The following is a 72089-nucleotide window of genomic DNA, read 5'->3' on the forward strand; positions in this document are numbered from 1 at the left end:
GTGTGCTCGGGTTGTTTGGGAGGTACTGAGGCACACACGTGCAGACCCAATCATGTTTACACTGTTTCTGACCTGCCTGGTCTGCCTTTGCACCAAGCACGGCCAGGTTGCTGGCCTCGGGATTCCGGGATTCCTAAATTCACTCTCCTTTGTTTTAGTTTGTGTTATAAGAGAGGGTCTCATTGTAGCTCTGACTGACCTGAAACTCACTGATCTGAATCTCAGTAATGTGTTCGCCTCTTCCTCACCAGAGCTGGGATTGCAACCGGCTTTCGCGGCGAGCTTCACCAGGGAATCTCTGTGGCTCAAGCTGAAAACTGCTGCAAGCACATGCACGGTTCCGGAAATGCAACCCCTGGGTCGGAAGTGACTTTTCTGTTTCCCCTCAGTTACAGGGAGTTACTCGGAGGGCTTGAGGGCTCAAAGGCTGTTACTCTTGCGTTCTCCACGTGTACTGCACCAGCAGGCTGACAGTCACCACCACCTCCCAGGAGGCCTGTGCACCCAGGAGCCTCGGTATTCCCTGACAGAAAGGGCACCCCTGACTAGATAAAGCTAAGGACGCTCTGTCCAGCTCTGGTTGCAGCTGCAAGACTTCCTCAAGTTCCATTCTAGCTCCCTGGGCAGAAGACAGTTGCGCCCCCTGGTGACCAGATGGAGCTGCGGGCACCTTGGTTATCCAGGCAGCTGTGATCACGGACACGGTTACTCAAATGGAGGAGGAAAATGGTTATAGTTGCTGCATATCTTTTTAAGTGTTATTCTTGTGCGTTTTGCTTTTAAACAAAAATGCATCCAGTACCATTAACCTGTAAGCTCGGATATTATTGACCACAAAGCTGTTTTTAAGCAGTTAACGGCAGTTCAAAGAAAATGTTTGCTGCACATGATACAGCAAAAATTACTGTGGCAAACGGCCCTGGTGTTTCATGTCTGCAGTACATGGGAGGTAGGACGGCAAGTCTTAAAAAAAAAAAAAAAAAAAAAATAGAAGGTACTCAAAATCGCAAAAAATAAAAATAATTTTAAAAAAATGTACATTCAAAAGGTGTGCTCTTTGATTTTACGTATGGTCTTGACAGGTGTTTTTAAATGAAATTAACATTTAAATCATTGAAACAGCATAATGCAGAATGCCCCCACATAATTCGAGTGAGCCTAACCAGAACAAAGGACTGACATCCCTGAGCGGAGGAAATGGGCCTGCAGATATCCTTCATCCTTCTGACTTCAGCTGTCCCTGTTGCTCCTGAGTCTCCACAATGCTGCAAATCCGGGCTTGCCCAAATCACATAAGCCAATTTCTTTATAATAAGTCTTTTTGAGATTTTGTTTTCCTGGGAAATCCTACTGTAGAAAAAGATTTCAAAAACCCCTACCTCTTTCTTTTTTTACACTTGCAAGTGTCAAATGTATCTTATATATTTATGAAATTAAATAAAATTAATTAAATTAAACTCTACAGCCTGTTCTAACTGAATAGAAAGTTCATGGCGTTATCTAGACTTTGGGTCTGGTTCATTTTGGTGTGTTTATTTATTTGCAAGTTTCTTATAATAAACTTTATAAAATAAAAAACAATTCCTTCTTCTGACATTAACTGTGACTATGAGGATGGGAGGGCTTGAGTCTAAAACTCAGTGAGCTGAAATGCTAAGGTGTTGTCCTGTTCCTTCTTCCCTGTGAACACTTACCCTAGCTTTAGTATTCCCTCCTTCCCCTCATACCAGATCCCTTGGCTGACAAGTTCTAGAGTACAACTCTTTACTTCTCTTGGATGGGAACAGTGTAATGGAATACAGCTGGAGCTGTGAACTCAAATCGGGATAGCTGGCATATAGGCTGTTGAGAGCTTGTAACAAAAATCTTCATCCTTCCTTGAATTCTACTGCATATGTATGAAAAGGTTACTCATAAATGATGTCTATGATCTTCACCAGAGGCGAGTATCTCTGCCCCACACTGGGCCACTTTTCCCTGTTTTTGCCCCTAATGATTTAACTTATTTTGGTGTACTTTGTAAGATTCATTGGCTCAGCTCTGCCCTGCCCTAACTTTGGGCACAATTGAAACCTAATCCATGATTGCCTGGATCTATCCCCCCACTGCAGGAGGCATGCCATGATTGAGTAGGTAAGACTGCCTGATTCTGTGCCTAGAATAAGGAAGCTAAAGCTAAGAGACCTAAAATCACTGTTATTTAACTACTGCTATTGTAAAGAATGGCATTTTAGGTATGCTGTTTTCTTTTTACTCTACTTTTCCAACCTGCTCAGAATAAGATAGAAAACTGAGATGGTACTACTTTTGTTAGACTCCTTTGCAGGACCCCACAATTCCTCCTAGCCCCTTCTAGCAGATATATTAAATAAGATTAAACATCTAATGAGCAAGTTCACACTAATGAACTGATTTGGTTCATTACAGGATGAACACTTCAAAACACTGTAAGAGTCCCAAGAAAGGGCAATGCCACATGGTAAATGCTATACAATTAAACCCCTTCAGTGGGAAGTATTTTCTCAGGGCCTTCTAATAACATATATATCTGTCAATAAATCAATTGTTGTTAGTTAAAAAAAAAAGTTGAAAGTAGGATTTAGGACATCTGTCTAGGTTCAAACCTGTCTATGCCTCTTACTGGCTGTGACCTTGAGGAAGTTATTTAACTTCACTGGCCTCTGGTTTTCATCTGCAAAGAGACAGCTTGAAAATGTTTGGTTAATACCATAACCTGTGTGTGTCAGGCAGAGCTTTAATCCTACAACCCTAGGGACTTTGTTTGTTGAATATAGAAGAAGGAAATAATTTTATTACCAAAAATATAGAAATAGTAAAATTAAATAAAACATTGAGTTTGTGCTTGGGAAATAAATTCATATCTGATACCAATAGACTATCCCAGACTCAGGATAATTTATTTATTTGAAGAATAAATAAATACATGGTAACAAAGCATACACAGGTTTGTGAATTGTAACATCGGTAGTTCCCACAACTGGCCAGCAGGTGTCGACATTCACTAAACTTCTGGATGATTAGTGATGGACTCGACTGTAGACCAGGCTTCTTATGCAACACCAGGCATTTGTATAATGTGATACTTACTGTTAACAATTAAATAACGAGAGAGAAGAACAGCTTCAGTCAGTTCTTAAAGGAGGCCACACATGATTCTTTTCAGGAAGTCTTTTACAATGATTGAGCAAGATGGTACCATATACTTGAGAAGGAACGATGGTTGGAGAGACAGGGCTTGGGGACTTTCTATTAAAACATGAAGGAGAGCTTCTTTAATATTGAGATGAGGGAGCTGGACAGATTCCTCAGCAGTTAAGAGCACTTGCTGCTCTTACAGAAGACTAAGGCTAGGTTCCCTGTGGCTCACAACCACTGGTAGTATGATCAGTCCAGGGAGTCCAGGGACTCTGATGCCAGGACATCTTCTAACCTGCCAGGACACTAGGCACTCAAACGGTGAGTGTGAAACACTCACACATGTACATTAAAATAAATAAATCTAAAGAAATGTAGGGGAAAGGTAAAACTAAGGGAAGGATTGAGGGCAGGGAGAGAAAGAAATGGATAGAGAGAATATCACCATGAGTTTGTAGGGAGAGGTCAGGGTCCAAGTGTGAAATCTTCTGAGGAATTTCTCTGAGGATTTTCTAGACCAATCCCCAGAACAAACAAGAAACCTAACTCTTATGAGTTTTGAAGAGCTGGCAGGAAGTTTTGTTTCATGTGATTTATCCAACACAGCATGTGTGACAAAGCCAGCTGTCATAAATCATAGCTGTCATAGCACAGGGGCTTCTCAAGTCTATTCCAGAGGGAGGTGTGGCCTGACTCAGGCTGTGGGATCAGGTCTGACGGTTCAGTCCTGTGTTCTAATAAGTCATAAACTTATTTTTTGAACAATTCTTTGGTGTACATTTTTATCAATTATGTAAGATTAAAGTAAATTTGCATTCTAAAGAGATAAATTACCTGGGTATTTTTGCATAAAGAGTTAACCTTGTTGAATATTTGATGCTTTAGGGTAGAGCATCTTTGGTGCTTTCCAGAGTCGGTTAATATTTTGACTTTATAAACCAGCACAGAGAATGCCACTCCACACAGCTATGTAGAACAAATGATTGAGGATATCTGAGGTCATTTCAGAAAAGGTGAAAATCCTGACCTATCCCAAGCCCAAATTCACTGAATGATCTAGAAAACTCAAGTCAGCAGCTCAAACAAATGATAATGACTTACACAGGATAAAAAATAATTTTCTCCAAAAGACTCTTTATAAAACCATGGTTATGGGTAGGCCCCACTACCAGCAGTAGACAGCCAACACAAAACAAACTCAATGGTATTTTGTAGATTATTTTTGTCTCACGTTGCTTTGTTTGGGTATTTTTTTTTTTTACCTTACTGGTCTTTTGTTTGTATATTATGGTTTCCAATTTTGGGGAGGGCATCTCTTGTGCTTTTTCTTCATTTTGTTTTGTTTTAAATTCTAATTTGTTGCTTTGTTTGTTTTTTCCTTGTTTATTTTCTAAAGAGACAGGAGTTAGGAGGACAGGCAGGTGGGGAGGAACTTGGAAGAGATGAAAAGGGGGAAATCATGAAAAAACATTTTCAATTAAAAAAATTAAATAAGTAGAAATAGTCTTAGTGCAGGGAGGAGCCTGAAAGTCTGATGATATCAGCCATGCTTCTGGCTCTTCAAAGGGTAACAGAGAGGCTTTAATAACCAAGGCAAGTCGCAGCCCAACAGTAACTCCATACAGTATTTTCTCAACAAAAACTACACTTGTAGTTCAGAATCTAGAACTAGCTATCAAGCATGATCTTCCTTATTCTATAGCAATTTATATGTTTGTCTTCTTTATGTTGGTGTGAAATACAGCTTTCACTTTAAAGGGATTACAAAGTAATTTATCTTGAGCCAAATATGAGTAAATAATTCCATGAGGCCCCAAAACTGTCTTTAGTAAGCTGTAGCAAGTAAAATGCTTTACACCATGGAAGTGGTTACATGAAATTTAACTGCAAAAAAAAAAAAAAAATCATAAACTGAGGTATTTGCCAAATATATTGGTGGGAACTAATGGTAGGAGAGTTATAATAAAGTGTGTTAAAATTTTTATATGTTGTTTGATGACATTTTTAGATTTGGGCTGATGACATTTAGTGTCCTACAAAAAATACACTTGAAAAACTTTAACTAATAGTAGTAAGAATGCTAGGGGTGGCATGGCTATTAAGTGAACTAACAATAACCCAAGATAATTTGTGAATTTTAGTTGAAGGTAAATGGAAGAGGAATGAAGACATGCCCTCAGATGATGTGTAACAGTCTCATCACTCAGGAGGTAGATTGACAGCCTTTCTTCACTAGCAGATGTTGAAGGGCTCCAGTAGGCCAGAGCATAGAAAACATTGCTCTGGCAGGCTTTGCTTTTCCCTCATTCGCTCTGCCTTGCTAAACTTAGATTACTACTTTTCTAGAGCTAGCCACGAAACTCTGTTCCCTTATTTGGCCACTTCTTCCCCCTGAAGACCATCAAGGTCCAACTGTCAAAGCACTCAAGTCCAGCAATCAAAGCCCCCTTTGGCTACTCTAATTAACATGCCCAATTAAAACAAACCAACTCATGCTAACACAGGCTGTCTCCTCCCTATCCAGAGGCAGTCCTTTGTCCCTCTAGGAAGAGTAAGGGATCAGGGGAGAAGGGAGAAAAAGGGGATGGGATATTTGTCCTGGAGTGACAAAGGACTGCCTCTGGATTGAGAGGAGACAGATGTGGCACATAGACAAAGGGCAGTTTGTAAAGGCACAAGGGGAAGCCTCATGTGAGAATGAGGTGTTTAATTTTGATTGGCCATATTAATAGGTGAGCCAAAGGGGGGCTTTGTTTGCTGGACTTCAATACTTTGAAAGCTAGACTTTGGTAGTCAGCCTCAGGAGGAGGAAGTGGCCAAATAAGGAAATAAACTGTGGAGACTAGCTTTAGGAATGTAATCTAATGGTTTTTAACAAGGTAGGGAGGATGGGAGAGAGGTAAGGCCTGCCACAGACATGTTTGCCATGCTTGGGCTGGCTGGTGTCCCTTCAAGTATCCACAACAGAAGAAATATACATGGTCAAAAGAAATGAAAAAATGTCCAACTATAAGATGCAAATTAAAAGTACATTGATAATTGACTGCCACTGGAAGTCAGAAGAGTAATCATTTTTTAGGTGGTGGCAAGGAATCACACTAAAAGGAAACCCTTTTTGCCATTGAAAGTAATGTAAATTAGTTCAAACATTATGGGAACAAATACAGTCGTTCCTTATTATATTATATTATGACACAGCTATACCACATATGGGTATTTACCCTGTCAACATAAAAAAAAAAAAAAAAAAATCACAGCTCTCATCTTAAAAGAAATAAGAGATAGTTCATTATAGAGTTGTTCTGAGTGACCATGGCCAGAAACACAGATGTAGGTTATCCCAAATTTTGTGTTTCAATGTGGAAGCAGGTTAATGATGTTTTATAGTGTATCAGAACAAAGAAAGTCATAAATCAAGGCAAGCTTAAAATACTTTGGACTCAATTTGCCTGTAAAAAGACACAGGCTTACATTGAACAGAAAATCAGAATCCATTCTTCTGCTTATAAGAAACATTTACAAAAACTGGCATCAGGGGAGGAAAATGGAATTGGGCCTTTTGGAGTCTTTTCTTTGTTGGGAGACTCTGTGTGGGTGGGGTTTGGAGTGGGAGAGGGAACAGGGCTTCCAGGACCGTGCAGGGGCACGTAGAGGTTCCAACTGACATGTATATTACAGAGACTAATTAGTTAGGAGAGGAGATGGTTTAATAAAGTAGAAAAACCTATCCACATGGCATTGTGCCAGGCCTACCCCCCACAACAGATTAAGTGGAGGGGGACATTGTCACCTTTATGGATCATTTACATGCTAAGCATTTTTGTATATAGGCTGTTTTTCTCCAGACTTCCAGCTTTAGCTGCCCCCTTTCATATGTTAATCTGGAATCTCCTCCCCTCTTCTGCCCCCATTCGCTTCACTCCAGTCCTAACTTTGGTGGTCAGGGGTGGTGGCCCACTCTTTAATGCCAGCACTCACCTCTGGAAGCAGAGGGAGGTAAATCTCTGTGAGTCACAGAACAACCAAAGCTACACAGAGAAACTCTCTCCCCTCAAAAAAATCTAATTGTTAGGCTTTAAATGGAACATTTTATAAGGTAATAAAACAAAATTCCTGTTCTCTAAGCCAGTTTTTGTAAATGCAAAGCCTTTTTTTGTTTATAGAAAGTTAGATTTTAGTTTTATATAAGTATACTTAAGTCTTACCTAAGGAATAATAGACTTAAAATCTTTAATTGTAATAAGGCAAATCATATGAATAGGATCTTAATCTATTTTAAATCTTCTGGTGATATACCCTTTAGCCTTTTAATTATGTCTCTCTTAAAAAAAAAAAAAAGATTGAAAGAAAGAAAAACCAATCCTTTACTTCATGACAAAACCCTTATATAAAGGAGGCAGGGTAGATAGGAGCAGAGTGTTAGACAAGATAGGCTCTCTAGAATTTGCTTTTGGTTTTGACACAATGCTTAAGTGTTAATTGTTATGCTTTAATATCTTTTTAAATTTTTGATAGTTTCTAAAACTATCAACATTTTATAAGTAGCAATTTTTTATTAGCTAAATTTTAATTAAAGCTGATTGCCCATTTATCAGTTCTAGACATAAGTTTGGGACATTAGTGTGCAAAAAAAAGAAAAGAGGGAATATCAGAAGTTTCCCAGTTTTAAAAATACTTGTAAGCTAAATTAACACAAAACACACAAAACCCAACTGGAATACCAAATGGCAGTCTTTCTCCTACACCCCCTCCTTTCTCAAGTTTCTAAAAGAAAAGTCAAGTTAGCTCTATTCTTGAGTTAGCTATTGGAAGAATGGCAGGGAACAAAGGCCAAGTGCCATCAACAAATGATGTGGAAAAGAAACAAAACCAACAAACACTCTCAAACAAATAAAAGGACATCCAATAACTAGCTCAAAATAGAGCCATAGGTCATCAACCAATCTAATTGTCGGAAAGAACTCAACCAGCATCCACCCAAGAAAACAACAGGATGGTTGGACACAAAGAGTCTTATTAGCCCTTGGTATCAATACAGATGACTCCTTCAGTGAAAATGAATCCTTCAAGTGCTGCACTGGATACCAAAACAATCAACATGAAAAACAGCTCTCACTCCCACAGGAAGAAGAAATAGTTCATTCTGAGCCAAATATGAATGTCCATGGCCTGGGAAACAGATTTAGGCTACACTGAGTACAGATTCCACAAGGGAGTTCCACGTGAGATTTTATTGCAGAACAATGAAAGTCATAAATCAAGGTAATTACCAATATAGTTGTGGGAACCACAGTTAGTAAGGCAACATCACAGCTTGGGGCTCTGCAATGGATTTCAGATGTTATCTTACAGTATTCTTAATTTTTTGGATTGATGGAAGCTGGCTCTCTATGAAGAATAATTTGAAAGGTTTTACCAGGTAATCAAAAAGAAGTTCTGTCAGACAGGGGTGGACAAAGAAGGACTATTAAGGTTACAAAAATTAGGCCAACAAAATTTGCCTCTGAATCTAGAATATTCTAACTCTCTTCAATCTGAAAGAACTAATCAACCATTCAGTCTTGTGGAATCTTTAACGCAAGTGTGACTTCTCGTCTGTAAACTTTAATTTACACTTACATAAAAACACACTAACATCATTGACAGGCCAAAAGTTCCTTGAGGACAGGGACTCTGGTTTTCCATTCCTCCAAAACACTCTGTATAGCACTTTATACAATAGATGCTTATTGGATTGATCCAGGTCACAACAAATTCTGGTTGTGGGATTGTATACCTCTGTACACTAAGGAACTGCTATTCTGAAACATAGCCTGTGTGTTCCAGTGGCAACATTGGCCTGATTGCAGAAATGTGTGGTACAATGTTTTGACACAGGGCCTGGATGCTGGAACAAGGATTGGGTTCAGTAAATTTGTGAAAATTGTGAAAAAGTGAAATACACCTGCACAGTCATCTCCATGGCATGGATCTTCCACTGGGACTCTACAACTGCCCAAGAATTTCATACCAGCTGCCCTTCTGTGCCCTCCCACTACTCTTTCTTTCTACCTTTTTATTTCTGGTTGTCTTTCTTCTCATCCTTGCCCCTGTGCTTTTTTCTCTCTTTCTTTCTCCTCTCCTCCTTTTCCACACCCCTGAACTTGAACATATGCACTGTCTACATTATAAAACCAACGGTCCTCCTTAAAATTATTCCAGAAGTTACCATGTTAAAAAGACCCTCCACTAGTGAGAATTCCTACAGAAGATCTTTTATTTCTTGTAACTCTGTCTCACTTTATTTGTATGATTGTTCAAATAAATAACTTTTCCCTTACATGCTGACTTCCATTGTACTTTGTACAAAGCCTCACAAAATAAGGTTAGCCCACCTTGTTCCATGGATGCCATCTCTGCCATTTATAAACCTATCCATCCAAAACCTTATACCAACAGGCCCAGGAACATATTAGGAATCAATAAGTGTTTATACACAAAAGGATTGGTGTCAATGCAATAGCTTCCCACCAGCCACATAGAAGCAAACAGCCAACCCTGAAATAGGCTTATATCCAAGGAACATACTGTCTTTCCAATTCACTGGTCATATCTTCAGCTGATCATTTGCTCTAGCCTAGGGGCTGAACTGTATTCTGTGCTGGCTCATAGTAGTTAGAAAGCAATCAAACACAGATTCTGTTCATTTGGGGTTTCAATCAACCTGGTTATGGCTGGGCCTGTGGCTATACTGCACCGCTGTTAACTTATTCACCTCTTTCTTAGCCCAGTCTAAAACATAGATCCTACATTCCTTAAAGGGAATTGTATGGCTAGAAAGGAGGCTCTGGGGTTTAGTGCTTGTCCCATGACTGGAAAGTGAAGACAGGAATTCAAATCCCAGCAACACACACAAATGCTGGATGGGTGTGGGTTATTCCAGTCTCAGAATGGGAGGGATGAAGGACTCTAAGAGCAAACTGAATAGAATGGCATGATACATGGGGAGCTCTGGATTTGATTGACAAACTGTGCCTTAATGGATTATGTGAAGGGAGTGTCCCAGAAACTACCTTGGGCCCCCACATATATGAGCATCCACACACACACATCCAGGTTCATGCAAAAACATGAACATATATATACACAAGCACAAATGAAGACCAAAAAAACTTAAATGATCTATTTAGACCTTATGAATAATTAATTTTAATGTGCACTGTTGATCATAAGGGTAGGAGTTGAAATTTTACAGAAAAAGACCACAGAGAACAGGACCAGAGCAAAATACAATGGAAATGCCAAATTCCAGTGCTGTTTCATGACTTGGTGCTGGTGTTAGACATTACCACAGAGAGATGGGTAATTCCTCTTATAGAGTTATACTCCCAAAACCATGTGTGGACATCTTAAGGCCAAAACTGATACCATTGAAGAGAGTAAGTACCCTGTTGTTTTCTTTCAACTTTAGGCTATACTGCATGTGGGTGAAGAAAAAAAAAACATGAAGAAGAATAGGCAAAAAATACCTGACTAACATTACATGACTAAAGTTGGGAAAAATGTAATGTGAGCCCAGTTTCCAGACTCTCTGTATTCAGAAGTACCTACATCCTTACAGGAGGCTACAATGTCCAATGAAAACATGACTGTTTTCATTTGGGACTGCCTCACCCAGAAATCTGTAACCTGAAATACAAAGTAGCAGCTAGCTCTAGGGAATAATATGAAGTAAGGTCCTGCCACTGGAAGGATGTGGCTGAGATGTTAGCTCATGGGTTAACCTCGGAGTCTGTCCTGAGGCTCCAGGCAGATTTCCAGTAACCACATTCAGTACCCTAAACTGTCCATCCAGGAAATTAAACACTGGGTTCTATCATCTTGCCAGGACATTGGGGCATACCTGTATTGTCACAGAAGATCTGTAAAATGTCCATACTACACAACAGAGGTCTAGAAAAGAATAGAGAACCAAAAACAAAACAAGACAAAACGAAAACAGAGAATTAAGATGCCTGAGAGATACTTTGAACCAGAGTCTCCTTTTCTCAGAATTACTAAAGGAAACTTTTATCTTAACTTCTCTCACTGTCTTCTTAAAAACTCAAGTTAACAAATTTCTTCACAATAATTTCCAAGCCTACAGATTTGTCTCCATCTATTTTCACACCAGGGTGGTTGTTTCAAGAGATGCTTCCTTTAGGAGGCACTGTAAGCTCACCAATTGTCCTTAAAGCATATTTCCAATAAATCACTTTTGTGATGGCCTTAGACCAGCTGTTCTCAAGATGTGGGTTGGCACCTCTTTGGCAATCTTCTATCTCCAACACTATTTACATTACAATTCATAACACTAGCAAAAATTACAGTTATAATTTTAGGGTTGGGGGTCATCACAACATGAGGAACTGTGTTAAAGGTCACAGCACTAGGGAGGTTGAGAAACATTGCCTTAGGTAGACCTAACAGCAAAGCCCTTCCATATGAATTAATTCAAAAAGGTTTGCAAGGGTTGGGTTTTCCTGTACTCTCTTACAGGGCTTTTGTGTCTGTTATTTTGGCCTGAATGTCAGTTTCTTTAAGCCTAGCTCCTAGGTGCCTAAAGAAGCACTGAACAGCAAGGGGACACTTTTATCCCACCCCACTCCTGGACCCACCATAGAGATGGAGGTTAAACTCCACTACACTCATGTCAGGACCTCCTCTTGTCACAGGAGACACACCTGACTCATCAGAACCCTCTAGCTCTTTCTGAGCTGGAGTGAGTTAACCTGGTCCCTGAACAGCTGGCTGCCTTGCAACTCCTCTTCAGATTTTTGCAGTGTATGGAACAATCATTGCTCAGTAGGAATGACAGTAATGATGACACTGACAGGAATAGCGATACAAGTAGCTACTTGATAGTTTCTTGTTAACAATAAACCAAGAGAAGGAGAGTAGGTCTCCACAGAGCAGTGTCTCACTGTGAGTATTAAGTGGCCTGTGCCCAGAGCCCTATTACACCGCTGCTATCAGGAGGAGCCCTACAATTGTCTGCCACTCACACAGTCAGAGTCAGCTCCAGATCTTCGCAGCATAGCCAGAGAGACAGCCTGGTACAGCTAAGCTATCCTTGACCCACTATGGCATTCCAAAAAAGATATGTGCTGGGACTGTAGCTTGTGCTCAAGGACAACTCTTAAATTCAATTTAAAATAAGTAAATAAAATAAAAGGTTTCTGCAGACATCCCCCAGAACTGGCTGCACTTACAGAACTGAGCCTTTTCTAAGACTTTTTTTTTATTTATTTATTTATTTATTTATTTATTTATTTTTGTGCAACTTAATCCTGTTTCTGCCTTAATATTCTCCCAAAGAGAAGAAAAGGGAGCCAGAGTTAGAAGGTATATAATGAGTTTGACCACAAGCCCAGCAGATCTGAAAGTACCTGAAATTCTTCTTGGAGTAAGTGTTCAAAAAGCCTGTGAGGTTCACAGGGCTTGCTGTCCTGAATCCACTGTAGGACCTCTGAGGCTGTATCTGTCTCTCTAGGGGAGGGTACCTGCCTCCCTCAATGCTGGCTTTAGCAGCTAAGAAGCTCTCCCTGGTGTGCTGTGCTCCTTCACAGTACCCCAGTTTGTAATTATGTATGTGTGGACATGTGTGGTGATTTGACTATTGCATTAATCTAGCACAACTGTCAGAAACCGAGTCTGATCATGCAGGCGTAGAACAAACCATTTAAATACTTGCATATAAATGAACATGTGCACTTCTGAGTGCCACGTTTTATGAGAGGAAGGTTTTCTAATTTGGTTTGATTTGGTCTGATTTGGATTGCACTATCAGCAGAGAGGCTTATCTGGGTGTAGAAACTTTTCAGAAACCTGGCAGAGGTCCCAGGCAGATTGGAGTTCTAAGTACACACCTGTCCCAGGGCTGGAGCTACCCAGGGGTAGGATAGGCTGTCCCCTGGGGAGAGATTTTTCCATCCAATGGAATGGCCTAGGAGAGGCTGTAAGGCAACAGGGGCTTGCCCAGCCCACAGAGCTATCACTAATGTCACTTGAGAGTGTTACAAGTTTATTTTTCTCAACCACAGAAAGATGTGTGAGTCCCATGAGACCCCAAACAGAATATATGAAACAGGGAAATCTTTAGTTAAAATACTTTCAATTGGCTGGGCGATGGTGGTGCACACCTTTAATCCCAGCACTCTGGAGGCAGAGGCAGGAAGATCTCTGTGAGTTCGAGGCCAGCCTGTTCTACTGAGCAAGTTCCAGGACAGCCTCCAAAGTAACACAGAGAAACCCGGTCTCAAAAAACAAACAAACAAAACAATAAACCAAAACAAATCCCCTTTCAATTAATAAAAACTATAAGTTAGAAACAAATTTGAGTGTAGCCAACCTTTTCTGAAGCATCATTCTTGTCTTAGTTACAAGCAAGCTAAAAAAGGGACCGCCCTATGATTGCCCCTGCCTTGATACTGATCTAATGCCTCCATATTTTGAAAGAGGGTGCACCAAGAGAAAGCTGAGATAATCTAACAGTGGAGCTTTCAACACAGTGTCATTTGAAGGAGAAAGTCTTCCCAGATATCCTTCAACTAGGCAATAATGGCTGGCACAGTATCACCAGAGGGAACGGGGTTGTACTCAGAGGAAGAAACCTCTAATTCTACCTCATTCTGTCTATGGGGCCTTGGTGCTTTTGTTAGTTTTTCTGAACTTTATTTTGCTCATCTTGATAACGCAGAGTTACTCACAGTATGTATCATACAGGGTCACATAAGGAACTGAACAAGAAAATGCTTTGAAAAATGTGCAACTCTATGTACATAGCATATTGCAATGGTTACTGTTGGGAATACAAAGCAAAAATAAGATGAAGTTTGTCTTCAGCAACTATGGTGCAGCTCAGTGTAAAGTGCAAGCTTACCTTATGCAAAGGCCCTGGCTTCTACCTCCCACCAGGAAGGAGAAGGGGGGAGAGAGGGAGGAAGAAAGCAATGGGGGATAAGGAGCGCAGGAGGGGGTAGGGAGGAGGGGAGGAGAGGGGAGAACTAACTTGCTTTCAGACAGTTCACCATGAGATGCACCTAGCCAAAGGAGCTACTTTTCATTCTCTCCCTTTAACAGAGATATACAACAGAACACAAAGGTGGCAGGAGAATGAAAAAGTGTCCCTGGCTCAGAGAAAGGACTGAGTCAAACCCTAGCCATGCTTCCCAGAGCCCTTCCCAGAGCCCCACCACCCTTGGGCTGGAGGAGACTGCCTTTGTTGTTCTCTTGATTCTCAGGCAACCCAGAGGCCTTTGAACTCAGCACCTTTCACAACCATTTCAGGCACAGAGCTCATCTTCAACCTCCTCCCTTCCTGTTCCTGCTTCAGAGAGAAAGAGATGGCTCCCTAAAAGGAAAAACCAGCCAGACCGATTCAGATGAGGAACCCCTGAGCTTCCTGATTACCAATGAAGGGCTTCATAATTATATTGTATAGGACTGACTAAGAGAAAATTACACTGATTTCCACAGTGAGGGGTGTCCTCTCTATTCGATAACGACTTCGCACTACAAAAGGAATCAACCACACTGCAGGACCAAGGATGTAGCCAAGATTCAAAAGCATTTTCCAGACAAGAGAAAAAGTATTAACTACTCCATCTCACGGTTATTATCTGTCTGACATTGTCTTTCTGCTCGTTGTTCTGCTATAAATTAAATTCGGAGCAAATGATTTTTTGTAAAGACTGAATGGATAAGCCTAGGTATTTGTGAGTCAAGGAATAGAATATAGACACCCATATTCAATAAGACAGGAATCATCACATTTCTTGGCAAAATCTAAAACATGAACTAAATAGATGAAAAAAAATTTTGAAATTTTGAAAACAAAATTCTTGAAAAGGTGACACTTCATTTGACTAGAATTCAAAGTTATTGACTTCAGTTATCAAACTTGCAAAATTCTACGTAATAATGCTGATGTATAATTTTTTAACATTCCATTTGAATAATTCCACTTTAATGTCTTTTCACACAGATACTGCCAAGTATTGATCATAAAATAAATGAATTTTAGCTAAGCATACTCATCACTTGGAAGACAATTACTAGTCTTCTATTACATGTATCTCTTTGCTTTAGAACATACCATTACCATGGCCACTACCAACTTCCAGTTAAAGGCTGGAGTACAACTTTAATTACACATCTAAAAGGACTTTAAAAGTTGAAAATCTCTTTTATACTTGTACCAAAAAAATTATGCCAGAGCTATAATTTGAGTTCAGAAAATATGTTAACTACAAATTTATGTAGGAATAAAGGTCCTACTTATTTTATTTTTGAAACAGGGACTCATGTGGAACAGGCTGTTCTTGACTCATTATGTAGCTACCTTGAACTTCTGATTCTCCTAACCCAACCTCCTGAGTGTTGTGATTATAGGATTAACTACCATACCCAGAGTATGTGGTTCTAGGAATCCTACTATATACGCACATATCCAGCCTCCCATTTAACTTAACAGCACAGGAGTTTTATAAAGTAGTATAAAGATGTTACTTGCGTTCCAAGAAAATGTTGAAAGGTTGTAACCACAAATTCTCATCTGCATGGTTGCCTAAACATAATGTGAACAATGGAAACAGTGATAGACAAGCTACAGAAGAGGAAAAGCTCACAGGGCTTCAACTTTAGACAAAGAATTATAGGTAACTGGGGAATGCTGAGACTGGGAGAAATGGTCTTTCCCACTGAGAGGTGCAGAGCCAAAAAAGACATTCAGAGGCCTTGCTGGTGGTGGTGGTGGTGGTGATAGTAGTATTTGATGTTAGTTAAATGCCTGTGAGCAGAGCTCTGTGCCACATTTCTCTTTAGATAGTTCCAGAGAGTGTAGCAGAACTGCACTAATGTTTTCTTTAACAGGAAGCATAGGTCACACAGGAATGGATGATGATCTCAGTTCTATCTGTGTGTCATTGTTACTGAGTTGTTGGGGTTAAAACAAAAGGCCTCAGAAACTTGTCTTAGCTTCACATTTGTAATATATGCCCACTAAAGAGACAAGTGATGGTGGAAAACAGAGAAAGGATATTTATTTTCCATGGTCATACTAGCAGGAGGAACAAATAAAGAGATCCATAATCCACCACCACCCGCCAACCCCAACTCTATCTTTGGGATCCTGGCATGAGTCTAAGATTTAAGTAGAAGCCAAGAGGTGTGCACAACTAAATAGTCCCAGACAAGTTGTAGTCCCCCTCATCATTGCCTCTACTTTAACCTCTTCTACAAGGTTGTGTGGTAAGTTGTGAGAACTGAAATTTCTTTCCCAGGGACAAACTCCCTAGGGCCCTAGCCTTCTTCTCTCCTACCATGGGATTCCTGGGAAAATCCCAGGTCTTTGAGATCATTATTGCAATAGCCTGACAGCCAAAGAAAGGGACACAAGTGTCTGTCTCCCTTTAGAATAGCTTTGCTTGTGCCAAGATGATTTTATCACTATGGCATAATATGGGCCTCTGTTTTCTCATTATAAACAAATCTGATTTGACAGTGTTTTCAAGCTTTTTGCTTATAGAATTCAATCCTCGAGATAAACCTTTAACTTCTTAAAATAAATGCAAATGTGTTGAGTAGTTAAAATCAGTAGAGCCTAAACTCCAGGTTCACTCACAATAGCCCCTGGCAGATGCCAAGGACACAATTTGGAGACCACTGGTTTAGAGTTAGGCAGTGCTGGTCTGTTGCAGAAGTTCTCTGTAAGATGGATTTGTCTGTCTGTAGGGAAAAGAGAAGTCACCTCTATTTTCCCCTTAGTTGTTTTGCTGGTTTTTGAGACAGGGATTCTCTGTGTAATAGCCCTGGCTGTCCTGGAACTAGCTCTGTAGAGCATGCTGGCCTTGAATTCACAGATATCCTCCTATTTCTGCCTCCCAAGTGCTGAGATTAAAGACATGAATCACCACCCCCAGGCTTCCCCCTTAGTTTTTATGTGAGCTCTTCAGATGGATCTAGGAGGTCAACTACTATATAAGAACAAATTAACAAGAGGAAGCTTTTACTGATTTCAAATGTACCTGAGGAGATTTATAAGAGAGTGAAGCTCAAAGAGATGATCATAGCATGGTGTTTTTACACTCTAAAGATGGAGCAGTATATTCATGAATTCATGACAAATGGCTGTCTGGACAAAGATGCTTACTTGTAGAGTTGCTAAGACAAGAATAGGGAAGGGAATACAAGGGAGCAGAAGATGGGGCTCCTCCTCTAGCTAATTAGAGTTCATTGCAGGCCCAGTTCCCAGCCTCTGGTGAGCAAGGCTATTTTCAGTGTTGGTATGGAAAGACAGCCTTCCCCCAGTGAATCCTAATGACTGGCTGTAGCCCCTAAACCACAATCTAAATGGCCCTTTCTGAGACTATTCTCAAGTGATTTTAGCTTGCAATATACCAATTGGCCATATTTTGAAATAGTATATCCTTAACTTCCTCACCCCCAAGCTCAGTTCTGAGAAGGACCAAAGAACAGCTTGAGGGGTGTTTCATGGGTGAAACTGAAGACTGAGAGGAGAAGGAAACCATTTCAGGGAAGCCTTCTCATTTGAGTAGATATATGGAGATGGGCCTCTGGGCTCAGTACAGAAGCTGTTTTAACTGGGAGCTCTGAGTTCTGAAGGTGCTCTGGTTAACTTTTGTCAACTTGGTATCAACTAGAGTCACCTAGGAAGAGGGAGCCTCAACTGAGGAGTTGCCTCTATCAGGCTGGCCCATGGACAGTCTGTGAGGCATTTTCTTGATTAGTGAATGACTCGGGAGGGCCCATCCTCCCATGAACACGGCCCTAAGCAGGTGTTACTTATTGTATAAGGAAGCCAGGTTGAGCAAGCCATGGGGAGCAAACTAGTAAGAAGCCATTCTTCAATGGCCTCTGCTTTGGTTCTTGTCCCTAGGTTCCTGACTTGAGCTTCTATCATGACTTCTCTTATTAATAAACACTTTCTTCCATGAGTCTGTTTTAGTCAGTGTTTTATAGCTGCAACAGAAGGCAAACTAGAACTGAAGGGGAAATGGAGTCAGATGATGAACATCCAGACCCTGAATCCCCCCTCCCCGTTCCAAAACCACAGATCCTCATCCAGTTCCCTGAAGTCTGCCACTCAAAAAGCAAGAGCGCTATTGCAGAGTCTGCAACATGCTCCACTGTGACTGTGACTGTGGCTGGCCATGACAAACTTTCCTGACACTTGTCACATACATATCTGACAAGTTAATCATGTGCCACATACTGTGAGCTTTGTTGTCACAAGCCCAGCAAGCAAGGGAGGTGGGGTTCTAAACACAGGGACTTAATACACTAGACAACTGTTCCCAGGTTTTCCAAACAGTGTGCAACACAAATCCACAGGGAAGCAGAACTGCCCCGTGGAGATATGTAAAGCTCAGCTGTGCACTGCAAGATCCCTAATTCAGAAGGAATCAGAAGCCTTCAAACTATCACCACGTCTTTAATCTAAAATGCCACTAATCCCCTGTAAGACTCACGCATTCTTTCGAGTGTATGGGTGGAACAGCTATTATCTCTATTAAACTGGGGGAATGACGGCCAAGAAAGACTCAGTCATGAAGCCTGACACAAGAAAGGACAGACTACAAGAGCTACGTACTACAAATGAGGAAGAGACAGCCTACACTCAGCCTCCATGTCACCAGGGAAGGCTCCCAGGCCCCTCTGGCTGGGACCCAGATTTTTCCCTGACCGCAGCAGTTCCTGGACATGGTCCAGAGCCATGAGGAAGCTGCTTGCCATTTTCAGAGCAAAAGGTCTACAAAGACATGGGTCCTGTCTACCTTGTGCATATCATGTCCAATGCCACATGCTTACAGAAAAATGAAAGATAGAGCCTGGAACAGGGTGGGCAAGAGGCTAAGAAGCACCGACCGTTCAATACAAACACTGTGTTCCTGAGAACCAAGAGGCAGCGTAGCAACAATGTGTAGACACTGAGACTGCAAAATAGGAACTATAAGTGAGCAAGTATGTACTAAACTGGGGATGTGGGGAGATGCTAAGAACGAAGACAGAGCAGAGGAAGGGGACAAAAAAATTTAGAAGTGGTGACTGTTTTCTACAAGGTGGGCAGGAAGCCTGATAAGATAACTCAGTCATCTGAACGAAATGAACCTTTAAACTACCTGGCTCTCTGAGGAACTAGCATTGCAGACATTGGGAAGGGCAAGCACAATGGCCTAAAGTTAGGACATCCCAATTTATTAATTTCCTCTTCCATTTTTTCTAATTTATTCTTGGCAGAGTCCTTGGGAAGCTATAGCTCCACAGGTGACAGCCAGAGAGCAGTAGCACAGGGTAAATGTTACACAAGAGGTAATAACAGTTCAGGAAAACAAGGCCAAGAGGTTTGCAAACAAATGTACGAGTGGGGGTGCATATCCAAAGTAATAGTGCAGAGATCCCGGGGCCCCTTGCCTGCATCGTAAAGCACAGCTATTGTTCCATATGGAGAATTTGGGCAGGGTTGGAAATGATTATCACAATAGTAGCTATCATGTAGTAAGTAGCCGTCTATGATAACACTAAGACTTCTATATTCTGAGCTAAGTTTCTAGAGCACTCACATGAGGGAAACCTGGGTTCTACTCTCCATGCTATATAAACTGGGCATGGTTATACACCCCAGCATTCAGGAAATGAAGGCAGAAGGCCAGAAGTTCAAGATGACCTTTGACTACATAGCAAGCACAAAGTCAGCCCATGCTACATAAGACCCAATCTTAAAAATTATATTTGAAAGCAGCCAATAAGCTTTAATACCTACTATGTTCCAACCCATTTTGCTTACTTGCTTGCTTGGTGATGAACTACTACAGTTTCAGCCCAAAGCTTTGAGCATGTTAGGCATGTTCTCTACCATTGAGCTACATCCTGGCCCTTAGCATTTGTCATCATGACAACTCCATATTGCAGAAGTTACTAAGAGACCCTCCAAAGGCAGGCCTCTTCTGTTTACAACCTAAAGGGGAGGGAAATAAATGTGTAATGGGAAGAGAGGAGGCAGATGTGAGGTCTATTGTAAGTCTACAGCCAAAATTGGTCTGTCATTGTGACCTGCATTATTTCATACACTTTGGGAAGACTTAGGCAGAGGAACACAAAAATGTGACCAAGATACCATACCATAAGAAAGCAAAAGCTGGATTCTGAAAGGAAGATGCCATACAAAGCTGAAGCTACTGATCTAGAGCTAAGGACTCATGCAAGGAGTCACTTCTAGGTGACAGGAAAACATGAGTGTGTGACAATGGAATGATTGAGTCCCAGGTAAATCAGCAAGTGCAGAGCAAGGAGATGGGAAACGTCTACATTTGCATGATGACAGGACTTGACCTTGCCTGCTCCAAGAGTGAATCCTTCCAGTTCAGTGAGTTTGAATACAGAAGCAGAAGCTAATGCTTTGGTCTCCAATGCTTTCTTCCCCATACAGTACAATTCATGTGCTTTACATTTTAAATGTTTTCCACTGAATGTGTTATTTGCATTTGCCCACAATTTGATGGATTAGAGATGATCATCCCAAATCATAATCCCCACTGAATGAATGACAGAAAATGTGCTGTCTCCTCATGCTCTGCTTGACGACCTGAGTCATCCTCTTCTGCAAGATGTTCTGCTCTCAGAGGTCTTATCTGTGGAGGTAGGTGGCAAACTGTGGATTATAAGAGGCCAAATCATGACAAAAATGAAAAATGCAGCTTCAAAACAGCTACTGTCTGAGACCCATATCCTCAAGAATCACAATGATGGCAAAGATCACAAAGTCTCTCTATTGCTTCTCAGACAAGGCAAGCAGGTAGCATCTCCCCTGTGGGTGGCTAATGTACTAAATAACAATAATCTCTGCTCATAAAACCACTGAACTCCTGACACACTCCACCAGTGAAAGCTGAAACAACCTCAGCAGTACTCCTGAGGAACTCAGCATCTCTGGGACCTTTTTGTGTAATCTTACATGATCTTGTGGGGAAATTTTTTTTTTTTTTTTTTTTTTTTTTTTGTCAGAGATAAGAAAGCTACTGAATGAAGCCTATAGGTGTAGAGTTCTGGTTCTTACAAACCACAGCTCAACCTTCATACATTCATTTTCTATAGTTGACCTTATGGTGCAGAGTTAGGCTCTAAACTCCTGTTTAAGGTGAATACCAGTCCCTCCTCTTGCATGCCACCATGAACAGACTGCCATTTTGCTAAGAAAGATGAAGTCAGGTACTCACACAGGCAGACAGGCACCTGCTGAGTTTGGCCATCTCTGTAAAGATGTCAAAACAAAATCCTGCCTGGCCCTTCTCCTCTACTGCAGGTTACCACCCTCATCCCCACTATGCTCTGAACTGTAGCCAGCTTCCCCTTTGCTCCTAGTACAGGAAGGTGCAAGAAACAGGATTCTCTTCCTGCAGGGTAACTGTGGCCACGTGGATCATTTATGACCACAACAAAGGAGCTGGGGTTTAAAGGCCATTCGTAGGCAGTACTCTCATGGCAAAGGAGTGTAGTAATTAAGCTAAGTCATAGCTGAGGCACACAAAAGGATCTGAGGCTGGTGGAGGGTTGGAATTAGGAGCTGGGGGAGAGAACTTGTCCAGGCTTGTCCTACTACAGAGGAAGAAGCATGGTGATGAAATTCCTCTTTTATTCCATCCATGACCCCCAGCTTTCCTAAAAAGTCTTCCCAGAATCCTCTCTCCCAGACAGGTCTGATTTCCTCACTACACATTTGACAAAAGGATAAATGAACAAACAAAAGAATGAACCAGGGAAGAAAAACAAAGCGAACACTTCCCTGGCCTGGCCCCACTCTTCTGTGTTTTTTCCTATGCCAAGTGTCTCAGGTGGACCTGACCAAGTAGGTATCACTCAAGCATTAGCTTATGGGACAAGACAACAAGTCACAGAGAATCTGGGACAGTGTCCTTCTCCAGTTCCATACAAAATCCACCAAAGTCCCTAGGCCATCCCCAGTGGTTTCTGCCCTCTAATCCACTAGCTAAACTTTGCTGGCAAAAGCTCCAAATTATTCTCCTTACACAGTCAAGACAACTCAACAAATGGCTTGCTCCTGGTACAAACTACTTTTTTCTTATTTTCTTTTCCCATTGTCTTTTTACATTTTTTTTTTTCTTTTTCTGACAGTCTCTAGTTATTTTAACTTAAGATAATCTTGAACTCACTATGTAACCCAGGCTGGCCTTGAATTTCTTACCTTCCTCCTGCCCCACATCCCCACCAATAGATTAACAGGTTTGTGCTACCATTCTCAGCCTGTTTACCTACTTTTCTTCCTGTGATCTCTTGGGACCTTGGATTCAGCATCTTGTTATACTGGACAACCAAGAGAATGAAATACAGGCAAGAGCTTGAAACAGTGATCATCTGCTCTCTGGAAGCCATAGAGCTGGTACCTGCCAAGGATGGCCTGGACATCAACCTGCTTAGATCAGAAGCAGAGCAAGATGAATTCTGGAGGGTCTATGACAGCAATTCTCAACCCCTTCTGGGGGTTGCCTAAGACTATCACAAAACACAAATATTTATATTACAATTCATAACAGTAGCAAAATTACAGTTATGAAGTAGCAATGAAATAATTTTATGGTTGGGGGAGGGGTCACTACAACATGAGGAACTGTGTTAAAGTGTCATGGCATTAGGAAGGTTGAGAACCACTAGTCTATGAGTTCGATTCTCAACTAGCACTGTCTTTAGCTCACCTGCTCCAGAATTGCCTTATACCCATTATAGCATCATGGATGAAGCCAGCTGTCTGCTAGTGAGACTTCTGACCCCCATAATATATCTCAAGAATGGCTTCCCAGGTAGCCAAAGAGACTGGACATACAGGTCTTTCCAAGGAGCAAAAGTGGTTCTTTTGTCCCTTCTGTGTGTAAGCTCTTTATACCAGCAACCATTCCCTGGACCTCTCGAAATCATCACGGCCCATCAATGATCCTGCTTCCAACCTCATCTTTCTGTAAGGTCCTATATTCTTCATATGCCACAAGAATCAACAAATTACAAATAAACTGATTGGGGGGGGGGCGGTGTTTCCGAGACAGAGTTTCTCTGTGTGGCTTTGGAGCCTGTCTTGTCACTCCCTCTGTAGACCAGGCTGGTCTTGAATTCACAGAAATCCACCTGCTACTGCCTTCTGTGTGCTGCCACCACAACCTGGCCAAATGGACTGAATCTTAAATGAGAACTCAGAGCGTACAGACTTGAAGAGGTAGGAGCCACCCAGTTCAACCAGCCAGTATCGGGACCCAGTGCTGAAGCAGGGTCAGAGGGGATGTAAAGAAAGGGCTGAAGAAACAGGAGCTTAGCTAGAGAAAGCCAGCCAGACCCTGATTACAGAAACCCGCCTTGTGGAGGACAGAACTTGAAGACAGAGAGAGGAATTAAGATGAATCTTTTCTTTCACAGAGCCCAGAATCTGGTAAAATTCAGAATGGGCAGAATTCCAAAGAGAAGACTTCTGATGGAGTCAACTTGGAAATGCTTTATAGAAAAGATACTTCAAATGAGTAGAATCTCTACAGATAAATGGAGACAAAATAAGTTCCAAGTGGACAAAGCAGTGTGTAAAAAAATAGAAAGAAAGAAGCTGGGTATACTGGTTCACACCTGTAATCCCAAGAATTCAAGGCACTCCAGTCTAACATACTGAGAATCTGCCCGGGTGTGGGGGGTGGGGGAAGGGAAAGGGAAAAGAAAGAAAGAAAGTAAGAAAGCCTAAAATTGAAATTGAAAAGATCTGCTCATTATGAAGGCCTTAAATTATGTATTAAGAATTTCTTACTTTATGACCAAGTAGTGGTGGCACGTGCCTTTAATCCCAGCACTCCAGAGGCAGAGGCAGGTGGATCTCAGTGAGCAAGGCCAACCTAGGCTACAGATGTGGTGGTTCCAGAACAGCCAGGATTACACAGAGAAACCATGTCTCAAAAATCCAAAATAGGAAAAGAAAAAAGAATCGTGTACTTTAGACTTTATCTTTCTGTAAAATACTAATTCCTTAGAGAAAATAGCAACCCTGGGGAAGTGGAAAGTTAGAAACACTTAAAAAGGGGGAGGGAGTGAGTATGATCAAAATACATTGTATGTATGTATAAAGTTCCCAAAGAATGATATTTTAAATTAAAATAAAGAAATGTAATCTGATGGTATGAGAACTGTACTGGAAAGAAAGATGCAGACAGCAAGGTCTCTAGGTATCTGTATAACAAGAGTCCTAACAAGCAACATTGAGGACCTGTGCTGAGTAAGGGGGAGGGAGAAGAAGAAAGTTTACACTGAATGTCAGCATGCAAAGAGTTGCAAGGTGGAAGTTGTTGGTCTCCTTGGGTTGTTAATTTAATCCCTTCCCTCAGTTTATCCCTGAGGAAAACTGAACCATGACACACTAGTGTCTTTTCCCCATTAACAGTGAAATGGCATCAGAGCATTGAGGGATAGCTTCCAGTTTTTGAGCTACAAGCTCTCTGGTGTATTTGGTTGATGAGCAAGGAAAACAAAATCTAACTGCTTTATATCCATCAGCAAATGGGAGAACACAGGCTTCTTTCCCACATTACATACCCCAAGTTCAGTCGAATATGGCTGACAACAGAGGTTCTGGGGAGCAAAGAAAACACTCATCAAGTAAAACCCTAATAACACTTAAACTACAGTGGAAACTTCACAGATTACAAAGTGAATTTACCCCTACCCATTTTCCACCACTCCAACTTTACCTCGGGGTGTATGCATTCCTTTGATCAACAAATCTTTATCAGGTGCCTATTACCAGAAGTGCTTTGGTAGCTGCTGAGTTATAAGTTGTGCAAGACCCTGGGAGGTGCAAAACAACAGAGGTAACTCCATATCCCTGACCTTTGCTCTGCCTCTCAGCAGCTCAACCAGGCAGGTTTTGCCTGTTGTCAAGCCAGCTCATTTAAACTAACCATCCCTTAAACATCTTAAAACAACCATAAACAGTTGGACTTTGCTCAAAAAGTAGAGTTAGAGTTCTTACTTGACCCAGCAATTCCACTCCTAGATAAAGATGAAAAAGAACAAAACCATACAACCATACAAAAAAATACCTGATTGTTCGTGGTATCATTATTCGTAAGAGTCCAAAAGCTGATCCACTCCAAATGTCCATCATGAATGGATAAACAAAATGTGGCTCAATCATATCCTCAAAGTATTAACTTGGACAGAGAAATGAATTATTAATATATGCTGCAAAATAAATAAATCTTAAAAACATTATCCTAAGTGAGATTTCTTTCTTTCTTTCTTTTTTGGTTTTTTGAGACAGGGTATCTCTGTGTAGCTTTGGATCCTGTCCTGGAATTCACTCTGCAGATCAGGCTGGCCTTAAACTCTCAAAGAGACTCCTGCCTCTGCCTCCTGAGTGCTTGGATTAAAGATGTGTGCTACAACTGGCAGGATTTCTTGTGGGGTACAAAATGTTCTAAAATTGGGGGTTGTATTGATGACTTGATGGTTAAGAGGGCACACTCTCTTGTAAAGGACAAGAGCTCAGTTCCAAGCACCCATGTTAAGTAGCTCACAGCTCCAGCTCCAAAGCTTTAAACACCTTCTGCTGGTCTCCAGGAGCATCTTCCCTTGTGTATGCATACCACCCCCCCCACACACACACACAATTTCAAATTAAAATGTTTAAAATGTATCCTAAAATTATATTATAGTAATAACTGTACAACATTAAAGGGTACATGGCTTATAAATTACCTCAGATATTTGATTTTTAAGATGCCTTGTTATACAACTGCAGTTGGTCTCAAACTCCCAGCAACCTTCCTGCCCCATCCTTCCTAGTGCAAGGATTACAGGCATGAGTCACCACTATAAACTTTAAGTAAGACCATTAGGAAAAAGTAACCAGGCTAGATGCAGTGGTACAGATTCTACTTCTGGGATTTAAGAGTCAAAAATGAGAGAGTCAGTGCTAATCCCAAACCAGCCTGTCCTATGTAGTAAGTTCTAAGCCAGTTTGTTTTAATAGTGAGACCCTATCTCTAGAATCCACAAAAGCAAAACAGAATTGCCATGAGCTTAAAGCCACACTTATTACATATTGTATTCTCTCACAGCCTAGGCTACAGAGTCAACAACAACAAAAATGAACAAACAAATAAACAAAACACCTCAGAAACCTAATTAGAAAGCACCAAATGTTGCCACCTCAAAGACATGTGTTTGGGTCTGTAGCATTAGTAGCCATGTTTTAGGAATGTAAAATCCCATGGGCCAAGCTCAGCAACAGCTTCAGATTCTTATGGGCACAGTTCAGTTGGGGCTAGGATAGAGCATGAGGTATTGGGAGGAGGGAAATGGCTCTTAGAATTGAGTCCACAGACACATGCTGGGATAAGGATCCCAGCTCTAGAAACAAACACTGTGCCCTAGAACCCTCAAGCTTCATCCTTTTGGCTCAGAGCATACTTTGTGACAAAGCTAAAATATCACTAAGGCCAGTGCTGCCTCAAAAACCCACTGACTCCCACAGATGTTATTTAGTTAAATGCCCTATAATTAGGAAGGTAGTTCATTGAAAAGAAAGATTTAAAATGGCAATTTATTTATGTTGATGATAATAAATGACCTTTGAATATCAAGAAATCTCAAAGAGTTTTGTGTCTATTAATTAGTCCCACTGCCCTCTGGAGGGTATTCATTTGCCCCATCTGTAGCTTTATGCTCCCACTGAATGCCAAAGGGTTAGCAGTACCTCCCTAGTGCCGCATGGGAGCCTTCCCCTGAAATCCAGTCTTTGGGATTCAGTGAACTTTATCTCACTAAAGAGACACCCAACATTTCATCAGAAGGAAGTCTGAAAATTATATGATAATCATCTCTGATGATCTGGCCAAAGTACAGCAATGAATCTTCATGAAAAATCCATGAACTCAAACTCATACCTGTCAGGCCCAACAGGTATATCTTCATCCCAGGGAAATGAACACCAAAGGCTTTCAATAGGGTCAAGAATCAGACACAGGTGTGGTGAAATGGCTTATTTATTTAAGACACTTGCCACCTGACAATGCAAACCTGATGATCAAGTTCCATCTCCAGAGCCCATGTAAAAGTGGAAGGAGAGGACAGACTCCACAGAGTTGTCTCTGCCCTCCACATGCATGCTGCTGCAAACACACTGTTGTACACATGTGGGTGCACACACACACCACCACCACCACCAACAACAACAACAATAATAAATGATTCTTTTCTGAGTTCCCCTTTTTCATTTTCTTAAAAGGAAAACATTTAATGGGCAAGTAGAAATTTTACCTCGTTTTATAACAGTCCTCAGCATCATTGATTGTAAAGGCAGAGGGATGTATTTCTATGTATAAGCATAAGCATGTCCTGTCTCTCTAAAGAGAATGCATGTGCTTTCAATGCCAAACTATTTTTAGGCACTGGAGAACACTGGAAATTAAATTAAGTGATGGATGTTGGATTGGCTAAGGAAATTCTTGTTTCAATGCTAGATGCCTTCACAGGATCTCGTTGGTGAGTTATTGTGTTCTTTTTCACTTTAGTCTGTGTGGGAAACTATTTCTCTCCTTGAGGAATGCAAAGTAAAACAGGTCTGTGAACAAGGGCTTTGGAATGAGGAAAACATGGGTTCAGGCCTTAGCTCAGAGAGCTGCAAGCAACACAGACTTGAACCCATTATTTAGCCTTCTCTCACCCTTAGTTCCTTCATTTAGAAAGTGAAGATAATATTCCCCTCTCCATGACTTACTCTGGCAGTTCAGCAGAGCAGCACATATAAAAAGTCTAGCTGAAGCTAGCAAGTGAGGCTTCACAGTGGCTGGCTTCCAAACCTCCTACCTTTGAGTATCAAAATATGCTGAGAAACAATAATCAAAATGGCATAGGTCTTCATAAAATTTATAGGTGCAGATAAAGCAGCAGGGTAGCCATGGCTGCTGTCTCCATTTTCTATAGAGGAGTGAGCCTTGATCAAACTGTGAATTAACCCAAGTTAATAAGACATGAGAGTCCTTGCTAGACCTGAGATTGGAATCTCAGAAGGTGATTTCCAAATGAAAGCCTCTACCTCCTACAAACGTATGTCTGCCCATTCTTACCCAGAATATCCCACGACATACACAATATGTATTATTCACTTTTTTTGTTTGCTTGTTTGAGATAAGAGTCTTACTATGCCTCCTGTGTGTTCCAGGACAGACTCCAAAGCTACAGAGAAATGCTGTCTCAAAACCAAAGCAAAACAAAACAAAAAGCAACAGCCACAACAAAACAGAACGAAACAAACAAACAAACAAACAAAAGAATCTTATTAAGAGACCTAAGTTGGCATCAAATTTGTGATCCTCTTGCGGTAGTCTCCCTAGTGCTAACATTATAGACATTCAATTGTAATGATTTCTAATTCCCCAAACCTACCATTCTTCCTATGTATCCTACAACCTAGTGGGGCTAAAAAAATTTGTTTTTGTAATAATTTATTTATTTTTATTTTATATGCATGAGTGTTTTTGTCTGTATGTACATCTATGTAGCACATGCATGTCTGGTGCACACAGAGGCCAAAAGAGAACATCAGATACACTGCAACTGTAGTTACAGATAGTTATGAGCTACCGTATGGGTGTAGGGAATTGAACTCAGTCGTCTTGGAGAGTATCAAGTACTCTTAAGTGCTGAGCCATCTCTCCAGCACCAAACTAAAGACCTTTAAGAATGAAAACTGGGGAGGCTGAGCAAACAGCTCAGTTGACAAAGCACTTGTCATACGAGCAAAAGGGTCTGACTTTGGATTCTCAGCATCCATGCAAAAATCCAGCACAGCAGCATGTGCCTATAACCCTAGTGCTGGGGAGGCAGAGCAGGGGAAGCCCTAGGGCTTGCTATTCAAAAGTTAGCAAAAATGGTAAGTGCATTGGGTGTGGTGGCACACAAATTTAATCCTAGCACTCAGGAGTTCTCTGTGAGTTCAAGGCCAGCCTGACCTACATGGTGAATTCCAGGACAGCCAGGGCTATGTAAAGAGACCCTGTCTCAAAAACAACAACAACAAAATCCCACATGTTCTCTCCATCCCCTTCTAGGAGAGCAAGGAAGAGATACCTTAATAGAGGAAGCCATTATGGGTTTAAAGAGAAATCTAGCACTAGGGAAATCTCCAGGGATCCATAAAGATGACCCCCAACTAAGAATCTAAGCAATAGTGGAGAGGCTACCTTAAATGGCCTTCCCCTATAATGAGATTGATGACTACCTTATATGCCATCCTAGAGCCTTCACCCAGTAGCTGATGGAAGCAGAGGCAGAGACCCACAGTGAAACACTAAGCTGAACTCCTGGAATTCAATTGCAGAGAGGGAGGAGTGATGAGCAAAGGGGTCAAGACCATGTTGGGGAAATCCACAGAAACAGCTGACCTGAACAAGTGGGAGCTCATGGACTCCAGTCTGACAGCTGGTGACCCCTTAAATGTGGGTGTCAGTTGGGAGGCCTGGGCAGTCTCTGGGGCCCCTAGTGCACAAATGAACTTTGGAAGCCCATTCCCTATGGAGGGATACTTTCTCAGCCTAGATACCTGGGGAGGGCCTAGGTCCTGCCACAAATGATGTGACAGACTGATGATTTCCCATGGGAGGCCTCACCCTCCCTGAGGAGTGGATGGGGATGAGATAGGAGAGAGGTCATGGGGGGGGGGAGGGGAATTGGGAGGACGAATGAGAGGGAGAGGAAACTGGGTTTGGTATATAATACAAGATTGTTTTTTAATTTAAATAAAAATTAACTTTAAAAGAAATCAGCTTGGATTCAGCGAGAGACTTTTTCTTAAAAAGTAAGGTAGGGGCAGCTGAGGAAGACAGCTGATGTTGAGCTCTGGCCTATAAGCATACTTGTTTGTACACAGGCCCACACATGGAGACACAGATACCCCCACATAAACAAAGAACAGGGATTATATTTTAACCCTGGGCCTACAAAACGGCCTTCCATATGCTCACAAGTATCCATGGAATAACTGACTAGGTGATTGTGACATGCCAGAGAGCTTAAGTGTTAAGTGAATTCATGTACTGAAGATCCTACTTATAAGAGCACAATAATCCTGCGACAACATTAAGCAAAGAACACTGCTTATCTAGCACCTTATCGCACCTCCCCAAAAAAAGAAAAAACACCCATCTGCCACACATCCCAGGAACTTCCCACAGTATTTCTTTCTACACTTTCCCCCTTATTCACCTCTAGGTTTAGCCTGCTGCATTGGGATCTTCCATCCTAATATTCAAGAAGAGATGTAGAATACTTAGCATAGATGCAAAAGCAAAATGAATTTCAGCATTAGCAATTTTTCACTGCCAAGAAAGCAGTGGTAGCAACAGGACATGAGACTGTAAAGGGCCCTGGGGAATGCCTGTAGAAGCAGTTGTTCTTAGGTTCCACCAGGTTCAAAAGTTACATACATTCCTTGTTTATCCTGCTGTGCTAGACACCTAGATTAAATCGTTGGGATGATTCCTGACATCTCCACTTCTTGAATCTGTTAAAAAAAAAAAAAAAAAAACTTTTCTTTCCAGATTTCATCTATCCATCCTGCAGTTTAATTTGCCCCATCAGGATCAAAGCCCCTCACTTGCTTCCAGGTTCATCCATTCACCACAAATGACAGTGATTGACATATCCCAGGCTGCCCAGAGCATTCCTGCTTTTAGCATTCATGTCTAATCTTGGGAAATTCCTCAGTTCCAGAGTAATTAAGACTAGTCATATACAGCAATGAACTTAAAATCTTCCCCAAAACAATGCTGACAACAAAACCAGCAAAACACTCAATTAACATTTATCATTAAAATAAACCCTTGAGTTGGGCCCTAGATATCTTCCATAGAATGCATAAAATGCAGACTGTCCAGGTGTGTAACACACCTGTAATCCTAGTAACTGAGTGACTGAGACAAGATGATTGCCATGAGTTGGAGGTTAGCCTGGTCTACATAGTGAGATCATACCTCAGGAAAGAGAGATAGAAATGAAGAAATGAAGGAAAGGGGAGGAAGAGGAGAAGAGGGGAGGGGAGGGGAAAGTAAGGAGAGGAAAGGAGGGGAGAGGAGAGTGGACTGTGCCGGGGAGGTCAAGGTACATTAGGCCTGGCTTCTGTCAGCCTTGTGAATCCTTCAGCAGGTCACTCAGGATAACTAGAAACTTCAGTTTCCCCTTCTATAAATTAGATGCCAAGACTAAATTTCTCTTTCAACTCCTAAATTCTCTACCTCTATTTTTTTTTTATCACTCTCTACTTTCCCAGACATTGGCACCCATGGTAATTCAAGCTTCATGTGAGTTCTCAACTATGCAACTTTGGCCTTTGCTTTCTCCCCTTCTCTTCCCATCTCAGTGTTCCAAAAAACAATGTAACTCTTGCTTACAAAACTAGAGTTGAAGAAACCCCAGGACAAGCCCAGAAGGATTCCAGCTATATTTTCTAATTACTGAACACTATGTCCTTCACTGGTCTTCCAAAACCGTTCTCATGTGGAGACTCTTTAATCAAATTAGTAAAACCTTTCTGAACTTTTATGATTCCTTTGCAAAATCCTAAAGATATAGTAAACAATAGCAAGTGACATTAGAAATAACTGACTGATGGATCAATTATATAATCAATTGTGTAACTAATTATATAATCACACAATCAATTACTTGATATGATCATATTTGCATCTGTAATATATACAACCAGCACTTGTGAGACAAAGCAGAAAGGCAGGTGAATCTCAAGCCCTTTGTTCCTTACATGAGATTCTCCGATGTGTCAACAATTCACTTCATTCTTGAAGATTTATTAAGTATCTCTCTGATCAAGACACTGCAGGGGTATGTCACAGATGTTACAGAGATAGGAAATAAGTGGAAGCCCAGGTCATGAACAATATCTCTATCTCACAGACATCATAAGCTTCCAGGTTGTCCCCCTACTCCAACTATTTTAGTAAGACTTAAAGACTCAAATATCATGCTAGGTGGTGGTGGTGCACATTTTTAATCCCACCCAGAATCTGGGAGGCAGTTGCAAGTGGATCTCTGAGTCCAGCCTGGTCTACAAAGTGAGTTCTAGGACAGCCATGGCTACACAGAGAAACCCTCCTGTCTCGGACAAAAAACAAAACAATACAAAAAAAAAAAAAAAAAACAAAAAAAAACAAAAAAAAACAAAAACACTCAAGTGTCAGCTCTACCTTCATCACCTGTCACCCAATATGTCCCTAAAATTGACCTTATCCTACTAGACTGTAGAAAAGAATAGCCATTAAAAATAGGTCAGTAGGAAATACAATATCTGTTTTTACAAGCAAAATGTGAATTTAAGACATGTTTCCCAAGAAATATGTCCTGACCAAATATTTAGATTCTCTGATCGCTACTTGAGTGGGATTTTGTAACAGAACATAAACCCATCTTTCTTTGGTATGATTTAACTGTTGTTTACCCTCATCAGCCTTGGCAATTAACAATTTCTAAGAATCAATTCAGCAGGAACCTCTGTCTTTTCAACCCACGCACCATGTAGCACACATACTCCCTTAATTAAGTGGGGCTGAGACTTGAAAAGTGTCATCTACTACAATGACAAACAGGTTTGTGAGCAAATGGGGGAAGTAAATAAACCAAACGGTTTGCAGAGGGAGAAGTCATGCTGGGTTGGCTGGGCTGAACTGGGTTGAGCCCAGAATGATTCAGGCCCTACCGCTGAATGGGTGTCTCCTGGGATGACTTAGTACAATAATTTAAAAAAACCCTATAAATAGGATGGGTTTTCAGGTCTCTGCCACCCTCCCTGGCTCCTGAATCTTCTGTTCACTCTTCCTCAAGCAGGTAAGACATGCATGCTGGAGCAATAGCAGTATCCAAAGAGTGTGGATGGCAGAGACTATTTCCTGTTGGTGACTCTTGGGCATCTATCTTACAATATGATGAATGCAAGAGTGCCCTACCTCTAAATTTGTGAAATGTGAGCCCTCCATGTCCCCAAACCGAGAGTCTGAGTGACTAATTGATAGCTGACTTTTCTGTAGAGGAGTGTTCACCTTTTGTATAAGTTAGGCAAGGCCCTGGACCATGGGGACTCAGTAATATTCAATTTCACAAAAGACTCAGCTTGTCCCACACAATCTATTATTTGTCACTATCATGAACAGGCATTACTGTATGCCTGTGTTTTGCAGTTGGCACTTCATTTTCAGGAGCCTATAAGCACAGTTACTAGAATTTTGTACCATGGCCAGGCGGTTGTGGTGTACACATTTCATCCCAGTACTTGGGGAGCAGAGGCAGAGGCAGGTGTAACTCTGTGAGTTCAAGGTCAGCCTGGCCTACAGAGCAAGTTCCAGGTCATCTAGGGCTGTTACACAGAGAAACCCTATCTTGAAAAACCAGAGAGAGAGAGAGAGAGAGAGAGAGAGAGAGAGAGAGAGAGAGAGAGAGAGAGAGAGAATTTTGTAATTTTGTAGCACAAGAAGGAAAATTGGCATACAGATTGCAGAAGACCCTTACTGCCCAACACAGCCAATGTTGACCTGTCTGGTACTGCCTCCTGTCATGTGTGCAGTGTGTCCAATTGCTATTCTTCTCTAACATTTTTTTTCATTTACTGATTCCATTTAATAAGCAGGTAAAAGTATTTTCCAGAATTTAACTCCTCAGAAAGATTTCTTAGACCACTGAAAGGGATATTTTTACCTTCTTCCTTGCTTCAAGGAGACATTAGAAAATAGATACTTCTTTGATGGCATGCATTTTCTGTTCTCCTCGGTCATTGTTAGAAAATTACACACTGCTATGCTTACCTCTGGCCCATCCTCTTTGGACTAACCTCTCTTCATTTTTTGTTCTTACATAAGAGTCTCAGTCAAGCAGCTCCCACCCAGAGTAGAGAGTAAGCCATGTAAATTATCTACTACACATGTCTAATTTTAAAAGAATTTGCCTTTTTCCTAGCAAAGAAAAACTGTTTTGAATAGCTGTCATGATTGTTTATGATATTTGGAGCCTGAAAGTTAGTCACATAATGACTAGCCTAAAATTATGACTAAGAAGGTACCCTATGGTTTCTTAAATCTCTTTCCCAAACTCAAGAAACCACTCTCTGGAAATGCTTACAAACAAAATCTTCTTTTTCTTTTTTTTTTTTCTTCTTTTTAAAAGATTCACCTGCATTTTTTCAGAATGTCTAAACTTCTTAATAGCATACTCAATGTGAGTAAGGTATTCCAGAAATATGCTGAACACCATGGGGAACACACTTTACTGAGCAAGGAGGAGTTGAAGCAGCTGCTTGTCACTGAGTTTGGAGGCATCCTTCGGGTAAGATACACAGATTCTTGATCCTGTGGAGTGGAATGCATGAGTCTGATGTCTGCATACAGGATATCTTACTAATATTTATGTTTCATTTGGTCATTACCCACTAGTAACATACTGGTAAGCACCTTCTAATTCAGATAGCTCCTCTATAGTTTTTACACACACACACACACACACACACACACACACACACACACCTCCTTCTTTGTATGTAAACAAAACACAGACAATTTCAAAGTAGTATGGAATAACTTTTTTAAAATTTGTCATTCATATTTTCTATATGTAATGCTGCAAGCATACCTTGTCATGTATTTATTCATTAGTTTACTAGGATTCATTGAGTACCTGCTCCATACTGGCACAATCCTAGTTACTGAGGATACAAACATGAATAAAACTAACTTTTTTACTTTGAGAATGCCACAGTGTAGTGATAAAGAGGTATATAAACATGTGGGCTATATCATGTAAAAGTAATAACTTTTTCAAATGATTCAAAATAATTGTTAATACAGTTGTCTGTTCCCTGAGGTCATACCTGAATTGATTCATCAAAGGCTGAGGTTTAGAAAGCAAGCTGATCAATGGCTAGGACCAGAACCAGAACCAAGCCTCTTCATTCACAGGAATGGTTTCTCAAAAAAGAAAGAAAGAAAGAAAGAAAGAAAGAAAGAAAGAAAGAAAGAAAGAAAGAAAAGAAGAAAGGAAGGAAGGAAGAAAGGAAAAGAAAAGAAGGAAGGAAGGACAGAAAGGAAAGAAGAAAGGAAGAAAGAAAGAAAGAAAGAAAGAAAGAAAGAAAGAAAGAAAGAAGGATAAAATAAAAAGGGAAATCTGTTTGAAAGAGGATTGGGACATTAAGACCGATATACAATGCAGCATCCATAAAAGAACATTTCCTTTTTCTTTCTTGTTACAGAGACCAAATGACCCAGACACTGTGGAAATCATTCTGGAACACTTGGACCGAGACAGAAATGGATATGTTGATTTTCAAGAATACCTCTTGTTGGTGTTCCAATTGGTCCAAGCCTGCCATCGTAAGTTAGATAGTAAGGTGTATGGAGCTGGAACCTCCTCCCAGAAAGAATGGGGTCAGAAAGGGACACAGAGCCGTAAGTTTTCAGAAAACACTGGCAGACAAGATAGGCAGAGCTCTCACCACAACCTGTCTGAGGGACAGAGTAAGGATGTCCAACATGATCAGTCTCAGAGACAAGATAAGGACTCCTGTGGTCACTCTGAGAGACATGATACAGACTCTCACTGTGGACAGTCAGAGAGACAAGATAGGGATTCCCACCATGGTCAGTCAGAGAGATTCCATCAGGACTCCCACCATGGTTGTTCTGAGAGACAAGACACAGATTATAGCTCTGATCAGTCTGAGACAGATGATAAACACTCTAGCTTTGGTCAAAGTCTGGGTTATAAATCTAGCAATGACCAGCCCAAAAGCCAACAATATATCTTTGCCTTCAATCAGCCTGAGAACCCAGCTCAGGTTTCTCATTATGGCCAGTCGAAAACATTTAGACGACAAAGCAGTGGTGGTCAGTCTGGAAGACTCCGACAAGATTCTTATTCTAGTCAAACCAGTAGACAAGAACATGGTTCTTATGAACAATATGGAAAGCTTCATCAGAAGTCAGGTAACAGTCAGACAGACAGACAGACCCAGAATTCTCACTATGGCCAGCCAGACAAACAAGGACATAGTTTCCAACATGGTCAGACAGATGGACAAAGCCAGAGTTCTCATTATGGTCAGACTAAGAACAAAGGTCAGAATTTCCTTTATGGTCAGAAAGGTGGACAAGGCCAAAGTTCTCACCAGGGTCAGACAGGAAAAAAAGGTCAGAGTTCTCAGCAGGGTCAGACAGGCAGTCAAAACCAGAGTTCACATTGGCATAGGACAGACAGCCAGAGCTATCACCAGGGTCAGACAGACAGACAAGGCCAGAGTTCTCAGCAGGGTCAGACAGGCAGTCAAGACCAGAGTTCACATTGGCATAGGACAGACAGCCAGAGTTATCACCAGGGTCAGACAGACAGACAAGGCCAGAGTTCTCAGCAGGGTCAGGTAGGCAGTCAAGACCAGAGTTCACATTGGCATCAGACAGACAGCCAGAGCTATCACCAGGGTCAGACAGACAGACAAGGCCAGAGTTCTCAGCAGGGTCAGACAGACAGACAAGGCCAGAGTTCACGTTGGCATCAGACAGACAGCCAGAGCTATCACCAGGGTCAGGCAGGCAGACAAGGCCAGAGTTCTCAGCAGGGTCAGACAGGCAGTCAAGACCAGAGTTCACGTTGGCATCAGACAGACAGCCAGAGCTATCACCAGGGTCAGACAGACAGACAAGGCCAGAGTTCTCAGCAGGGTCAGACAGGCAGTCAAGACCAGAGTTCACGTTGGCATCAGACAGACAGCCAGAGCTATCACCAGGGTCAGACAGACAGACAAGGCCAGAGTTCTCAGCAGGGTCAGACAGGCAGTCAAGACCAGAGTTCACATTGGCATAGGACAGACAGCCAGAGTTATCACCAGGGTCAGACAGACAGACAAGGCCAGAGTTCTCAGCAGGGTCAGGTAGGCAGTCAAGACCAGAGTTCACATTGGCATCAGACAGACAGCCAGAGCTATCACCAGGGTCAGACAGACAGACAAGGCCAGAGTTCTCAGCAGGGTCAGACAGACAGACAAGGCCAGAGTTCACGTTGGCATCAGACAGACAGCCAGAGCTATCACCAGGGTCAGACAGACAGACAAGGCCAGAGTTCTCAGCAGGGTCAGACAGGCAGTCAAGACCAGAGTTCACGTTGGCATCAGACAGATAGCCAGAGCTATCACCAGGGTCAGACAGACAGACAAGGCCAGAGTTCTCAGCAGGGTCAGACAGGCAGTCAAGACCAGAGTTCACGTTGGCATCAGACAGACAGCCAGAGCTGTCACCAGGGTCAGACAGGCAGACAAGGCCAGAGTTCTCAGCAGGGTCAGACAGACAGACAAGGCCAGAGTTCTCACCAGGGTCAGGCAGATAATCAAGACCAGAGTTCACATTGGCATCAGACAGACAGACAATGCCAAAGTTTTCCACATGATCAGACAGGCAGACAAGGCCAAAGATATCACCAGGGTCAGACAGACAGACAAGACCATAGTTTTCAGCAGGGTCAGTCAGGAAGTCAAGATAAGGGCTCATTTTGGCATCAGACAGACAGGCAGAGTTACCACCAGGGTCAGACAGGCAGACAAGGCCAGAGTTCTCAGCAGCAGCAAATCCATCACCAGGCCTGGAAGCCTGAAGAGGATCATCAACACAAACTCTTAGCTCAGATACACCAAGAAGAGCTACATTCCCATGAATGTGACTGGCAATCACAGAGTGGTGAGGAGGGCCACTGGGAAGAGGAAGAGCATCATCAAAGCTGGGATAGACACAGTCTTGAGGGTCAGGAAAGTCTGTATGAGATGCAGAACAGGCAAACCCATGAAGATGAGCCAAACCATGAGAGGAAAGACAAACATCAAACTCATCATCAACAATGGGGTAGACAAACTCATGAAGAAAATGAGAGGTATAGAGGATCCCAAGACCAATCCAGAAACTTCCCCAACAAGGAAAGATTCCACAAGAATGAAGATAACCAGTGCCAAGGATCTGAGGGAAGACATTTCCATCAAACCCATGGAGGTGGAAGGTCCCAGAGAAGAGAACAGGAAAACCACTCTACCAAAACAGCTCATTCCCCCAACCCTCTCTATGACTATGTAAGAGAGCAAGCAGCATATCAGTACTAGGCTGCACGAGCACCAGAGGTAATGGCCAAACCTACATGTCAATTTATCTTTGCTTCTGTTTAAAAGGTTGCAGTTGTATGTCATCCTTTTCTTTTTATCTACCTATGAGAATGCTTTTGAAGACTAATCTAGCTAGTGTCATTTTTTGAAATTTCAGTTCCTTGAGTAGCAATTCTAGAGTTATTTGGCTGGGTGGAATAAATTAGGTGAACTAATCAATCTCTATTTTGATCACTTTGTGGGTTTAAATCATTCCTAGTTTGTTTTCAGTTTAGGTAAAACTTAATTGAATCATTGAATGGCAGAACATTCTCCCTCAAGTTTGGAAACAGGAAAAGGCACACTGAAGACTTATGCTACATTTGAAGAAAGGGATTTTGGACTTTGTTGACCTTTGACTGTTGTGGGTAAAATATCAGGAACCACAAGCTTCATAGTCTATACTTTGATGAAGCACACTGAGAAGCCTCTAGGAGAGAGAGACCACAGAAAGCTTCTCTGATACTAACATCTCTGAAGTCTCAGCTCCTATTCCTCCATTGATGGGTCATGAGACCTGACCAGACCCCTACTAATCTATCACGCAGACAGAAAATTCATCTCATCTGTTTGAAGATCCCTGGCAACCCAAGCTATCAATTCTAAAAACCTTTTCGACAAAGACCATGTGTAGAAAATGAAATTATATTAAAATCTCAATAAATGATTGGTGAGCAAAGATACTGATGGCTTTTTCCTTTCTCCAGTATGGAAATATGACCTTCTCTTGTGGACACTTTCTAAGAATAAATATTCATTTCTTAGGGTTGGAGAGGTAGTCCAGCAGCTAAGCTCTTGCTATTCTTGTGGAGTTCTGGGGTTTGGTTCCTATACCCATGTGTTGGCTCATAACTACCATGGAATATTCCCTTTGTACATTGTGAAGATTTGTGGCTGTGACTGGTTTAATAAACAAGTTGACTGGCCAAAAGCTAAACAGGATAAAGTTAGACAGAAAAAAAAACAGATTAAGAGGATGCCAGCAGGATAAAAGGAGAAGAGAAAAGATGCCAGCCAGCTGCAGGAAAACAAGACATGCCAGAGGACAGGTAAAGCCACAAGCTTCGTGGTAAACATAGATTAAGAGAAACTGGTTAACTTAAGTGTAAGAGCTAGTTAGTAATAAGCCTGACTTATCAACTAAGATTTTGTAATTAATATAAACTTCTAAATGGTTATTTGGGAACAGGAGGGTGGGAAAAATGTCCATTTACACATAACCATCCATAATTCCAATTCTAAAGGATTTGAAACTCTTTTCTGACCCCAGCAGACACACAGTACACATGTAATATGCATAGTATATGCAGGAAAAATACTCATAGATATAAAATTTCTTATCTTCTAAAATATCTTTATGAAGTTGAGCATGGTGGTTTGTCCTTGTTAATCGCAACACTCAGAAGGCTAGACAGGAAGATCTTAGCAAATTCTAGGCCAGTTTGGCCTAATAGTAATTTTCAGGCCAGTATGAAAAACAGAATGAGGCACTGTCACATACACACACATGCAAAAATTAAACTATATTTGTTCTCTAAGTTTCTGAGCACTTACAACAGAAATCATTAGAACCAAATAATGAACAGCCAAAATAAACTTTTCTTTTCATCTAAACATAATTTTCATCTCTCTTCTCTACCAGTCAATTTCTTTTCACCCTCACCACATTAAGATGGCCATTAAGTCTTGCCAACTCTATATCCTCCACAAGTCTGATACCCTAGCTTGGGAAAACATTAATGCATATTCAGCATTCTCATTGTAAGGAAGTTAAGTAAATATAGAAGAAGCTTGGAATGGATGCTGAAAGCCATTGGGCCATACTACATAGAAACTATACTCCATAGCAACAGCTCTTTCCCTCAAGCTCAGAGTTCAGGGAGGTGTTCACTGGTCATCACACTATTCCAGTCAATCACTAGGAAAAATACTTCACTATAACCCTTCCCTCTTCCCCATTCAAATGCATCAAGAAGTCATTTCCTTTATCATGAAATACAAGATAGCCCAAATCTACCTTTCTTTTCTCCCTACTCCTAGCACTAAAGCTGTATCATCCTCCTCTTCCATTATAGCTAGCTTCTTAGTGAATAGGCTTCTGTGGTGATAACCTTGTTTCTGCTCTAACAAATAAAGCTTGCCTGAAGATCAGAGGGCAGAACTAGCCACTAGCTAACCATAAAGGTCTAGAGGTCTTTACAGACAGGAGGTGAGATGGCTGGGCAGAGAGAAGAATATAGGCGAGATGAGACAGGAACTTGCTCTCTTTTCAGTCTGAGTATTTTGTAGAAGAGTTCAAGTGGCTGACTGATCTGCTTCTTTATCTCTCAGCTTTTACCCCTAATATCTGACTCTGGGCTTTTATTGTTAAGAACAATTAGCACTGGTGTTACAGGCTTTCTATTACTTTTAAAAAGGCACACTGTATCATGTGATATCCTACTAAAAGTCCTCAGGACTTTCCCACTACCTTGAGAATAAAATCCAAGTATCCTTCCCATCCCTTCCACAGGATGACCTTGCCAGACCCCATCTCTTACCACTTTCCTCTGACCTGTCATTTTCCAATTGGAATGGCCCTGACCTCTTTCCTCTATGATTCTAACAGACACATTGGCTCTCACTTGGAAACCTTTGCACCAGCTACTTCTCTATTTCAGAATAGTCTTTGCCTTAAGAGTTGTGTGTCTGAATTCTCATTTCATTCAGGTTTTCCCTGTTGTCACTCCACTGGAAAAACTTTCTCTGACTTTAATCTAAAAAGAATCCCTCCAACATTTGTCACTTAACCTTCTTTCTCATCATTTTTCTTATTGTTTTTTTTTCTTTTTTGTATTTTATAGGGATTTTCTTGATACTGTTAATTTATTGTTTATCTATCCAGATGGAATGAAAGGCCCATAAGGACAAATAAATATTTTTATCTTGATTATTACTGTACCTCCTATATCTCAAATGGTAACATAGCATGACACATGCTCAGTAAGTTACAATGCTAATTGAATGTTGTAGAAGCCTGATGTTCTGACTTCATTGTACATTCCAACCCAGTTTTTGCACTCTCCCTAGACTCCAACTCAACTGGACAGCTTTCCAGCTTTGTTTAAACAATTTCTTCATGTAAATGCTTTATTGATCTTCACCTACCAAAATCCCACCCATTTCACTGACTGTGGCACCTACAGCCCTACTATCAGCAGAGTTTCTCATGACATGTCAAAGCCAATTTAAAACCCATTTGCTTCCTGCCAAAGTGTGAAGTCTGCATGTCATTTACCACTGGATCTTCAGTACAAAGCACAGGAACTATGATTCTATGGAAGGAGAGGTGAGATTTGAAATGAAAAGATCTGTGTAAACTTAAGGCCTTGTTTCATTATCAAATTTATGACCTTAGAAAAATTTTTCCTTCAAGTCTTAGTTTCCTCATTTATGAAGTGGAATCAAATAGTGCATAGTTGCTAAAAAATAATTCAAGGTAGTTTATGCAAAAGTGATATATAATTGGATTCTTTTGTTTATTTACCTTCTATTTTTCTAGGGAAGGTCTGCCCTTTATTCTTCATATCATTGTAACATCTAGACTACTTCAGAGTACTTGACAAGTACTTGTTAAATCAAATTCAACTGAATAGATTCTCTCCATTGCATCATGACTCTGCCTCTATCATAACTCCAACACTGGATGCCCTGTTAGTGTCACTTTTATCCATCCCACATTTTCTCCACCACTCAGGACCTGAACTTCTTCTTTCTCTGTAATTCTGTGCCTTACTTCCTACAGGCCTCATTTCAATAAGACCCAGAAGGTGTAAGCAGGTTTCCCACAGCATCATCCCATTCTCCAGACCCCAGGTTATGACAATAATATTTTCCTGCACTTTAGATACTCCCTCCCCATCTTCTGACCCCCAGCTCCCTACAGGGCTATTGAAATTTGTTTTTTTTCCAACCTTCTTCTATGACAAATCTTAGCCCTGCTAATTTTCATGTATACAGATTGCTTTAGATGTGTTTTGCTCTCTGATGTCAGTATAAACAAGTATTCTAGTGTTGCTTCCAACACCCACTTTATCAGTGAGGTTGCTGGAGGTGGATTTATCATAGGTTCCTTTGTGAACACAGTAACGTGAATTCTCTCCTTGTTGGTTATTAGAAGCCTTTCTAACTCAGCTGAAGCCTAACTTAAATCGAACAGCTCTTGAGTACTTGATGTCAAACTACAATCTCTCAAAAACAAATTTATTTTTTAAAAAACATATTTATGCAATACATATTGATTATATTTCCCTCCCCCAACTCCTTCCAGATCCTCCCACCCAACTTTATGTTTTCTCTCTTACTCTCAGAAAAAGGAGGAAAGAAAAAGAAACAAAACCAAAAGAGCAAGCAAGCGAGAAACAAAACCCCACACAAAATGAAAATCAAATCAGGCAAAAGAGCAACAAGACAAAAACAATGCAAAAATGAAACAAAAATACCATTGAGTTAGTTTTGTGTTAGCCAAGTATTCCTGGGGGGGTGGGGCCTGACCTGGATGGAGTATAGTTGCTATATCCAGTGACTCCATTGAAGAAAACTGATTTTCCCTTTTCCAGTGGATATCATTGCAGAGCACGTCTTGGTTAGGGATGAGATCCTGTGTCCATTTTCCCACCTCAGTGGTGCCGAGAAGTTTTCATTATTATAAGAAAATTGTTAGGGCTCAGGGAATTCAAATATCCAGAAATGAGCTCAACCTTGACTGTAAGGATTTCTGTCAGATAAAAGCCAGCATTGAACGTGTGAGACCAATTCTTATCTGCCGAATGGAGTCATTTCCCATACTTCCAGCAAAAAGGACATATGGTTACCTTCAAAGCCAATCAGTGCATCAAAAACCCATGCTTGCCTCCAGCCTCCCTTGGTATCCTGACTACCTGATACACAGGTCAAAGTCCATTCTAGCATCATGGTACTTTCCTTTCCAACTACCCATCCTACTTATGGTCTATGTGATTTGTCTAAATCCACACTCCATTACCTCTCTTGCTACCCTCTCTCTCTCTCTCTCTCTCCCTCCCTCTCTCCTCCCTCCCTCTCTCCCTCTCTCCCTCCCTCAGTCCCCCTCCCTCCTTGGTTCCTCCCTCTTACTATCTTTTTACTCTCTTGCAATGCCCTATTTTCTATCTCTTGCTATCTTGCTTTCTCCATTCTTGTCACCCATTCTCCCACTTTCCTGGCTCTATTTCCTAGTCTATTTCTTTTTCTCTAATCTGGACCCTTCCAGCCTTGAGTTATTTTCTCTCTCTTACTCACAATTACACCCCCTCCCCAATAGAGCAGTCATGTTAACATTTTCTTTACTGGGCACCCTCGCATATAAAAATAATACTAAGGACAACTATTAAAAAGATATTAGCGTTGGAGACATGGTTCAGAAACTCAACATACTGGCTGCTCTTGCAGAGGATCCTGTGGTTTCCAGCACAGTTCAAAACTGTTTGTTAACTCCAGCTCCACAGGAGCTGATGCCTTCTCTGGACTGCTTGCACACCCATAAACACACAGGGTATACATTTACACAGACATATACATAAATAAAAATAAAAAATATTAAAAAAATATCAACACACTTTCTCACAATGCTCATCAGATGAAGTCAGAATGAATTAAAAACTTTCAGATTGAACATGTAAGACATAGGGGAAGGCTTTCTGGCGATGATCTGGACTATGACGCCACCAAGAGTACACACAAAAGTAACTAAGAAGGACTACAGCAAGCACAAATGCTTCTATGCAGCGAAGGGAGCAATCAGGGGAACGAAAAGGTAGAATTGGAGAAAATTTTTGCACACCATACATACAATAAGAGATTAAACCCAAAACATATAATGACTTCAAAGAACAGAAATAAAATACCCCATTAAAATAGGCAAAGGACTTGAATAAATGTTTTTCAAAGGAACACACAACTATGGCCAAGGTTCTTGGCATCAGGAGCCATCAAGGAAATTGAAACCTCAGCAAGATGTTGCCCCACGCCTGACATAATGCAACTCTCAGAAATGCTAGAGCACGGGAAAGGTTTGGAGATACGGCACTCTATGAGCAGAGCTGTAAGGTAGAGCATACAGAGCCAACTTGAAAACCAGTACAGCTTTCCTGCAAAAATTAAAGGTAGACATATGACTTGGCAATCTTAGTTATTGTTATAGCTCTTTTTAAAAGTACAAAATCTATTTTAAAGAAATGTCTGTACTCTCATATTTATTGAGCACCGTTTACAATAGCTAGGATATAGATTCGATAGCTAGGATATAGATTCAACCCAGGTACTCAGTCCAAGACATAGGAAGGGTAAAATATGTGTATGTGTATTTGCCTATATATATGAAACGTGCTACACATAAATACACATTATGTATAAAAATAATATTATTTGGCCACAATTAAACAAAGGAAATCCTGCCATTTATGACAGCAATGATAAAACTCAAGGCTATGAAATTAAGTGAAATGAGAGACATACTAAGACTGAAATAACATCACAGAAATTATGGATGATCAGTGCTGGGGGACTGGGAAAGGACCTACAGTCAGAGTGCCCAGACTTTCAGCTGTAAGGTGAACAGTAAGTTCAGATGCCTACTATTCATACTGTGTGGAGACTAAAGTTAACTTTACTTTATTGTATACTAGGAATTTGTAAAGATGACACATTTTAAATGTTTTTAACCACACAGAAATAAATACACAAAGTCATATGCATATTAAATAGCTTTATAATGATAGTTATTTCATGATACATAGACATATCATGCCATCACAGTGTCTTCAGTCTTTATGACTTTATCTGTTGTCCTTCAATAAAGCTGGAAAAAAATTAAAAGAAGTAAATAGCACTTTCTCCAGGAGGAGAAAGTGTGTGTGTGGGGAAGTGGGGGGTGATAAATAACACATTAGGCACTGAACTTGGAGTCTGGAAACTTGAAATCCAGTCCTGGCACAGTTCTTAACAATATAGCAAGCTCTGAACCAGTCATGTCTCCAGACTGAACTCCAGTTTTTTTCTGTCTTAAAGCAAAAGGTTGTTTTGTGTTTTGACACAATACAACTTATAGTTCCATATTGAAGCATGATGGTTTTATAACTAAATGCCTAATCAATCAACTAACATGATGGTTTTAAAAAATTCTGTGACACTAGATGAAGAAAAATGTTCCATGGGGTTCTAGCACCACCTGTTGGTCACAGGATTCTCTGTGTCCAACATAATACCTTAACAATGACAAGCCCTGTTGAGAATAGGTCGCTGTGTGGAGCTCTTGCCCTAGCAGCAGGTAAGGGTGCTGTTACAGCCACGTGACCAGTTTCTTCTGTGACAACAGCTTATGGGAAAAGGGCACAACTGCTGCTTGATTGGCTGTCCCTGGCAACTGTTTTATGTGGGTTTTGCATTTGGAAGTTTTCATTCTGTTTTTGGAGAAGAGTTTTGTTTTGTATCTCTGTCCCAAACCCCAGGCTTTGCTTGCTCCAGAAGAAAGCAAGCACATATCCTTCTGGTTCATGCAAAATTAAATCACTTTAACAGTTCCTAAGCACTGTTAATCCTCTACTGTTCAAAAAGGTGCCATGGAGGGAAGAACAGCATTTAGAGTCAACGAGAAATGAGTTGCATGTATAGCCCAACAACTTAACTTTCTGGGTGATTTGAGCCTCCATTTCCTTGAACTAAAATTCTGGCAACGTACAGTATCTGCTTAGGGTGTCCATGAGAGCTCAGTTATGGTGCCTGGCATGACCTAAGTACTAAAGAATTGTAAAGATACAACTCATGGCCAAAGGATCATATGGGGGGGGGGCAGCCCTTACCCATGGGACGATGGTTCCTGTTTTGCCAGGACTTTCCAAGGGTCATGACAGAAGGTAAAGACCACAAGAAAGAACATCCACAGGGGCTCAAAACTGGCAGTTCCACAGGGGTAACACAAAATAATTGTCTTCACAGTATAAAGGACACCTGTCCATTGGGCACTGCCAAATCATCAGCATTTAGAGGTAGGTGAATTTTTCAGTCAGTATTATATTCAACCTTAAATCTTACGTCAAGTTTTATCTTTATGAAGTCATCCCACCCCAGGATCTTAGTTGTTAATTTTTCTACCCCACCTTTCTGTTCCTACTATTCTCTACTGTCATTCTGTTGATCAACCCCCAAAACATACATATATATACTGAGCAAGTTATATTTAGGAACATGTATGTAAATACAGATACATACAGGCATGTACAGCAATTAATGAAAAAAGGGGCCATAAATTTCCAAGATAACAAGGAGGATTATACAGAAAGGTTTGGAGTGAAGAAAGGGAAGAGGGGAAATATATAATGATATTATAATTTCAAAAATAAGGACAGCATTTTTAATTCATAATTTGCAAGTGTGACTTTTTCACTGGTTCTCCAGATCTTCATTTTCAGGGCCTAACAATACAATGCCTATAATTATGGATACACATTACATATGTAACACATCAAGACATCAAGGCTACAATCCAAAAGTCTCAAATTCTTGCATTTGATCAATAAACACTGAGGGTATTTGTTGTGGAACTCTTGCTGGGCACTGGGGGTATATCCAGGAAATCCGCCACCAGAGACTCATGTTCTGTGAGGCAAGAAAACAGCTCTGATTCCCTGTGATTGTCACAAAAGAACAAAACATTTACTTACAATTATGAGTAAAAGTAAGAATGAGTGCTGTTTTCAGAGTGCTGATCATGAGCCATATACTGAGCTCCTTACTCCATATCTAATCCTTAGTGAGTTGGGAGTTTGTGTGGTCTGCATTTTGCAGATGACAGAGCAGAGGTGCAGACAGATTGCACACCTCAGGCAAGTCATGTCTTCTAAGAGGCAGAAACAGAGTTCAACCCAAATCTGACTTTGGGAGTTCAGGCTTTCAAATATGCCATTGCCTCCCAAGCCAATGAAGAAGATTACTGTACCTACAAAGGAAGCTTGTGTGTAACTGAATCAATTCACATCTTTCTAGAATAGCTTCCTGTGACACAGTATGCAAACAGGAATCTTCAAAGGGTGCACAGAATATTGAGAGAGAGATGATGGCACCTATAAATCAGAGCATACTTAGGCTGGGGGCGGGGGAAGGCAGGGGAAGTAAGCATCGAATCAGAGCCGGGAATATTGTTGAGACTGACTGGAAGAGGTGAGCACTTGACCTGGGCCTTTAAAGATGAGTTGGCTTTGAAGAAGCAGATGTGGGCGAGGAGGTGGAGTGAAGGTCACCAGGTTTAATTGGGCTGAATGATCTGACTAAGGGTTTTCATTGATTCTTGTCATAATAGGAGAGCAGCATACTGCTTGCCTTCAGAAGAATAAAGCAGGCTACAGAGACACTAAATTAACAGGAGTAGCTGTCAGACAAGAAGGAAATAACAGTGCTGACTACAGCTCAGCTCAGACAAAAGGAGCTCTGGGGTATGGAGCTCCTACAGAAGGGTATGTCAGCATTTCTTTCTTAGAGAGAGCTCCTAGTGTGTTAGAGGCATTAGTGAGTACCCAAAAACTGTCACACAGAACAAGGATCCTTTCTATATTGCTGGGGAGAATAAGACCAAAGTCAAGGGGTATAAGCTGAAAGAAGATGATCTGACCAAATATAAGGAGAAATGTCTTGTTTGTAACAGCCACAAAGCAAAGTTCTCTGCTATGATATTGAGTCACTAGCTCTGCTTAAGAAAAGCTTGGCTTACCAAGGTTACCACAGCAGGGCTTTTGTGATCGACAAATGTGGTACTAAAGAATCTCTAGGTTAACAAAGTGATCCACCTCCATAATTCTGTGACTTAAATGGGTCATCGTGCCATATCCTACATAACCCAGAGGTCTCTCTTTGGCAACTTTATCAAATGGCCAGCCTTTGCCAGAAGTTGGTTTTAAATCAGGACTATGCTTATTGGTGTACCTTACTCCCACCTTGGGTTTAGTCAAGTGAGTTTATGATGAGTGGGTGAGAAACAAAAGAAATGTTTCATTCCTACTCTCTAGTGTATCTGAGTAGAGTGCTGAGACGTTTGTGAATTACTCCACAGTTACTTCCCCAGTACCATCCTTGTTCTGTCCAGCTACTGCACATGTGCTCACTTTGAAAACACAGAGGTTGAGAAGGATGTCCACACAGGAGGGTAGCTCTGGGATCCAAGATCTTCTGAGAACTGTCTACATGTCCAACTTTATCACCTTCTTCAAAGAATTTTTACCTCATGTTTGCAAACAAACATGTCTTAACTCTTCTCTTCATTTATGTTAAAGGCCCTTTATTTTCAGAAAATTTCTTCTCAACTAGTACAGAAATTTCCAGATAACAAAAGAAAAGGACTTGAAGACTCACAGTAGCCAGGAAATAAAAATAGTCTAGATGTCCAACTAGATGTTCAACTAATAAATGAATAGCGAAAATGTTCTATATTGACACATGAAATATTATTCATCTGTCGAGCAAAATGAAATTATGGAAGTTTCAGGTAATAGACAGACCTGGATACAATCATTTTTAGTGAAGTGACCCAGACTCCCAAAGACAATCATTACATTTTTTTCTCTTATTTGTGGGTGCTAGCTTAAATATTTAGATGTGTGTTTCATTTGGAATAACCATTGAGATCAAGAAAGTAATAAGTATGCGGGGGTGTACCTCCAAGGAAGAGGATCTAGAATACAGTGATATGAAAGAGAAAGGAGGAATAATGAAACAGAAAGAAATGAATGGGGTTGGGGGTTGGAGGGCAGGGTACAAGAGGAATAGCATAAAAGATAACATACTAAAGACATTTAGATAAAGTCATATGGATTCTTACTACTGCAGAGGTTTTCTAAAATACATACATACACAGAAGGAGCAACAATACCTTTACGAAAACTACAGGCTAACAAATTTCAAAGTCCAATACCAAGAATGGGTTACCTCTTTTGGAGTTGTTAGAAAGAGAGGTCCCATTGATCCCCAAACAGTAGAGGCTACAGCCATCCATTCCTTTTGGTTCACCTCCAGAACTTGACAGTAAGACCCTATTGCTAAAGACACCACATACTTAAGTCATACACCATAAAGAAGTCAAACTGTATTAACCTGGAAGTTGCATCCCTACCGGATATTCATAGAACTACAAGGTACTATGCGAGCTATAGGAGGAGAAAAGTAATGATCAATCTTATCAAGCTGTGAACCCTATGAGATGCAATAATGACAGGTCTGGAAAGATATACCCACTGCTACAATAGTGGCAATAGTCACTTTCTTGTAATGAGTCACGGACCACTTTCAAACTGTATTTAAGACCTGTTCACACGATGAAACCCATATCTGGCATTCCTAGAGACAAGAATCTGGAGCTAGACTGACCATGGGTCTTAGAGGGAAACTTACCATTATTGTACTTAATTGACCTAATATTAAATGAACTCTAAATGCCTTATCATTATACCTGTAGATTAGTGAATGTTTCAACTCTCATCAGAGTAGCTTCTTTTTGCTGTAGATGACAATAAACACAGAAACCCATAACCGGTCAAGGATATGGCGAATAAGAGACTGCTGAGTAACCAGTTCTACACAGTACATTTATATACACCCCTCCTCTCAAGGCTCAGAGGTCATCTCAAAAGAAGGAGTGAGACAATGGATACTCCATCCTACCACAAAAACACTTGCTCAATTATTTTCATATCAGCTTTATTCATAATAGCCAGAAACTGGAAACAATCTAGATGCCCCTCAACCAAAGAATAGTTAAAGAAAATGTGGTACATTTACGCAATGGAATATTTCTCAGTCCTTAAAATAAAAAATAACATCACAAAATGGCAAATGAATAGAACTAGAGTAAAATCATCCTGGATGAGGTCACCCAGACCCAGACAGACAAACATGGTATGTATTCCCTGATAAGTGGACATTAGCTGTTAAGTAAAGGATAATCATATTACAATCCACAGACCCAGAGAGGCTAATAACAAGGAAGGTTCAAGGGGGGATGCATGGCTCTCCCTGGGAAAGGGACAGAATAGATTTCAAGGGTGGACAGGGGCAGGTGCAAGGAACAGGAGAGATTAGGTTGTGGGGGAGCTTTTGTCCTTATACCCACAAATATGTGTAGTTCTTAGCCCTCAACCAGTAAAGTTCTCTTTGCAGCAGATGGAGACCATTATAGAAAACCACAACCAATCAAAACACAGAGTTGTGGAGGTCAGTACCAACTCATACAACACAACTACACCTAAGGCTCAGGGACCATTATTACAGAAGAGCGGGTGGAGAGACTTTGAGGGCCAGAGAAACAGGAAGTTTGCTCTAAGGATGTATTTCCTATACCTATGATGTCCCATTAAACTGGCTGTCTAAATAAGAAACGGACAAGGACAACACCAATACACATTAACGCAGGAGCTCATGAGGTCTCAGATTGAACAAAGGGCTACAAGCAACTGAGGAATCCTGAGAGCAGAAATAGTTTTGCCCAGGGAATGGCACTCTGATTGGTCATCCAATACCAAATGATCAGCTCCCAAAACATGTGTACACATAATATTATTCTTATGTATTTAGGAATGTGTTCTCTCTGTGTGTCTCTCTGTCTCTGTCCCTCTTTGTCTCTGTCTTTCTGTCACACACACACACACACACACACACACACAAAAGAGGCCATAAAAATCAGACTGTGAGTTTAAAAAGAAGGGAATATCAAGTTGTGTGGGCAGAGAAAGGGGGAGTGGGTCCAGGAGTTGTGTGAGAGGTAATATGATTAAAATTTTTGCAGAAAGTTCCCAAAGAATTAATGAAAAGTTTTTTTGGGCAGGCAGGAGCTTTGTTGTCCCACTGCTCATGCAGCCTCGGGTAGTCTTATGGACCTTAGGGCCTCACAGCAACAGAAGCCATCATATGGTTTTGCCTCAATATCTTTCCCTCTCCTGCACATGTCCTGAATGTCTACATTCTATTGCAGCCTGCAGGTCTGGACCAGCAGCACTGAGTCAAGTGATATCCCATGCCTCGGTAAGTTGTCACCTGATTCTTAGTCCTGCTCAAAGAGTCACAAGTCCTATCACCTAGCAGCAACACCTTCAGGACCGCAGCATGTGATGGAGCAGCATGGAACAGCTGCTGCTGTGTGGCTAAGAGCAGCAGGCCCTCAGCTGAGTAAGGGCAGAGTAACAACAGCACTTTAGGATGATTTATCAATGTACTCTATGTTAGCAGTTAGAACTGCTTTCCAGCTCTACTGAGATACTATTGACATGTATTTAAACATGCATGATTATGTATGTCTATACATATAGAATTAAGTTATACCACTATCAACTCTCTATATAATTCATGTAATACTTACACACACACACACAAAGTCTCACATAGTTATTCTTTTCTTGTGTAATGAGAACATACAAGGCCTGCTCTCTTTGTAATTATAATACATTTAATACAGTCCCGAAACTGATTAGTTTTGCATAATTAAAACTTTTGTTCCCTTTAACCAATACCATTCCATTTCCCATATTTCATTGCTACTATCTAAAAATAAAGAGATTGTTAAAATGTTGATTATTCCCTGAATATGGGTCTCAGCCAGAAGGACTGAGCAGTCTAAGGGACCTCAGACAGTGGAGCCAGGATATATCCCTGGTGCACAAAAGGACCTTGTGAACACATCCCCCATGGAGGGATAACTGCCTTAACCTAGACACAGGAGAGAAGCCCTAGTCCCTACTTCACATGACCTGTAAGGTCTACATGACCCCAACTGGATGGCATTCCCCTACATATGGGTGGGGGAGTGGAGGGGGAGGGTGGTTAGGGTGCATGTGAGAGGGCAGAGAGGGCAAAAGGGAGGGAGGGAAGAAGAGGGAACTGGGATCGACATGTAAAATAATAAATTAAATTAAAAAAAATGCTTTGACTCCAAAATTTAAGTTCAAGGACAAGTTACTGGGAAAAGGCTTTCTATTTTTGTTTCCACAGAAAATGAAAAGCTGTGGATTCCTTCCAGACTAATGTGGTTTGATCAAGCCAGACTGCCTGAAACAGAGTACCAGGTGATCCTACATTCAAAACAGCTGGACAAAGCAACCTTATAGACTACAGCCAGGATTTCTGAATCTTCTTAGAATCCCCTATGACAGCGCCCCTTACCAGCAGGAAGTAGTTTGGAAAGAATGACACCCAAATTCCCAAATATTGTCTATAAATGTTTGTTTTCATTTAAATGGACTTGGTTATATGAAATAAAAAATGTTGATTATTATATCCTGTGACTTTATTGAATTTACTTATTTTCAGAAGTTAAACTTAACGCTATTTGCAGATAATATGATAGTATGCATAACTGACCCAAAAAATTCTACCAGGGAACTCCTACATCTGATAAACACTTTCAGTAATGTGACAGGATACAAGATTAACTAAAAAAAAAAAATATCAGTAGCCCTCATATATACAAATGATAAATGGGCTGAGAAAGAAACCAGAGAAATATCACCCTTCACAATAGCCACAAATAATATAACTTGGGGTAACTCTAACCAAACAAGCAAAATACTGTGTGATAAGAATGCTAAGCCATTTTTTCTTTTTAAATCTACCATGGAAACTTTTTCTTTAATGAGGCTTATTTAAAACATTTTCTAGGGGCTGGAGTTAATCTTCCAGAGGGTTCTATTCCTAGTACTCCATGACCGCTCACAACTGTCTGAAACTCCAGTTCCACCACCCTCTTCTGGCCTTCACAGGCATTGCATTGCATGCCCATGTGCCAGACAAACATACAGACAAAACATTCACATACATAAAAATACATATTTTTAAAAGCATCAAATAAACGTCAGTTAGATGACACCTTCAAAGTACATCATTCTGTACAAGAAAAGGATTTAGTACAAGTTGTGCTAATAAAAATTCAAAATAAGTGATGAGGTGCCTCTGCTTTCGGGTGGTACTCTGGAAGAGCTGTTTCCTCATTTCTAGCACTAAACAAATGTACAGAAGTCTTGCCTGGTACTTGAGAAATCATGAAGACAATTCAACAACAACAAAGCAAGACTCTTCTCATGCAGAACTATATAGCTGGCTTTGCTCCGGTCTGTACAATTAATCACAGGAGATGTGATAGTCCACACACATGGGGCTTCCAGGTGATCTGAAAGAATGTCTGCATACTGTGGTCTCTCTAATTGGTAAAGCAGTTGACTGCACATTACACAGACACTGTCTTTTATGTCTGCAACTACTTCATTAATACTATATTCTTGTTATGCATGCTTCCTAGCTACATCTTGTAATTTGCATGATCCTCTCAGAATCCACATTCTTGGCAGAAAGATAAAAGAACTGTTTTTCCCTTGTAATTAAGTCTTAGTCACCAACAAGCAATGGTTTTAATTATTCAGGGATCTTTCCTTAAACTTCAATTTCTATTGCTAAACCTTTTCTCACTTTCAACCCCAGCATTCATTAGAATATTTTCTTCTGAAACCGAGATGTTTCAATGATGTAACTGTCATTTCCACACCTGGGTATTTGTTGGCCCTTCAGTTTTTGCTTCTCCACATTTTCTTTCTGACACAGATCAATGCCTTCTTTCCTGTGACAGCTGTCTTGGTTTATTGCTCCTGGTTGGCTTGCTGTAATTCTCAGGGATTCTGCAATGTTCACATCTTCCCATACTCTGCACACTGTGATTTTTATTCCAACCATTGTAGTGTATAAAGTAAATAAATGTTAAAACATTTTTAATTTCTTATAGAAAAAGTTTGAAGTGGTGAACTCCCTCAACTTCTGTGTCTCTGTGAAGTCTTTACCACCCTTTCTCTTCTGGTGTGAAACACAGGCCAAGTTCTTGTTTAGCATTTTTTTTTCCTTCCCATTCTCTCCAGAATTGCAAAGCACCTGCTGAGAAACCTCCTGGCAGTGTGCCTGCTCACATGTCAGCTCAGCCACTGCTCATTTTGATCTTGTATCACTTTCCTGGTGGGTTTGTACTCTCTTCACTTCTTCAGGATGATCTTTCCCCTCCCACAGAAAAAAAAAAAACCTTTGTTGCTGAACATAAAACACCCACCAGGGAGGCCTGGCCAGTGACATCTTCCATGGGCAGGAATCTTGGGTGGAGAGGTCTGGGGACACAGTATAGTACCACAGCTACTGCCGCCCTGGCTACAGAAGACAGGTAGAGTGAACCTCGAGTAGCCCTGTAAGGAGAAAGTACTTGGGGACAAGTTCTTGTGTAAAGCTGAGTGCTTGGGATGAGTGAGGGATGGACAGGGGCCTGGCTATCACCATGTCAGCACAGTTTGTCCCTGGAAAAGGAATGAAGGAAAGACAAACACACCATGAAAACAAAACAAGAGCCACATTCTTCCTTTGTAAGTCTCCATACCTTACAAAAACAAGTTTCCTAAGCCTCATGTATCCTGAAAACTGGTTTGTGATTGTTTGTTTGTTTGTTTGTAACTTCACTGAACTTGTGATCCCATGATGTGTACCCACCCTTTCGCCTTGCTAACCTCCTGAACCTGTAGTGTATGATTGCCTTTTTGCCTAACAAATACGTGTCTTCTCAGACACCTTGATGACTCCCCATCCGTATAATGTATTCTTGCACTTATCTACCCCACAGGCAGCCTTGAACCCTGAGTCCCCCACTCTTCTGTCCAAGTGCTAACAGCTAGTTATCTCAACAGCTATTTTTTTTTTGTTGTTTTAAAACAACTCTAACCATTCCCCATAAAAGGAACCTCAAAAGCCAGTGAGAGGCTGCTCTCTGAAACCCTGACTTAGGGGAAAGCAGTCATCTGTCCAGTCCTTGTGTACTTTTAAGTACAGCTTGCTTTAATCAGACAGTTGAGGAAATGTTTTTTTCCCCTGGGGTCTAATAACACATACAAAAAAGCTGGGGTCAGGTGGGTCATGCTTACTCTGATGGAGATGCATGAACTATTACAAGAACCTCAGCACAGTTATTATTCAGCACAGGGGATGAGGTTAGCTAGTCTCCTAGGTGATCTCTGTAGGGGATCAGTCTCAGGATATAGTCATCCAAGAGGAGGAAGCTGTAGTTGCTACTTTTTACACACACTGCCAACATTCCCATTCAGACAAGAGGAAAGTTTTGCCAATTCTCAGCCTGATTGTATGGGAAGGCTTTGCAATGGGTCCTTGTCATGCCTGTGTCCATATCAACAGCGCATGCTCATTCAAGGCTCCATTGGTTCCCCACAGACTTGGGAGAGAAGAACAAGACCCTGAACACACAGACCTACAAACGCTGTGAGCCAAATGGGAGTAGCCCAGTGGCCCTGTGTGGCTTGCTGGGCTCTATGGCAGGCTGCCCTCCTTAGGAGCAGAGGTGAATAGAGCCTCTATTTGCTCCAGGAGTGAGGCTCTGAAAGAGGTACATACTGGCTGCAGAGGAGCCTCATTGTCATGGGTGAAGGTGGTGCATCTTTCCTGAGTCCTTGGTTCTGGGGTCCTGGGCTTAGGGAGGAATGTGGATAGATGATGGACCACAGCTTGCAGAGGCTTCTGGAGTCTGTCACTGCACTTGCCCCTCCTATTCCCAGGGCATCTTCCTTCTGAGCCAAGGAGAGGATGGGACAGCTAGCAGAAGGGAGGAGTGGAAGGAAGGAAGCAACAGTGACCTTTGAGGATAAGGTAGAGCTGGAGGATAATACCTTGGGGAATGGTGAGGGGAGTCTGGTGCCCTGGTCTGGGATGTCAGTTGATAGACAGAGTCTGGCAGTGTGCTGGAAGCAGAAGGCTTCCCAAATTCATGAACAGCTGAGGGCATTATTCTCTGGGCTTTACCACTAGGTCCTGGGGCAGGAAATTCAGCTGCTTGCTGGCTATATCATTTCTGGTTGCTATAGAGAAGCTGCCACTGAGCAAGATGGGACAAATATCCCAGAGACACAGCAGGGTATGCTTATTCTTGCATGTTCCAGCAGGGAGATATGGTAGCTAGCAGGAGGTATGGCAGCTAGATCAGGATGCTGAGAGCTCACATCTTGAATAAACACAAACCAGAAAAGAGGATTATTTTTGAGAGTTTTGTCTAGTAGTTCATAGGTCAATATTTCTTTAGCATCTCATCTGGTGTTTTGTTTTGTTCATTTGGTTAGGCCATGTTTCCCTTGTTATGTATAATCCTTGTGGCCTTATGCTGGTGTCCAGAAATCTGTAGATAGAGACATCTCTTCCAAGATGAGATTGTTTTTGGAAATCTAAAGGCCAGTCAGCCTACCTACAGAGTCTAAGCACACCTACTTAAAGGGTAGAGCCTGCTGCTGGAGTCCAAAGTGGTTAGAATGTGTGGTGCCTGAACTGATATCTGAGTGGCACCTTGCGACACTAATACAGACCTGGAAATTAGGTACACAGGGACAAATTGAACACCATAGAGACTGACATTCATTGGATCCATGGAAGCCAGCTAGCAGGTCCTAAGTATGTAGTAGGCCTGGAACCTGGGTCTTCAAACAAGCCTGGAGCTTGGGACCATGGGAACAAATCGTGAGCCTAGCACTAGCACAGACTGAGATCTTAGGTTTTAAAGCTCAGTCTAAGGATTAACTCTACACTCTAAAGATGGGGTCCAAAGATACTGGCCTTATGCTGAGGTTCATGATAAAAATCAGCTGTTTGTTTCCTTCATTTACATTTTCCTAAGAAAAAGAAAGCTTTCTATTATGTGCTTTTTGGTCTTTGGAGAAAATGTACCATGTCAGCTTTCCATTACTGTAGAAAATAACTGGGAAAATGGGCTGAAAAGGAAGAAAAGAGCATCTGGGCTCATAGCTTAGGGTTTTAATCCATGTTCTCTGAGTTTGGCCACTGATGGGAGATGTCATTTTGTAAATATGTTTCTCTTATTGGTTAATGAATAAAGCCCTGTTGGATGATAGAGAAGAAAGACAGGTGGGACTAGGAGACAAGGAGGATTCTGGGAGATGTAGTAGAGAGGAGTCAAAATGTAGGACGAAAGAGGAGTAAGAGGTCCAGGCCCTCTTTCCAGTAAGATAAGACCACGTGGAAACCCTTAGATAGAAATGAGTTAATATTTAAAATAGAGCTAGCCAACAAGAAATACTAGTAACCAGCCAACAGTTTCATAATTAATACAGTGTATCTGTGTGTTATTTTGGGACTGACCAGCTCTGGGACCAGGCTGGTAGGAAAATGCTTGTAACAGGCCACCTTTGTTCTGTGGATGTGGCTGAAAATACATAGATCTGGCAGTGTGTCTCAGGCCAAAAAGCCTCAGAACCAGGAAGGTATTTCAGCCCCTAGTGCAACTTTGTACTGGTAGAAATTCCAGAGTGCAAATACTGAAGAAGCTGCAGTCTTTTCTCTAAGATGTACATAAATAGAAAACATGTTCTACTCCAGGCAGTTTTGGAAGAGAGCCTTCCTCCTTCTGCTTCCTACTGGTTCAGTGGTACCTGCCCAAATTGATGGCAGTTATCCCATTCGCCAACCAACGCCTTAGTCTGCTGTATAACTAACATGTATAATTAACATGATCTAACTTCCTTTCCCTAGACTCTGCTCTAATAAAGTTTCCATCCCAAACATATCCAGATGCCATGCTTTATAAGTTCTCTTGGTATCCCTCCATCAGATTGAATTGATACCTAGAATTAATCAACATTAAAGCTAATGATATATCTATTCTGCCATCTTATTGATGTCACCCTCCCATATAAATAGCTTTTTACAGTCTTGAATGCAAATCTATACCAGCCCTTCAAAGACAGTCTTTCTAAGAATATGTGATAGGTAAACAAACAGACTTTGGGGATTTCCCACAAGGCATTCAGCATGCCAACGTGAAATGGCTAGAACTGAGCTTAGCTCTTTAGTATCTAAGCTCTGGCCTATTGTCATCCAGTGAGTCTATCCTCAACACAGAACTAATACTTAAGAAAGCATCTAGCTGTGCAATGCTCATCTGTAATCCCAGTATTCGGAGGCAGAGGCAGGGAGATCTCTGTGAGTTTGAGGCCAGCCAGGTGTACAGGTGAGTTCCAGGACATCCAGGGCTACACAGAGAAACCCTGTCTCAAAAACAAAACAAACAAACAAAAAAAAAAACAAAAACAAAACAAAAAACCCAAACAAAACCAAAACAAAGCAAATATCTAAATGGGAATCATCAGAATCAGGTAAAAATTAAGGAGATGTTCTTTGGAAGAACTCTGGAATGAGTCTTTCAAACACATGGATATGGGTTGGTGATCTAAAGAAAGGCTCTGGTCCTGAGTGTAGGGCTAGCAGAGACACAGGTATACATCTACTACTACAGGCTAAAGACAGAGACAAGATCACACAGGTAAATGTTATGTTCCTGAGTAACTGGAGATTGTGTTGAATGACAGAGCACACTCCTTTTTTTCTGATATCTCTCATCCTTTGTATTTATAATTCCTTCTTTTTCTATATCATCTCATATTTCTGGAAGTGTCTTAGGTTCCTCTCTATTTTGTCACTTTTAATGAGGCTTTCCCCGCCTTTCATCCTGGTGCTTCTTAGAGTCAGATGGCATTTTATAATTTGGGATTTCTAAGACACCGTTTCTAGGATCACCTTGTCTATGATATGGTTTTGTCTGGGAATAATTAGACATTGTCCCAGGTGGTTCTAACGTGACCAGTGAACTACACCTTCCCACCTAGACAATCTCACTTTTTATTTGAGATTTTAAATTGTTTTTAGATTTCTTTACCTTATATCTATGTATGCTTGGCCTGTGTGTGCATATACATGTGTGCGTGTGCTTATTACATGTTTGCAGAGGCTAGAAGAGGGCATCAGATCCTCTGAAACTAGAGTTACAAATAGTTGTTATCTGCCATGTCGGTGCTAGGAACAGAATCTAGGTCCTCTGCAAGAACAATAAGTTTTTGATCACGAGCCACCTCTTTAGCCCCTTTGCTTGAGATTTTTAAAGGTTGAATTCCTCCTGATAGCTTCCAAACCTACCAGATTTCTCTCCTGAGATCCAGACTTGTTTGTCCTATTAGCCCTTGTACCTTTTTGTCTAGCCACTTCACATGCATCCTAAACTCAACAGGCTCAAAGGGGAAATCCTCCTCCCATGTTCCTCTCCACCATTTTTTTATCTATGAAAACTGAGGCTGAAGTTTAATTAGCAATGTAATAGTGGTGGAACTAGATAAGAAGTGGAAAACTGAGCTAGAGAAAAGAAATCATTTAAATTATAAAGACTTTAAGGTATAGGAACTTTAAGAAGTTTCTGTCCCTTTAAGGGGTGTTTAGGTCATGAGGACTCCATCTTCCTGAAGGTATTATATGGTGTCCATGAGAGTGAGTTCCTATAAAGCAGCCGACTCCTTTGGTCCTTGTCTCTCTTCATGATGTGTTCTCTTGCCCTCCACCTCCTGCTATGATCTAGAATCACAATCTTATCAACACTGGACTTTCCAGCCTCCCTCTCCACAGATCAGTCAACCTTAGATACAGGATAGCAAAAACTGGAAATGGACTAAGTCACCCTGTTAAGTTCCTGTACCTTCCCAGCCTCACAAGCTGACGATCCAGACCTGCCTGCCCCGTCTTCTTCTTCACCTTCTGCAACCACTGTGTCAACAAAACCTGTGTTCTTCCTACTTAAAGTCTTTATAAACTAAAAGATTTTTCTCTAGTCAGACTGCAAATGTCTTAGTACAGCCCATCATTTCTCATCTATTTTTACTAAATAACTTCCGTGTTTCCCAAATTTTTTTCTTCTAACTCATTATCAGTAGTAATGACAGTGACATTTCTAAAAATGCAAATTTAACTAAATTCCCATGTCCTGCCAAAAAATCCTGTCATGGTTCTCCATAGCCTATAGGATAAGACCTTTAGTCCTTACTTTTGCTCACAAAGTCCTTCATGATCCCCACCGCTTTTGTCTTCCAACCTCATCTTTCATCATACTCTACACCCAACTTGTCCCACAGGATGTGGCATAAACTTTACTTCTGAACTGCTCTCTTTAAGTCTACTTTACGGGTGAAGTACCCCTTCAATATGCTCCCATAATACCTCCTGTCATAACCTTTCTTATCCTGGATTAAAATAATGGGTTGATTCAGATGACTGTCTGACCACACTTTAATCTCCTCAAAGGCTGGGACATGTATTACTTCTCTTTATACCTCTCGTTCTTTGCTCATCACAAGTACTTAATTATGTGTAAGTGACTAAAAAGAAAGAAAGAAAGAAAGAAAGGAAGAAAGAAAGAAAGAAAGAAAGAAAGAAAGAAAATGAATGACTGATGGCTGGAGAAGGTCAGCTGTCAAAAAAAAGTTGAAATGGCTAAAGGTTTTATATTTAGCAGTAGGTGGTCATCATTACATTCTTAACCAGTAGAGGGACACAAATACAAATAGGACATGAGAAAGAACACTTTGATAATAAGTTATATGGTATAGATGAACCCTACAAAGTAGGCACCGCCTATAATTATATAAGGAGCTGATATCATGAGTGTGATAATTGTCCTCCATTTTACTTTTTTTTTGGTACCTGATCTTCTTTATTAGATTTTTGCAAACTAAATTAAAAACTTGAAAGCTTTCTGAAACTATAAATTATTACACATATGTAATAAATTAAAATCACATAGATAACAAGAAGTGTGAGGACAGCAAGATGCCTCAATAGATAAACAAGAAACTTTTCCAAGTCTGATGATTCAAGTTTAATTTCTAGGGCCCAAATGGTAAAAGGACAGAACCAACTCCAAGAGTTGTCCTCTGACCTATACACACATATACACACCATGACACAAGAGTACATGCACATGAAAATAAATAACAAATAAATTTAGTAAAGACCCAAGGCAGCATAGCCTTGTGAAAAAAGGGGCTTGCCAAATATCAGCTCCCCATTTCCCTCAGGAGATCACCGGCTTTTCTTATGCCAGAGCTAGGCCTCATCAGCAAAATATACATGGGTTTACTATGCTAGTTTTATACCTCATGCACAGCATGACCAACAGAAGACAGCCAATTAATTATAGTCTCCCATCCCTCCTGAGCAGTCACTCTACATTTAGCCTGTGAGATATTATCCCAACATCTGAGGAAGGCACCAGAATCAGAATACAGAGTAAGTAGAGGGATACACTTACTCAGCTTTTTCTAAATGGGAGAGAGGGAGTGAGAAACTCTTCGCTCTAGCTGGGAACCACAAGGACATAATATGCTAAACACTGATTTAGATAAATGATTTACGTCAAAGATTAACAGTGGATGGGAGAGGATAACAAAATAGCTCTGGATCTTGAATTCTAAGCTGGCAGGTCCATGGCAGAAACAAGACTGGGTGGTGTAATGGTCTGGTAGTGAGGTCAGGGGCCAAGAATTTCTCCCTCACGTTCCTCCTCCCTTGTGTTCATGAGTCATCTTGTGGCCTCAGGCAAGCCTTATAATGGCTGCCTCCACCTCACTCTCCAAAAAAATGGGCACCATAAGATTATAAGCACAACAGCAAACTGAAGAACTTTGAATTCCCACAGCGCAAAGCTGAGATGTCAGATCCCAATGGTGGTCTGAGAACATGGACCTAGATTTCTTGTACAACCAGTTAGAAACAACCATGGGAAGAGCAAGCCAAATGAGACTTTACCCCAAATTTTAACTCCTTGCAGAAAAAAAAAATTCAAGCCAGAAATAATTATAGTAAATACTCCAGAATAGCAGAAACTGTTGATAGATGAGAAAGGAGAAAAAGGCAGAACTCAGGACTCAGAGAATATCTAAGGAGAGCACTGTTCCCCATGAGGCTTGGTGAGTTAAAGGAGAGTACTTTTCCACAGGAGGTTTGGTGAATTCTCCATACGCATCACATCTCTTCTTAACCTCACCTCTCTCTCTCTGGATCTCTTCGAACTTGGATGTTAAGAGAAGAAAAGGACATGTAGAACCTTGAATTCTCTTCCTGACTGTTTTCCTATAAATTCAAAATACTCCACAGTTTATGATCTTACTTGTTACAGTGCATGTGTGCACACATACACAATCTGAAAAATGAAGGAGTCATTACTGTAATTTTATGGACAGATACCTCATGCCCAGAGAGTTTGGCTGACTCACCTAAGATCACAGAGAATACCAATTCTGAGATGGATCTGTAACACAAAACCCCAGGCTCCTAATTTACCACATGGCCAGGCAGAATCTATTAAAAAATTAACTGTCCCAAAGAAAGCACATTCTTATATCCTCACATTACCTTACACAAAAACGTTCTTTACAGTAACTGACATCCTAACATGGACTCTATAATCAAGGCCAGCTGAGTTTGTTACAGATGATATAATGAACCCAGGATAAAATTAAAGTTAACTTTAGAAGATGTCTGGCTCATTTTCTGGTGTTTGATATAGGCTTATGCCTATCAAATGGTCCATAAAGTAGGGAAGATATTTTGTTTCTGTTTCCTATGAGAATTTTGAAGGGAACAATCCTGTCTATGGTAAGTTTGGGAGCAAGATGAAGCTCAGTGAGTAGCCACAGAAATAAGGAGGGGGACAGCATGCTGCCAAACTGAATGGAGTATTCATGCCCAAACTTTCTCAGGAACATTCTGAAGAATGCCAACCATCAGAAGATACATCGAGAAGTCAGCAAAGCACAAATTTCAGAAATGATGTCTGGTAGAGTCCATATGGACACTCAAAAAGCATACATGTGCCAAAATGCCTCAGGCACATGAATAATGAATAAGTAAATGAGTAAGTGACTTGTCTCCACTTAACCCTGAGTCCTCAAATTCACTAACATTGGAGTCAAAGTACCTAAATCCCTGGTATGATCGCATGAAACTAGAGCGCCAGCCCTGAGTAGAGAACAGCCAATGCTGTCCCCAAGAAGCTTTTCCTTCACTTTTTAATCAACAGGCTCAGAACTACTCAGTCTGTGCCCACCTCTAAATGCCCAGTAATTGGAATCATTTGTCCAGGTCAATTTCATCTTTTGGAGGATAGATAGGAAGATGGTACTTTTTTAAAAAGGAGAACCCAGAAGAGGGAGAGTAATAAAATCTCCTCTGCTTTTGATACATCAGATTCCTGATACCACACATGAAATTCACAGTGCAGGAGAAAACAGATCCTTTACATTGTTCTAAATCCCTACGGTTCCTACATCAGCACATTGACTCAAAGAAGAAAGCCCTTTCTAGACAATCCAACAAGAGGCAAGCCTCTGGATGACCTGGGGCAAGCGACTTAACCTCTCAGTGGCCCTGTTTCCACACCTTAAGAGTGGAGGCGGCATCACTTCCGTCAGGCTGGGCTGGAGGGAGAGCAACCAATAAAGGGAGGGTTGTAAAAACCCTTTGCAATGCATTCAGTGTCCTGTAAAAGCTTAATGATTATAATCAAGCACTTGTTACAGGTCTGCAAACTCCTCTCATGACACTCATCAGTCACTGCTGGTATCTGATAACAGGGACACTCCAGTCTATGCCTCCACCACCTGCACAAACTGGTCCCAACCAAGGCTGGCTTCTTCACACAAAGTTTTTAGGGGAGGGGGAATGTTCAATTTCTAACCACCAGGTCTGATCACTACTGTGTTTCATTGGTTATAAGATCCTCCCAGCCTCTTAACAACCCTTGACCTCTGTTATCTAGGCTGAGGGAGTCTCCTTTGTGAAGCTGACACTGTTAAAGAAAGCCACCCTACTTACAGACTGAGGTCCTTCTCACCTCAATGAGCCTCTTGATAAAGGTTAAATGTGGTCCTTCTCATATTAACGGTACTAATATCAAATGATTGTAAAGCATATGAGTTTTAGCATAGAAATATGCTAGATATTTCATTAAAATCCCAATTTTGCTATTATCCAGTTTCTTTGACCTCAGGTTCATTGCTTAATGTTTCCAAGTTTCTATTTTTGTTTTTGCAAAGTGAGAACAACCGTGTCTACCAGCCAGAACAGATGGAAGACCTAAATGAGACACCTGCTTTCCTCCCTGTGCTGAAAAAATCCAAGGCTTCACACAAACTGGGCAAGCACTTCACCTGTGGGCTACATATCCAGTCCTGACAACATTTGCTATAGATGAGACCGAGCTCAAATGACACTGGGTGTAGAAGGACCAGGATGAATGAGGCAGATGATTGCACTGGGAAAAGAGGCTCCTTTAGAGTTATTTTCTAGTATGGGCAAAAGCAGTCCATTTAACCTCATCTATGCTGGTGCCTCAGACAGTTTTCTTACTGGGGCAAAATCTGCTTGTTCAAGTCCTCATTTGAATAATAATAGACGAGGAAGCCTTGTCTAGCCAGGTGATACTCTTTGAATTGTTTTTGAGATGCAGATAGGAAGCTAACCTCAAGGCAAAAATAATTTTTCTCACACTTTTGCTAATCTCCAAAAGGAAACACTGATCAGATCATTGAAGGAGGAAGTAGGTTACTGACTTGTCACTGTCTTTGCCCACCTCATTTTCACTCCTATCTGCTTTACCATGATAGGGCCACCCATTCTGTTCTCCCAGCAAGACTTAGAAAGATAAAATTCCTTATCCCCTTCACGAGACTGTTTTACAAATATTCCTCTCTTACCTTCTCTTCTAATCATCCTATTGAAAAGGGACTTCTGAACAGGATACTTCTGGTCATGGTGTTGAGCATGATCTTGTATGTGATGCACAATGCAATTCATTCATACTTTCAATCAACAATTATTTCCTGAATGACAGCTGGCAGGCACTGGGAACAGAGCATCAAGCAGGCATAGAATCTGCTTTCAAGGAGCCTGTGATTTTCTGTACTCAACAACTTCCTAAGCTAATATAAATAGATAGTTCTCTTCTGTAAAGTCAAATGTTATAAAGGACCATAGAGACATAACCCTTTTTTAAAAGGTGGTCAAGTCTCAACTGTAGGCAGCTCCTTTTATTTCAAAACACATTTTACTTGATTCCATACCCTTTCCTAGCACTGACTGGAATGTCTTCATATCTTTTGTTCTGCCTAAAATCCACTGGTAAGCTTCACCTCTTCATTGAAGTACCCCTCCCCCAATGACTTCATCCAGTAGCACTCCCTTCCTCCTTTAACCTAGAGCTTATATTCAAAGACTTCAGAGTTTTACATTCTGAGAAGCCTAACAGATAAACTCTAAAACTAATTTTGAAGAAGAGAATATACTAATTTCAGAAAAATTGATTTGTTCTCCTGAGTAAAATATTCTAATTGTTCCTTTTTTTTTACACATACATATTATACTTTACTTCAAAGATCCAATCTGCATTGCTAAAAACAAGGTTTTATTTTTGCAATTTAGAAGGTACTCTCAGAAGATGTCCTTATAGATGAAACTTTAATGATTCACCTTCTGCTCAGAACTGACAGTGAGCTAGCAGTGAGCCAGAGAGAGGCGGGGCTTGGTCAAATACTCAGCAATCAGCATCCATACCATTCTTCTTCTGCAGATAAGGAAAAGCCTCCAGTCACACATGTGACAGAATAGCTGAGTGGCTAATGTGAAACTACTCTAGTGAGTTTTAAATTTTTTAATTAAAGAAATACTGCTTTGAATTACTTAGGGAATAATAATGGGGGAAAGTATTTATTGGACCCTTTAGTCTATTCTAAATATGGCACAAGTCACTTAGCCTCATTATACTATACAGTATAAGAACTGTTTGTAGAACTTTTGCATTGATTAGGTATAAAATTAATCCAGGGAAATAGCACATGGGAAGATATGTACAGTGAGTATGCACATTCTACTACGCCATCTTCTGTGAAGGACATAGTGAGCATCCTTGAATTTGGGTATCATCAAAATCCTAGAACAAACAGATAATAAGAGACAGCTGAACAGGCTCATCAATAAAACATGGCCTTTTTAAGGTAACCTACCCTATCTAAATCTTCAAGATGTAGAGTGTATTATCACATGGTAAATGTTATAGGCTTGTTATATGCCTGAAACAGAACAGAGGACTCAATAAATGCTATGAACCAAAAGAGATGTATTGTTGGGAGAACCAAGAAACATGTAGTCTGTTTTTGATCTTCACTAAAGCTCAGTCAAGTCAATCCTCATTTGAGGCCCAACAAAGGTGTCAGATTGGTCCTCTCAAAGCCCCTTCATCCTTTCAAAGCCCCTTTATCCTTATCCTATTTTCTGACCTAATTTAGAATGGTCTTAAGGGTGAAGCAGGAAAGGGAAATTTAAAAGGAGACAACAAGAAGGAGCCAGCACAAGATACTGAGTCTGGTATGGAATTCCAGAGAACCTCACATCCTTTTGAAAGGGTTTCTGGGGGTGGGGTGGGGGGTCAGTGAGCACTGAAGATTCACTAAGAACATAACCTACTGCTTTCTTCTATTTCCATCCTTACCTGGATATGGGATAGGATTCCTAGAACCAAACCAGAAGATTAGAACTCAGTAACTGAGGACATCACGTTACAAAGTGTGGGTCTAGAAGAATCTGCCTAGCCAATCTGGCCCATGTCTGCCAGTATTCTTTTCCATTAGGGAGGCCACAGCCCAACACATCTGTTTAGTGTTAAACCTTAGCCTTCACCTCCTTTATGGTATGCATTGTTATTATTAACCAACTTCTCAAAACAATTCAAGTTCTCGAGTCTCACACCTTGCAGAAGGATCAACACAGCTAAGTATGAAGAGAGCATAAAGTGTCATTTGTTACATGGTACCTCAAGGAGCTAGAGCCCTTTCTCAAGCAGCTGCTGGGACTCTTCATACAATAGATAACATATAGTCTCCATGGCCTACTCAGATACCTGCTTTCTTCATTCAAGGTATTCATTAAATTATAAAAATTTGATCTATCTGTCTCGTTAGGGGTGAGATTTTGTTTTGTTTTGTTTGTTTGTTTCTTTGTTTTTGACAAGTCCCAGTACTCTGCGAACTTGAGGAGTCACTCATTGTGCTAAAGATACGATTACAGAGCAGGAATAACAAAATGACTTAAACCCTGTGACCAGTTTACTGAGAAAGCCAGGCTCTCTCTGCTACTGTGACAGGAAGGCAGCAGTGTTATCCCTTGGGCACCCGTGCCAGTCACCCTGCATAGCATGACGTGAGATGAAAGCATCTGCTGACTCTTGGAGGTATAATTACCTAAAGGGTGGGGATGTAATTAAAGTAAGGGTAATTTACCTTGAAGAAGATAAAAATTAAGAATATTAATGATCATAATAATTAGCTCTTTTATATCTAAGAATCACAAAATGCTTTACAAGCTGTAATTATCACAGCTCTCCTCTGAGGAAGGGATACATATCTTATAGCTCCTCATTTAACAGAGGGGTGAAGTGATGGGCATGGAAGAAGGAAGAGAGGGCAGACCACTGATTCCTCCCTCACCTGCCCTGTAAGCAGCAAAACTCAAATGAGGCCCCAGAAGGGCTGATTGCCATTAGGATGAGAAGCCTCATCCTCATGCCATCACTCAAACTGATGAGCCATCCTAGTACAAGCAACTCATCTCATTCTGACATGGTGGCCACTGCCAAGACACAATATAAATATATCAGTGAGGATTATGCATACTAGAAATAAAGGCACAGCACTACTTTCAAGGAACTTGAAACCTAATTGAGGAGACAAAACAAGCACCCATTAAATTAGAGATGAATACGAAAATACTAACCAGAACAAGGTTATGTGATGATGCTTGCTGTGGGGAGAAACTGTCTCTGTGTGGGGATAGTTTGGGAGAGGAGATGAAACTTTAGCAAAGCTTCAAGTAAAACTATGTTAGGTTTTTGCCTGGTAGATGAAAGTGCCAGTCACTGAGTAATAGGAAACAAAAGGGGAACTTGAAAGACTTAGCACATAATTATGAAAGAAAAGATCTTCTGGAAGTGGGTATTAGGAAAACTTACCAAAGAAACTGACTTCTTTCAAAGCCGCCTAAACTGCCTGATTCCAGATGCTTTCCCAGACTGTCAACAACATGGTTCATCAGAAGATCTTGAAGAGTCTCTTGGCTGATGAGGGCACTGAAACCTTCTCTGAAACCGTCTCCTTTTCATCTAACATTTTACTTTGTAAATTATCCATTTGGTTTCAAGCAGAGCCTGGGCACAAAATGTCAATTCTATTAATTTCTTTTCCTGGATTCTAGCAAGGAAAAGGTGTGGGAATGAGCCCTTGAGTGAGATGGCAATCAGAAAAAAACTTAATACTTTCCATGTTTGTTAGGAACAAGAGACTACCCCCCCCCTACACACATACAGAAGGAAAGGGCTTCATAGTTGAATGATTAAAGTAAATTAGTGACAGAAACTTTATTTCTGCTCTAGGCCAGCAAGATGGATCAGCTGGTAAAGATACTTGCCACCAAACCAAATGACATAAATTTGATCTTTAGGGGCCACATGGTAGAGGGAGAGAACCAACTCTGACAAGTTGTTCTTTAACTTCCATACCTGTGCCATGACATGAGTACACACACACACTCATACACACTCTCTCTCTCTCCTCTCTCTCTCTCTCTCACACATAAATGTGATAAAAACATTTCCTCATAAATACATTTAATTACTTAATTTTAATTCTTCTGTAATAAAGTCCACATGTCAGTCTAGAACTATAGATATGTCCTTGGAATAAAGAATATTTGTGCAGAAATGAAGTAGGGTACTCAGTTCATTCCCATGCTAGTTGGTAATAATGTTTTCTCCCAGTGCCTCAGTTTCCTGTCTTTGAAAAATAAAGACAATGAGAGGCAGTGAGATGGCTCAAGGGGTAGAGGTGCTTGTTAGCAAGCCCAGAAGCCTGAGTTAAATCCTGGGGACCCATATGATGGAAGAAGAAAACCTAACTCCCATAAGTTGCTCTCTGAGCTTCACACTCATGCCCCTACACACAAGTTTTAAAAAATGCTGTTTTAAATATCTTTAAACAATGATATCTTTTACCTATGAAAAATATGAAGATCTGGCAGTGCACATCTTGAACCCCACGACTTGGGCTGCTGAGGGAGGTATATCTCTGAATTGAAGGCCAGCCTGGTCTATAGAGCCAGTTCTAAGACATCCAGGGCTACACAGAGAAACCCTGTCTTGAAAAAACCAAAAGCATATGAAGATTTTCACATTATAAAAACATTATCTTTGACGAAACATGATTGGATACTACCATTCTCATAGATTTCTACTAATCTTTAAATAAAAATAGACTGAGCCACTTTGTTGGAAGCTAATTTTCTATATTTGTTAGCATTTCTACATCTTTTACTGAAACTGTAAAACAACTAAAATTGTTTCTTTCTCCAAAAATCTCACTAGAGACTGCTACAGAAGTTTGCTTTTTAATTACTGGTGTTCTTGTTAGGAAGGACCACACTATCTAACTGGCCTGGAACTTATTCTGTATAGATCAGGCTCACCTGAAACTCACAAACATCTGCTTGTCTCTGCCTCCCTAGTGTTGGTGTTAAATGTGTGCAACATCACACCTAACTGGTTTTGTTCTGTTTCTATATTCTATCCTTCTAAGAATCGTGAGTTTGGGTATTTGCCTGCACATTTGTATATGCATAGTCTGCATGCCTGTAGCTGCAGAGGCCAGAAAAAGCCATCAAAGCCCCTGTAACTGAAATAACAGAAGGTTATAAGCAGTCCCCTGCAAGATCAACATGTGCTCTTAACTTGAAAGCCCTTGATCTACCCCCCTGAAATGATGTTCTAATATCATTTTACTTTAGGCTTTGTCTAAAATAAAAGAATGTATGTAACAATGTAGCGCTGTTATCAGACTAAAGTTACTTAGAAATGGACCAAGACACCAGAAGAAGAACACTCAGGCTCTGAGTTTTGTGGAGGTTTTAAATATGTTCCTTTATGTTGTACTCCCTTTAGGGAGGACCGGGTAAGAAAGACATCACTAAACTTAAGTCTTATTTCAGGGTAAAAAAAAAAAAAAAAAACTGGACTGAGACTTTTCTAACAGATCACGCCTGAATGGAGAAACACAGAAGCAGACTCCAGAGGTGAAAACAGGAAGGTCAAAAGTTGGAGACCATTTTAGACCACCTAGCAAAATCTGGAGATAGATAGATAGATAGATAGATAGATAGATAGATAGATAGATAGAGAGAGAGAGAGAGAGAGGGGGGGGGTGGGGAGAAGAGAGAGAGACTCACAAACAGACATAAATTGGTTATTAGGAATCCCTTGATGTCTAGGCAAATTACTAGACACCTCATGGAGAACAAGGAGTTTGCTGTCTTGCAGTTAGTGTATGAGTACATTGCTCAAGGTAGCCCAAAGACTAAGAGAACTGTATGAACATTAGTGAGAAGAGTAAAAGAAATACCACTTTTAAAGGATTTGCCACATCCAATCAGTTTCCTGACCCCAGTAGATAATGACAGTTCTGACTGTTCTAAAGAAACTTGGAAATCACAACTTCCATATAGAAGGCCTTGAAGAAGCAGAAATAAACTAGGTTTACAATCGTCTTTTCCTCTCCTGTTACTTTGTCCTTCTAGTTAATCCATGTCTGGGGTATCAGTGAACAAAGTAAGAAACAGACATTGAGATTTAGGCTTCCAATTTTCACGTGCCACTAAAGGAACTTACAACTCTTGTTTTAATGTTTTTACTTTTTTAAATTCTCCTCGAACTTCCAAAACCCAATACTTACCTTGATGGAGACAGAATTTCAGAGAAGCCATTGAATCATTTAATAGTCTCCATAAACCTATTATGAACCAAAGTTTCATGTAGTATGAAATGGAAGGGTGGGAGTCACTGACAACCAGGAGTAAATCCAGTTCGTTGCAATAAAATGACACCAAGATTCACAAATGATCACCAGGGTTGAGAAAGCTCTGACAGCTATAATGGGCTAGAATGACCTTAATGTGCTTTCAGGAGAAGCCAACTCAAGTGTTTAGATGTCATAACCATTAGTAACTTAGACTGAATGAGATGATTGTATCTACAATAACGCATGACACTAGCTCTTTTTCTCCAGGGGCTTCAGTGTACAAGCAAGAAAAACAAATGAGCAAATTTCATTTAGATTTAATGTCTCTCAGAATGAAATTTCACAATATGCTCTATCAACAGTTTGATAAACACATATTTTAAGATACTCTCCAAAATTATTTACTTAGAAAGCAACCCTTACCCTATAGGAAAATCTGAGGAATACAAATGTAAACTAAAATTTCCCATCTGAATTTTTAGAAAAGAAACCTGGGTCCCTCTCATCTTCTTCAAGGTCATCTCTTCATGGTCTGTTACATGCCATACAGAAGTTAGTTAGTTCTCATCAGTTTATGTTAAAGTTTCTGATTAATGTCAACCTAGAATCTGTATTTTACATAAAATAAATGGTTTAAGGGGTTAGAAATATGGATCAGCAGTTAAGAGCACTTACTGCTCTTGCAAAGTACCTGAATTTGGTTCCTACTGTCCATGTTATTTTGCCAGTCCCAGGGGAAGATCTGGCCTCCATAGGCACCTGTACTCGTGTACACACACACTTAAAATTAAATCTTAAAAAATAATCAATGACTAGAGTTTGTTTTTATGAAGTCATAGTAAATCAAGATTCGGAACATTCATCACCTTTGTTTAATGCTTTTATTTTAACAATGAAAGAAAGTTAGA

The 72089-nt window shown here is 40.8% G+C and overlaps 1 protein-coding gene across 3 annotated transcripts; it reads left to right on the forward strand.

Annotated features, from left to right (window-relative positions):
• The first annotated feature begins 34394 nt into the window (after window positions 1-34394).
• Window positions 34395-38491, forward strand: Rptn (repetin). 3 transcript variants are annotated; one of them, XM_051199487.1, is made up of 3 exons: window positions 34395-34560; window positions 35480-37153; window positions 37526-38491. In XM_051199487.1, the coding sequence occupies exons 1-3, from the start codon at window positions 34423-34425 to the stop codon at window positions 38363-38365; spliced, it is 2652 nt and encodes an 883-aa protein (XP_051055444.1). In that variant the 5' UTR covers window positions 34395-34422; the 3' UTR covers window positions 38366-38491. The 3 variants fall into 3 exon arrangements, with proteins under 3 accessions (XP_051055444.1, XP_051055445.1, XP_051055443.1); XM_051199488.1 differs by having other exon boundaries at window positions 37808-38491; XM_051199486.1 differs by having other exon boundaries at window positions 35480-38491.
• The last annotated feature ends 33598 nt before the right edge of the window (window positions 38492-72089 follow it).

The sequence above is a fragment of the Phodopus roborovskii genome, unplaced genomic scaffold (genome assembly GCF_943737965.1).
Source record: "Phodopus roborovskii unplaced genomic scaffold, PHOROB, whole genome shotgun sequence".
Taxonomy (NCBI): domain Eukaryota; kingdom Metazoa; phylum Chordata; class Mammalia; order Rodentia; family Cricetidae; genus Phodopus; species Phodopus roborovskii.

Excerpts from the sequence above, each read along its gene's own strand:
- Rptn (XM_051199486.1), top strand. The coding sequence starts at position 34,423 with ATGTCTAAACTTCTTAATAGCATACTCAATGTGAGTAAGGTATTCCAG. Across the intron at positions 34,561-35,479 it reads AGTTTGGAGGCATCCTTCGG|AGACCAAATGACCCAGACAC; the intron begins GTAAGATACACA and ends TTCTTGTTACAG.